Source organism: Bos javanicus, chromosome 4 (assembly GCF_032452875.1).
Source record: "Bos javanicus breed banteng chromosome 4, ARS-OSU_banteng_1.0, whole genome shotgun sequence".
NCBI lineage: Eukaryota > Metazoa > Chordata > Mammalia > Artiodactyla > Bovidae > Bos > Bos javanicus.
The window spans coordinates 7,415,507-7,487,595 of NC_083871.1; the positions used below are offsets into that span (position 1 = coordinate 7,415,507).

Sequence of the window (72,089 nt, forward strand, 5' to 3'; positions counted from 1 at the left end):
CTTTCTTTGTGGTCCAACTCTCACATCCATACAATGTTCCAGTTCAGTTCAGTTCAGTCGCTCAGTCGTGTCCGACTCTTTGCGACCCCATGAACTGCAGCATGCCAGGCCTCCCTGTCCATCACCAACTCCCGGAGTTCACTCAAACTCACGTCCATTGAGTCGATGATGCCATTCAGCCATCTCATCCTCTGTCGTCCCCTTCTCCTCCTGCCCCCAATCCCTCCGAGCATCAGAGTATTTTCTCATGAGTCAACTCTTTGCATGAGGTGGCCAAAGTACTGGAGTTTCAGCTTTAGCATCATTCCTTCCAAAGAACACCCAGGACTGATCTCCTTTAGAATGCTTATGCAAATGTTAATAAGATCTTCAGTAATGCTGGATAAATTCAATAAAAAATTTTTCATACTATGCATTAAATTAATAGATTTTGAATCCTCTGATATAAGAAAATGATATCTCTCAATACAGTGGTCATAATTCATATACCTGATTATATATTGCAAGTACTTTGTGTTTTAAAATATAATTTTAATCACCATATGTTTGTATGTCTATGAAACATCAAATCTTTTTTCATTACACTTTTGAACTAGTTATTTAAGTATAGTTAAATAACTAGTTATATAAGGTATATATTAACTATAAATAAGTTATAGTTAAATAACTAGTTATTTAACTATAACTAGTATAATAATTTAAGTTATTTAAATGGGCCAAAATATTAACTCTCATTATTTATGATTTTGTTTTAATTATTTCCTCAAGATTGTTAGACACACTATTACATTTTAAGCTGCTGATATCTTCTTTTTTGTGTTTCTTGTTTTTTTTCATTTTTCAGCTTAAACTATATCACGATTTCATAAAAATGAGATAATAATGATATAAATCACAGAAATATGGATATAAATGAGTTATAGGATTTGATCAAACAGAAGGAAAATTATAGTATGATCTAATATCTAGTTTTGGTGAGCTTAGGATAAAATAGGCCCAGTCATGCACCAATGGTGGCAATGTAAATTTATGTTTTGGTAATGCTCAGACTTTTCTGCCGGTTTTATAATACACATTTTTTCACATTATATATTTCTGAAATGAACATCATATAATATTTGAAAGCATCTTAAAATGTTTTATTCTATTCATTTAAACTAAAAAATAATTTCTTGCTAATGCAGTCAATAAAGGGTCAGTTGTAACCTACAGAACTTATGAAAATCTTCCTTTGCCACTGCCTGATAAGATCAGGAATAGGCCAATCACAGAGCAACTGTGACTTTGTACGATGCGGTATACAACATTTTTCCCATTAATATGTCTGCTAGGCATTTAATATTTGTGTGTTTTTTCATATGCATACAAATAAATATGGCATGCAACTTAGTATTGCTTGCAGTTCAAAATAATGACAATTCATGGAATTAACTATATGTGTGCATGCATATGTGTGTATGCATGCTTGTGTGCATGCATACATGAGTATCCTTGAAAAAGTGGGTATTTCTTTCTCCCCCACTGAGGTTCATCTCAATTCATCAAATAGAATCACAAAATGTAACTGACGCTAGGCAATGGATGTCTACTTCCAAAACAGTGAGTTTGAACCTCTACCTTACATCATACATGAGAGGGTGTGGAGAAAAGGGAACCCTCTTACACTGTTGGTGGGAATGCAAACTAGTACAGCCCCTATGGAGAAAAGTGTGGAGATTCCTTAAAAAACTGGAAATAGAACTGCCATATGACCCAGCAATCCCACTACTGGGCATACACACTGAGGAAACCAGAATTGAAAGAGACACGTGTACCCCAATGTTCATCACAGCATTGTTTACAATAGCCAGGACATGGAAGCAACCTAGATGTCCATCGACAGATGAATGGATAAGAAAGATGTGGTGCATATACACAATGGAATATTACTCAGTTATTAAAAAGAGCACATTTGAATTAGTTCTAATGAGGTGGATAAAACTGGAGCCTATTATACATAGTGAAGTAGGTCAGAAAGTAAAACACCAATACAGTATATTAATGCATATATATGGAATTTAGAAACATGGTAATGATGACCCTTTATGTGAGACAGCAAAAGAGACACAGATATAAAGAACAGAATTTTGGACTCTGTGGGAGAAGGCAAGGGTGGGATGATTTGAGAGAATAGCATTGAAACATGTATATTGCTGCTAAGTCACTTCAGTCGTATCCGACTCTGTGGGACCCCATAGACGGCAGCCCACCAGGGTCCCCCGTCCCTGGGATTCTCCAGGCAAGAACACTGGAGTGGGTTGCCATTTCCTTCTCCAATGCATGGAAGTGAAAAGTGAAAGTGAAGACGCTCAGTGGTATCCAACTCTTAGAGACCCCATGGACTGCAGCCCACCAGGCTCCTCCTCCATGGGATTTTCCAGGCAAGAATACTGGAGTGGGGTGCCACTGCCTTCTCCAAACACGTATATTACCATATGTTAAATAGATCGCCAATCCAAGTTCAATGCATGAAACACAGCACTCAAAGCCAGTGCACTGGGACGACCCTGAGGGATGGGATGGGGAGGGAGATAGGAAGGGGTTCAGAATGGGGGACACATGTACACCCATGGCTGATTCATGTCAATGAATAGCAAAATCCACTACAATATTGTAAAGTAATTACCTCCAATTAAAATAAATTAATTAATTTAAAATATTAACTTAAAATGTAAAAGGCCTAAAACTTTATAAGAGCTAATCCTATAAAATGACTAGAAAAAATAGATATATATAAATCTGCATTGCCTTGGATTAGGTGACAGATTCTCAGCTATGACACCAAAAGCACAGCAACTAAAGGAAAACAAATAGATAACAGAACATCATCAACATTTAAGACATCTGTGCATTAAAGGACACTGTAATGAAAGGGGAAGTTAGCCTAAAGATTGAGAGGAATTAATTGGTCATGGCTGATTCATGTCAATGTACGGCAAAAACCACTACAATATTGTAAAGTAATTAGCCAATTAAAATTAATTAATTAATTTAAAAAAAGATTGAGAGGAAATATTTGCAAGTCACATATTGGAAATGTCTAGTATCCAGAATATATTTTAAAATTCTTACATATCAATAAATAACCTAATGTAAAACTAAAAAGGTCAAATAATTTGAATAGATATTTCTCCAAATAAAATACACAAATTACTACTAAGCACAAGAAAATCATCTTTAGTCACTGCTGCTGCTGCAAAGTCGCTTCAGTCATGTCTGACCCTGTGCGACCCCATAGATGGCAGCCCACCAGGCTCCCCCGGCCCTGGGATTCTCAAGGCAAGAACACTGGAGTGGGTTGCCATTTCCTTCTCCAGTGCATGAAAGTGAAAAAAGAAAGTGAAGTAGCTCAGTCGTGTCCGACTCTTAGCGACCCCATGGACTGCAGCCTATCAGGCTCCTCCATCCATTGGATTTTCTAGGCAAGAGTACTGGAGTGGGTTGCCATTGCCTTTTCTGTCTTTAGTCACTAGAGAAATACAAATCAAGATTACAACGAAATAATACATTACATACCCTCAGTTCAGTTCAATTGTTCAGTCGTGTCCAACTCTTTGTGACCCCATGAACCGCAGCACACCAGGCCTCCCTGTCCATCACCAACTCCCGGAGTTCACCCAAACCCATGTCCATCAAGTCAGTGATGCCATCCAACCATCTCATCCTCTGTCATCCCCTTCTCCTGTCCTCAATTTTTCTCAGCATCAAGGTCTTTTCCAATGAGTCAGCTCTTCGCATCAGGCGGCCAAAGTATTGGAGTTTCAGCTTCAACATCAGTCCTACCAATGAACACCCAGGTATGATCTCCTTTAGGATGGACTGGTTGGATCTCCTTGCAGTCTAGGGGACTCTCATGAGTCTTCTCCAATACCACAGTTCAAAAGCATCAATTCTTCTGGGCTCAGCTTTTTTTATACTCCAACTTTCACATCCATACATGACCACTGGAAAAAACCATAGCCATGAACAGTATGAAAAGGAAAAAAGATAGGACACTGAAAGATGAACTCCCCAGGCCAGTAGGTGCCCTATATGTTACTGGAGATCAGTGGAGAAATAACTACAGAAAGAATGAAGGGATGGAGCCAAAACAAAAATAACAACCAGTTGTGGATGGGACTGGTAATAGAAGCAAGGTCCAATGCTGCAAAGAGCAATATTGCATAGGAACCTGGAATGTTAGGTCCATGAATCAAGGCAAATTGGAAGTGGTCAAACAGGAGATGGCAAGAGCGAACATTGACATTCTAGGAATCAGTGAACTAAGATGGACTGGAATGGGTGAATTTCACTCAGATGACCATTATATCTACTACTGTGGGCAGGAATCCCTTAGAAGAAATGGAGTAGCCATCATAGTCAAGAAAAGAGTCCGAAATGCAGTACTTGGATGCAATCTCAAAAACAACAGAATGATCTCTGTTCGTTTCCAAGGCAAACCGTTCAATATCACAGTAAACCAAGTCTATGCCCCAACCAGTAACACTGAAGAAGCTGACATTGAACAGTTCTATGAAGACCTACAAGACCTTCTAGAACTAACACCCCAAAAAAGATGTCCTTTTCATTATAGGGGACTGGAATGCAAAAGTAGAAAGTCAAGAAACACCTGGAGTAACAGGCAAATTTGGCCTTGGAGTACAGAATAAAGCAGGGCAAAGGCTAATAGAGTTCTGCCAAGAGAATGCACTGGTCATAGCAAACACCCTCTTCCAACAACAAAAAGACTCTACACGTGGACATCACCAGATGGTCGATACCGAAATCAGATTGATTATATTCTTTGCAGCCAAAGATAGATAAGCTCTATGCAGTCAGCAAGAACAAGACTTGGAGCTGACTGTGGCTCAGATCATGAACTGCTTATTTCCAAATTCAGACCGAAATTGAAGAAAGTGGAGAAAATCACTAGACCATTCAGGTGTGACCTAAATCACGTATCCTAGGATGACTATAGTAAAAGTAATAGAAAATAACAAGTTATAGCTGAGGATGTGGAAAAGTTGGAGCCCTCATTCTTTCTGGGGGATATGTAAAATGTATTAGCCTTTTTGAATATATTTTGATAGAACTCAAAAAGTAAAACACAGTTACCCAGAAATATGACTCAGAAATTTTATTACTAGCTATATACCCCAAATTATAAACATATGCTTTATATAAAGATGTTTACATTGCTGTTAATATCAGAAATACTCATAAGCAACCTAAATATTCATCATTTGATTAAATAGATAAACAAATATGGTGATTCAAACAATGGAATATTACTCATCCATAAAAAGGAATAACATACAAATACAGACATAAAATTACCATAGGTAGAACTCAGGCTATATAATGTATCATGAGTGTCAACTGACAAATGAAGTTGAAAGCTGAACTAAAAATGTGGTCAACACCCCACTTAACTGAAACATTCAAGTCACCTTATGTATCTGAAATTGAAAGATATAAATTAGTAGATTGCTAAAGTAAGGTTGGGAAAGTGATATCTAGGCTTCAAAATTCTCAACTCTATATGTCTTCTTGTATCCAGAATAATTAGAAATCCCATAGATTCATTTCATTGATTGATAGATTACATGTAAAGTAGCTAGGAAATGTTCATCGTTTTTGCCAGAGTTGTAAAGATCCTAGTTTACAGAGGCTTTTATAATTGGGCTTCTTGGCATTGTTGTTTAATCGTCCACTCATGTCTGACTCTTCGTGATCCCATGGACTGCAACATGCCATGCTTTCCTGTCTCTCACCATCTCTGGAAGTTTGCCCAAGTTTATGTCCATAGCATGGTTGATGCCACCCAGCCATGTCATCCACTGATGCCCTGTCCTCCTGCCCTCAATCTTTCCCAGCATCGGGAAGTTTTCCAGTGAGTTGGCTGTTCACATAAGGTGATCAAAGTAATGGAGCCTCAGCTTCAGCATCAATCATTCCAATGAGTGTTCAGGGCTTATTTCCCATAAGATTGGTTTGACCTCCTTGCTGTCCAAGGAACTCTCAGGTGTCTTCTGCAGCTTCTTGGCAAATCCTAGCTAAAACATACCATATAACACCTTGTTTTTCATGACACATTCAAACAACAGAAATATCAAAGAGCATATAGTTCAATGTTTCAATTTTGAAAGAATCATTTGTTTTTTGTCAGTAATGATGGTTGTGTTTATTTGGTAAATATTAACTTGTCCCCATCCTTGTCAAAGCAGTTATAATTCTTTAAGGATGAGGATTACTTGCAATAAGATTGGTCTGTTCCCAAACGTGTATCTGAGATTCATATTTCAGTGATTCATGCAGTATGCACTCAGTCAATAGATCATATTAGTTTGAATCAAGAAATAATTTTTGTCTAATCAAATGAAATGGTTAAATTATATATTTTCTATTAGATAAATCGCAAAATGTATCTTGAATAAGTTATAAGGGTACTTATGGTTCTGGAACAATAAGATATCCTTCTAAACTTGAGCTCTCTCTGTTCTTCAACTATAGAAACATTCACTGGAAACATAAAATATGTTAAGTATGTTACTTATAACATGAATAGAACAAATCATTTCTATCAGTAATGTGCAAGGTTAGTGTAATAATAATGTTTTTATTGAGTGATGACATTATATGAGTTTCATGTGCACAACATTATTTCTGGTTCTGTTTACCAAAAATTGGGTTTCCATCCCTCAGTGTACAGTTAACTCCTGTACACATTTCACCCTCCTCCACCCTCCTTCCCCTCTGGTGACCACTACTCTGCTCTTTCTATATGTTCATCTTGGTTTGGTTTGTTTTATTTTCATTTTATTTTATTTATGTATGTCTGCATGTGTGTATTTATTTATTTGTTATATTCTTAACTGCATGCATTTTCAAGTGAAAATGATGCTAATTTTTCATTAAGAATTATCTGATATTACACCTCAGCCTTTTGGCTAAGATCAATAATTATGTGACATATTTAGAAATTTTATTTGTAACAAACCTATCAACTTCCTTCTGATACACACTATATCCTTTAAAGTCTAATAAATTATTTTCCTTTATGATACTACCTTTTCATTTCTAAAATCGACCACTAAAACCATTCAAAGTCTAAGGTTAAGTCAAGCCAAGGGAAACAAAGCAAGCTCTTACTCTTAAGAAAATATTACTGGTATATATACAATCATATTTAGCACATAGAGTACTATTTTTGCATATTAAATGTTGCTAACCATTTCTAAACACAAGTTCTCCTTTTACATTTTAAATATCTTTAGAAAAGAATAATTATTTATTATACATATAAGGAGACCAGAAGAGGGAGGCTCAGTATTTGAAATATTACAAATCTTAAATTCAGGAGATTCTCAAAGTCTATGTGATCTTCTCCTCAGTCCTTTATTTTTTTTTTTAATTGTTTTCCTTTGGAGTCCATCATCCTTATACTTTATTGTTCTTTTAAAATTTTATTGGAGTATAGTTTCAAAGAAACCATTGGAATGGTGCATTGGTTTCTACTAGAAAGCAAAGTGAATCAGCTATACATATACTTATATCCTGTCTTTTTTAGATTTTCTTCCCATTTTGCTCACCACAGAGCATTGAAAGCTCCCTGTGCTATATAGCATGTTTTCATCAGTTATCTGTTATATACAGGGTACAAATAGTGTATGTATGTCAATTCCAGTCTCCCAATTCATATCACAGTCCTTCACTTTTTGACATCAGAATCTGGTTCATCATATAATAGCCTGATGTTCTTTATGGATCAAACTATGGAAGTAGCTAGAAGTGCTATCCGTAATTGTTCTCTTTTAAAGTTAATTTGAGGGTTTTGATTTGCCCAGGCTGCTCTTACACCAACAGCTTACATTAATTAATTAATTAATTAATCTTATATATCCTGAAATTCTTATAACTACATTTAAAATAGTAATTATAATAGAGTAGGCTGCCTTTAAAAAACAACTGCCTGCTTTCCTGTGCAGCTTTAAGAATGACCACACAGGGACATTCATTTCCATTCTTCCTCGTTTTTCTCCTTTGTAGACCCAGAGACTCTGAATCATTTACCTGAAATCTCCACATATGACTGGCATGAAGTTTACACTATGAGTTTGGGTCTACAAGGCTTTTGTTAATTTTAAGGTAATGAATTTCTTATGTTTCATTTAGAGTTTGGCTCAGCTGTGGCTTCAGTACTTACTGTTGGTCCCTTACTTTTCTTACAGACACGTAAGAAACTAGTAAAATAGAGGAAGAAATCCTGACCTTCAGTATATTATGGGTGTCACTAACACCAACTCAATATTTTGTTTGAATGTCAATATTGATTACACCACACATATTGTGAGGATATGAAATGTTCTTTTTTAAAGAACAAAGCAGGTGGCATAACTCTCCCAGACTTCAGACAATACTACAAAGCTATAGTAATCAAAATAGTGTGATATTGGCACAGACACAGACATAGGGATCAATAGAACTGAACAGAGGGTGCAGAAATAAACCCACATACCTAAACAGACAATTAATCTTCAACAAAGGAGACTAGACTACACAATGGAGAAAACTTAGTCTCTTGAGTAAGTGCTGCTGGGAAAACTGGATAGTTACATGTAAATTAATGAAGTTAGAACTCCTCCTCACACTATACACACACACACACACACACAAATAAACTAAAAATAGTTTAAAGACTTGAATGTAAGACGAGACACCATAAATCTCCTAGAAGAGAATATAGGCAAAACATAAATCACAGCAAAACTTTCTTAGATCAGTCTCCCAAAGCAATAGAAATAAAAACAAACAAATGAGACCTAATCAAACTTATAAGCTTTTGCACAGCAAGGAAAACCATAAATGAAACAAAAACCTACAGAATGGAAGAAAATATTTGCTAGTGATGTGACTAACAAGTGCTTAATTTCCAAAGTATACAAACAGCTCATATAATTCAGTAACAACAACAACAAAAACACCCCAATCAAAAAATGGGCAAGGGACCGAAATAGACATTTCTTCAAAGAAGACACATTAATGGCCAAAGGGCACAGAAAAATATGCTCAGGAACAATGATTATTAGTGATCTGTAGACCAAAACTGTGAGGCATTGCCTCACACTGGCCAGGACAGCCATTGTTAAAAAGCCTATAGATAATCAATGCTGAACCACTGTGGAGAAAAGGGAACCCTCCTACACTGCTGGTTCGAATGAAAACTGGTGCAGCCACTCTGGTGAACAATGTGGAGGGTCCTCAGAAAGCTCAAAAAAAAAAAAAAATAGAGCTACAAGATTGAGCAATCTTACCACTGGACATGTCTTCAGATAAAACTACAATTCAGAAATATATATACATTCCAATGTCCATTGCAATATTATTCACAATAGTCAAGACATGGAAGCAACCTAAATGTCCAGTGATAGATGAATGAGTAAAGAAGATGTGGAATGGAATATTAGCCATTGAAAACAATGAAATAATGCCATTTGCAGTGACATGGATGGACCTAGAGATTATCATACTAAGCAAAATCATACAGAGAAAGACAAAGATTACACAATATCACTTATATGCGGAGTCTAAAATATGAAACAAGTAGACTTTTATGAAACAGAAACAGATGCATGGCCTTGGGAGAATAGAGAGAATAGACTTGTTGCCAAGGGGGAAGGGACTGGGGGGGGATGAACTGGGAGTTTGGGATTCAGTTCAGTTCAGTCACTCAGTCGTGTCTGACTCTTTGCAGCCACATGAATTACAGCACACCGGGCCTCCCTGTCCATCACCAAAGCAAGTGCAAATTATTTTATGCAGAATGGATAAACAATGAGGTCCTACTGTATAGCACAGGGAACTATATTCATGTGCTGAATCATGATAAATCATAATGAAAAAGAATATACAAAAGGATGCATATATGTATAACTGAGTTATTTTGCTGTACAGCAGAAATTAATACTACATTGTAAAAAACTATGCTTAAATAAAAGTTTTAAAAAATATATCTCTTTTTAAATTTTCTACTCCAGTAATCAAAATGACTGGTTTTTATAGAACTAAGCATACACTTAGCAGATGACCTGGTAATTGCACTTTGGGGCATTTATCCCAGTATGATGAAAAACAGTGTTCACTCAAAATCTTGTACATAGATGCTCATAGCATTTTTAATCATAGTAGGTTAAAAAAAAAAAAAAAACTGGAGCAACTTAAATGTCTTTTACTTTGCCAAGTGGTTAAACAAACTGTGGAACATCCAAGCCGTGGAATATGACTCAGCACTGAAAAGCAATGAGCCAGTGATCCACACAGCAGCTGGGTTGGAACTCAAAAGGTTTATTCCCAGAGAAAAGAGTCAGTCTCAAAGGCTGCTTATTGCTTGATTTCATTTATATAATGCTCTTGAATAACAGAATTACAGAGATCAGAAGCCTATTAGTGGTTGTCGAGGCTTAGGATGGAGACTGCAAGAGAAGCAAGTTTGTTGACAAATGAACAGCCTGAGAAGGACTTGTGGTGACAGGACAGTTCTGCATGCTGATTGGTTAGACTAACCTACACACAATAGATCTGCATAGAACTACACACATACACACACACAGAGTCATGCATTCACACAAGTGTATGTAGAAAACAATAAACCGTGAATGAGCTCTGTGAAATGAAAACATTTATTTCCCACAAGTTGAGGCTTTTGGAGAGACTAAGGCAGGCTTTTAAGCAGCTCTTAACATGATTTAAAAGAGTAGGGAAAGGAGACTGCCTTTGGGGTTTCATGGAGGCTGGGGATGGCATTGGGATGAAGGTTTCTGCATGTGAATAAAGGCTTTAGCAGTGGGGGGAAAGTCCCTCTGGCCTTCCCATCACTGTGCTTAGGTGTTGGCAGAAGGGAGAGGCAGTGGCGCCTGTAAGTGGTGAATCATCAAAATTAGATTCATTAAACTCTCACTGTTTGCAGACGACATGATCCTTTATATAGAAAACCCTAAAGACTCCATAAGAAAATTACTAGAGCTAATCAATGAATATAGTAAAGTTGCAGGATATAAAATCAACACATGGAAATCCCTTGCATTCCTATACACTAATAATGAGAAAATAGAAAAAGAAATTAAGGGAACAATTCCATTCACCATTGCAACGAAAAGAATAAAATACCTAGGAATATATCTACCTAAAGAAACTAAAGACCTATATATAGAAAACTATAAAACATTGGTGAAAGAAATCAAAGAGGACACTAACAGATGGAGAAATATACCACGTTCATGGATCGGAAGAACCAATATAGTGAAAATTAGTATACTACCCAAAGCAATCTATAGATTCAATGCAGTTCAATGCTACCAACGGTATTCTTCACAGAGCTAGAACAAATAATTTCACAATTTGTATGGAAATACAAAAAAACCTCGAACAGCCAAAGCAATCTTGAGAAAGAAGAATGGAACTGGGGGAATCAACCTGCCTGACTCCAGGCTCTACTACAAAGCCACAGTCATCAAGACAGTATGGTACTGGCACAAAGACAGAAATATAGATCAATGGAATAAAATAGAAAGCCCAGAGATAAACCCATGCACCTATGGACACCTTATCTTTGACAAAGGAGGCAAGAATATACAGTGGAGAAAAGACAATCTTTTTAACAAGTGGTGCTAGGAAAACTGGTCAACCACTTGTAAAAGAATGAAACTAGAACACTTTCTAACACCATACGCAAAAATAAACTCAAAATGGATTAAAGATCTAAACATAAGACCAGAAACGATAAAACTCTTAGAGGAGAACATAGGCAAAACACTCTCCGACATATATCACAGCAGGTTCCTCTATGACCCACCTCCCAGAATATTGGAAATAAAAGCAAAAATAAACAAATGGGATCTAATTAAAATTAAAAAGCTTCTGCACAACAAAAAAAAACTATAAGCAAGGTGAAAAGACAGCCTTCAGAATGGGAGAAAATAATAGCAAATGAAGCAACTGACAAACAACTAATCTCAAAAATATACAAACAACTCCTGCAGCTCAATTCCAGAAAAATAAATGACCCAATCAAAAAATGGGCCAAAGAACTAAGTAGACATTTCTCCAAAGAAGACATACAGATGGCTAACAAACACAGGAAAAGATGCTCAGCATCACTCATTATCAGAGAAATGCAAATCAAAACCACAATGAGGTACCATCTCACGCCAGTCAGAATGGCTGCTATCCAAAAGTCTACAAGCAATAAATGCTGGAGAGGGTGTGGAGATAAGGGAACCCTCTTACACTGTTGATGGGAATGTAAACTCATACAGCCACTATGGAGAACAGTGTGGAGATTCCTTAAAAAACTGGAAATAGTACTGCCATACAACCCAGCAATCCCACTGCTGGGCATACACACTGAGAAAATCAGAAGGGAAAGAGACACGTGTACCCCAATGTTCATCGCAGCACTGTTTACAATAGCCAGGACATGGAAGCAACCTAGATGTCCATCAGCAGATGAATGGATAAGAAAGCTGTGGTACATATACATAATGGAGTATTACTCAGCCATTAGAAAGAATACATTTGAATCAGTTCTAATGAGGTGGATGAAACTGGAGCCTATTATACAGAATGAAGTAAGCCAGAAAGAAAAACACCAATACAGTATACTAACGCATATATATGGAATTTAGAAAGATGGTAACGACAACCCTGTATGCAAGACAGCAAAAGAGACACAGATGTATACAACAGTCTTTTGGCCTCTGTGGGAGAGGAGGAGGATGATTTGGGAGAATGGCATTAAAACATGTATAATATCATATAAGAAGCTAATCACCAGTCCAGATTTGATGCAGGATACAGGAAGCTTGGGGCTGGTGCACTGGGATGACCTGGAGGGATGGTATGGGGAGAGAAGTGGGAGCACCCGTGGCAGATGCATGTTGATGTATGGCAAAACCAATACAATACTGTAAAGTAAATAATAATAATAATAATAATAAAATTAAAAAAAATAGATTCAGTGTCTTTTTTGGATTAGATTTCAGATCCTCATTGTCAAAACTTTCTAAAGTGTTGTTTCACGAGAAGGCTTCTCTTGGTATCTGTAATAATAATTCTTGTGGGTTCTTTCTTTACACAGTTTCTTAAGAAGAAGCTCATTAATTAGTTCTCCCTTCATTATGACTTTAAGGAAGGGCAAGTGATCACTTGAATTTTTTGCTGGGATCTAAAGATAGAATTTAACTTCAGAAACAAACTATGGGGGAAGGGGGAATCAAGAAGAAAAGAGAAAGAAGGAAAAAAGAAGCAGAGACAGAGAGAGACCACACAAAAGGAAAAAAAGAAATAAAAGAAAGGAAAGGAAGGAGTGGGGAGAAGCTAGTTGCCCCTTCGCTACAGGTGAGCACCTGCATCTCTTTGGCCACACAAATTACAGGATGCTCTGAGTTCCTCGGACATCTCCTCCAGGTGGCTTGGACTCCACCCTCCTGCAAGCTCTGAAAGTCTCCGAAACATGCATTGGAAAGAGCTACCACACTGAAAGTATTTTTTTAAATCATTATCCAAATAGAAAATTTTACTTTGTTCTCATAGTTCATGCCTGTCACTTTTGAGTATGTTATTTTTAAATTGCTAAGTTAATAGTGTCCACAGCTGCAAAATAACAGAGATAAACAAGCCTCTATAAATTACAGCAGTCAGGAAACACCACAAAGAGACACTTTTTTTTGCTGATAGTTGAAAAAGTTCCCTAAGTGCTACCCAATGTGTGTCCCATTTGAGAAGACATATAACCCTCCCTTTTTCCTCCTCAAATATTTTGAAACAATGGCCTTCAACTGTCAATCCTGCTCCTTCATACACATCTATTGGACTGTCTTTCACTAGAATATTGTGTTCTCCGAGAAAACCGAGGACAGTTTGTTATAAAAGGGCACAGGTAAAGAAATAAAAGCTAAAAACAAAAAACAGGAAAAAATGGAAAAATTAAACGTAAATAAAAGCACACAGGTAGAGGAATATAAGATTTACTTGATTTTTCAAAATATATCAACTTACTTTGCAGACTTAGAGAAATCACGATGTCATTGCCAAGCTGAGAGGGGAAAAGTCCCATTTGTTACTGCTTCAAGGTTAAGAGATCCCCTCTGTGGCTAGCGCTGAACAGAACGCACCACTCAGTAGTTCACCAAGAGAACTATGCTGACCATCCATTTTGTTCCTCGTGACATCCTGCCTTTGTGCTGAGAATGGAATTTGGACCTCTAGAAAGCAGGATAAGAAAATACTCTGAATATTTCAAATCTTTTCTGTTATTGAAATAAGGCTTTAGCCGGAAGAGACAATTTGATGAGTTATTTGCTGCATGTTTGCATTAGTCAAAGAACTTGGAGTTCTGAACAGAGATCCTCCTCACCCTGTCTCTCAACCACATTGAAACATCCTCTGAAGTACGGAGGACAGTCAGCTGGAGGAATGTCTACCAGCCAAGACCCACTGATGCTTTTAGCTAAAAAGGGAGGTCCAGTGAGTGAAGACGGAACAAGGCACCACTGTCTCCCGCAGAGAAACACAGAGGTTGCCTCACCCGTTACCAGCCATCCACATGGTCTCAAAGGAGCAGGAGTCCAGTCAGAGAAAGCTGGCTGTTTAGTGAGTGTAAATCAGTAGAATCACCAACAGCTTTATTTTGTTTCTCCCAACGACGTCTTTTATTACTGATTCTCACTTTTCTGGAGGTATCTTTCCTCAAGCAGATGCAATTGCATATAATAAAAAGGTTTCAAAACAGCAAGAAGGAAAAGCAGGTGCAACATCCAACACTTCATGTTAAGATCTGGGAATACAAGTAAGTATTAGATAAACTCATGATATTCACAAGCTTCCCAACCAGTGGGAACTAGGCACCAACCTCCTAGAACAGAGCTCACCTTCCAGAGAAGACAGCAACAAACATTAATTTACTAGCTTCTTGATGGAAAGTCACCCCGCCCAGGGCAATCGCTGCTGCTGCATCTGTACCAATGGACCATTCATCTGGCTGTTTATAGCACACTCTGAACCCCACAGACCCCTCCTAAGTAGTGAATAAAGAAAAAACAAAGCCAGGTCATATATGTTAAAGAAGACTGTCCTAGACTCAGAATGTGCAGAAGACCATATTGTGGGGGATAAAATAATAGTGACATGAATAAATTACTACAAGAAATTGAAGAAAGTAAAATTCCTTGAAACCCAGTATTGGATAGCATAGAAGGAACATCACAGTATGGAATAGTTGATTTTTAGATGAGAATAAATAGAATGTAGGGATGACATTTTAGGTGGGATTAAGTTTAATTATCTTTAAATTACCATGTAATCTAGTCATTTAGATTCGGTGATTTTCTTAGCTATTTCACCCTAACCTTCAGGGTACTTCATTCTCATCCTCTATTTTATTCCAGAAAGACTGGCTTTCATAGCTCAGGCAGTCATGCAGTCATGGGGCTTCCCTTTACCCCCGGTACCACCTCATCTTTGCCTCTTTAGGCTGACTTTATGTCTTCCCTTAATTCCAAAATTTCAACACCAAGCTGACTATGATGAGGTCATTTTTTAGTGAAGTTTGCTCCTGCTGCTGCTGCTAAGTTGCTTCAGTCGTATCCGACTCTGTGCGACCCCATAGACAGCAGCCCACCAGGCTCCCCCGTCCCTGGGATTCTCCAGGCAAGAACACTGGAGTGGGTTGCCATTTCCTTCTCCCATGCATGAAAGTGAAAAGTGAAAGTGAAGTCACTCAGTCGTGCCCGACTCTCAGCGACCCCATAGACTGCAGCCTACCAGGCTCCTCCGTCCATGGGATTTTCCAGGCAAGAGCACTGGAGTGGGGTGCCATCGCCTTCTCCATTAGTGAAGTTTAGTTGATGTATAATATTATATAGGTTACAGGTGCACAATACTGTGAGCTATAATTTTTAAAGGATATACTCCATTTAGAGTCATTATAAAAATTTGGCTATATTCCCCAGATTGTACGGTATATCCTTGTAGCTTACTTTATACACAACAGTTTGTAACTCTCACTCCCTTACCCTTGTTTTGCCCCTCCTCCTTCCCTCTCCCCACTAGTAAACACAAGCTTACTTTGTTCTCTAAAGCTGTGTCTGCTTCTATTTTGTTATATTCACTATTTTGTTGTATATTTATTATATCCCACATATAAGTAATATGATAAAGTATGTCTTTCTCTGTCTGACTTATTTTACTTAGCATAAAACCCTCCAAGTCTGTCCATGTTACTGAAAATGGCAAAATTTCATTCTTTCCTATGACCGAATAGTACCTATTGTATATGTATATCTATATGTGTGTGTGTGTGTGTATATATATGTATATATATATATATATACAATTCTATATACACAATTTTTATTATTCTTGTATGTGTGTATATATATATACAATTTTTATATACAATCTTTACCCTCTCATCTGTTGATAGACATTTAAGTTGCTTCCATATCTTGACTATTGTAAATAGTGCTGCTACAAACATTGAGATGCATGTATCTTTTCAAATCAGTGTTCATGTTTCTTTTGGGTACATATCTAGGTGTGGAGTCCTACAGTCTTTGAGAAACCTTCATATTGTTTTCTGCAGTCACTGTACCAATCTACATTCCCACCAACAGTGCAGGAGGGTTCCCTTTTCCTCACATCCTCACTATTGCTCGGTATTTGTGTTCTTGTTGATGACAGCCACCCTGACAGGTGTGCAGTGATGGTTTTGATTTGCATTTCCCTGATGACCAGCGATGCTGAGCAGCTTGTCATGTGCCTGTTGGCTATCTCTACATCTTCTTTGAAAAATATCTATTCAGATCCTCTCAGTATTTAATTGGGTTGTTTTCTTAATGTTGATGTGTATGAGCTTTCTATGTATTTTAGATATTAACTCCTTATTAGTCATTTGTAATGACTAATCATGACTTACAAATGATATCATTTGTAAGTATTTTCTCCAATTTAGTAGATGTCTTTTCATTTTGTTGATAGTTCGCCTTGTTATGCAAAATCTGGTAGGTTTAATTAGGCCCCATTTGTTTATTTTTGCTTTTATTTCCTTTGCTCCAGTAGACAGATCCAAGAATCTCCTAGAGGAAAGGGGGCAGAACACTCTTTGATATTTGAGATTTTTTTTATTTCTCCAAGTGGACGACATCTACTCCACTCTGCACCATTGTTTGCACTCAGCTTCTTACGTGTTTCCAGAAAATAAAACATTTTGCTTTGCAATGCAGAGAGTCATACCTTTGTTATTTTATGGACTAGAGTGTAGACACTTAATGTCAAGAATTTGCTATATATTCATGAAATTTTTTCTCATATCCTTGAATAAGCTTGACCACATATTTGTGAATATATTAGTAGCACATCTGTCCTATATATTAATATAATATCTTAGGATAAGACATGCAGAATTGAATTAGGAAACATTGAAAATACAGGTTTGAATCTCAATCTCACATGCATTATATAATGTTCAAGTACTAATTTGGGGGGCAACTATCTCCTCTCATTCTTTTTAACTCCTCCCACTAAAATCTGCATTTTATATATTTGCTTCAACACAATGTTGCTAAATTAGCTGGATTTTCTTGTTTGCAGAGTTAACTTCTTTCTGCTATTGAAACTAACCACTTCTCTGAAAACAGCAGCATTTATAAACTTAATTTCTTGTACTATAATTATTACCTCAAAATCAGAAAGTTATTAACTGTAATTTTTAAAAAAAACTTAGATCATTTGACAAAACAGTATAGTTTCTCTTATTGTCTACCTATATGATTTAAGTCATATGTAATTTAAATGTCATATTGAACCAGGGTATCTTCCACCCCCAGGTCATGGCAACCCACTATTATTAATTAGAAACATTATCAATAGTATAGATATTCACTCAATCAAGTATTTCTTGATGACTTATAATAATCACATTTTAAATTGCTTTATCATTACAAAGAAACATGAGAAAGATTGAGCTTTGTGTCAATTCATTTCAAGGACATGCAAACAGCAACATATCCCATGTTTTCTTTGTCAACTAATAAATTCTCCTGTGCAAAGGAGTTAATTTTGCAGCCTGCCAATCTTACATAAAACTGCTATGGTTTTGAAAAAATAAAAGGAATGCTTTACCAAAATAAACTAGAGGAATTTCCCTGGTGGTCCAGTGAGTAAGTGGAGAAGGAAATGGCAACCCACTCCAGTATTTTTGCCTAGAGAATCCCATGGACAGAGGAGCCTGGTGGGCTACAGTCCATAGGGTCGCAGAGTCGGACTGAAGAGACTTAGCATGCTTTCATGCATTGGAGAAGGAAATGGCAACCCACTCCAGTATTCTTGCCTGGAGATTCCCAGGGATGGAGGAGCCTGGTGGGCTGCCGTCTATGGGGTCACACAGAGTTAGACATGACTGAAGCAATTAAGCAGCAGCAGCAGCCAGTGGTTAAGACTCTGAGCTTCCACTGTAGGTGGAGGGTGGGTTTGATCTCTGTTCTGGGAACTATGATCCCACATGGCATGTGGTACAGCCAAAAAAAAGTAGAAAATGTATGACAATTGGAACAATTAAATAAGAACACTCATTTATGGATAGTCAGAAAACCCAAGGAGACCCCGCAGGTTTAGCAGCGTTTGGATTTTACTGAAGCAGGATTTGAAATGTAGAATAAGCCAACATATTTGTATAATTTCAAGCAGTTACTCTCTAATGTGTCTCCAGACACTTAAATCATTAGTAAAGGATTAATAAGGTCCCCTCAGGGACACTGACATTTCCCATCACTTGAGAATTGTGTTTACACTGATGGGTGGGGGTCAGGGAGATATTCTTGGTCAAACTACACCACCAACAAATTTTATATTCTTTTAAAGATCTTTGCTAAAAGTAAGCCACACACACATACATACAGTTATCAATAGGCAGGTATAAAATAAATATGGCTGGATAAGGCAGGGTAGACAAGGCTAGATCTGGAGCCCTCATTGAATAGACAATGGCTCTATATCTGGTTCCTTTATCATGTCACCGGGAGAAGCTGGCTGGCTCGTAGCACGGAGGAAACACTCTAAGTACCCACAGCTCACAGAAGAGGGAAGTGAAGGAGTTCAGGAGGTCAGGATGGCTGCGGACTACGAGTGGCATTACAGTCCTGCACCTGGGAAGGGAGGGCCCCATGGGTCTTCAGACTCTGGGCAGTGGAGCCAGCAAGGTGGGCCTGGGGATATGCAAAATTCTCGCAACAGTCTCCCGCACAGATGAGGGGGAAAGCCGCTCCATCCATGGGCGGGGTTACCGGGCTGCCAGTGAAGCTCAAGCGACAGCCTCCTCATTTCATCTGCTCCTTTCAAAGACCCTTGAATGCCCACAGCACTTGCTCACAAGTTTATACATACATTTGTACAAGATATTTTAACTGCAGTTCCTTAAGATCGCTGCCCCTTACATTTCTGTAGATGTAGAACGGTATTACAGTAGATTTGGAGGTCTGCTAAAGGACACAGCAAGATGCATGCAGCCCAGGTGTATTGGTTCTGTGATTGACCATTCTTGAATGATATTCTTGAATACCTAGGTCTCTGCGACCTGGCAGGAAGAGGAGTAAATTCCAGCAAGGTCTTCTCTCTGTGGATTTTCCTGACATTGTGACAGGTGGGGCAGGACCATTTATATACCCACAGCCTGGCACTGCAAGTGGGTGGTAAAGAATGTGATGTAAGGTTTGCAAAATACAGATATGGATTCTTTTTTTTTAATTTTATTTTATTTTTAAACTTTACATAATGGTATTAGTTCTGCCAAATATCAAAATGAATCCACCACAGGTATACAGGTGTTCCCCATCCTGAACCCTCCTCCCTCCTCCCTCCCCATACCATCCCTCTGGGTCATCCCAGTGCACTTGCCCCTTATGCATTAGAATTTTTCCATGTCTTAGAAGTTGTATACAGAATAAAGTTGATGAAGAAGCTTCCTAACTTAACATAACCCTGAAAACTTACACGACTTTGAAAAAAAAAGACTCCAAACTATCATTAATATTTTTTGATCAATCATGCTTGGAAAAGCCTCAATTATATTTTATTATATCTGAAAAACACACTGTCTTCCAAATAATTGCATATAAAGGAATAGAGTATGCAACTAAAATGAAGAAAAAATTTTAAGTGTTTCAAGTAGTTTTGTTGATAAAAATATATTACTTGTCCAGATTTTGTGATATTTGTACTATTTGTCATCTTCTTAAATTTTGTGATTCATCGTGATATATATTCTAACCTAAATTCGTATTTATTTTTTTCACCTAAGATTTTTATATGTGTGATTTGGTATTCTTTTCCTTAAGGGAGTTATCAAAACTTCCTAAGTTTCAGTCCCCACAAAAACTGGATTTTCACCTTGACTTTTCCATGGTTTGGAGTAGAAATATGAGACAAAATAAAATCTTTCATTTGTTATTGTTTTTAGTGATTAAGATAAAAGTTGTGGACATGACCATTAAGACAATAACTAGGAATGGGGAGAATTTTGGAAACTTCCATGACCCCTTTTGAAGGACAGAAGTTTTTGCAGGAAGTATCTCATAAATGATAGGAACATTATCCTCAGCTGTGATTGCAGAGAAACACTGGGGCTGAAAATACATGTTTTCATCAGAGATTCGAATTAATCAGGGAGACTGGAAGCTAGGATGTTTGGGAAGAATGGGGTGAAGGTGGAATGCTATGATTTAGGAGAAGAAATAGCAAATGGTCAAGTTTGGGGCCAGATGTCAGATAATCTGGAATATTCTGGAAAGAGAAGGTTCTGCAGTGTTAGCAACAGGACACGTTCAGACATTTTTGAGGGTGTGATATGATTATCTGCACCTCTGGAATAAACTGTGCCCAGAAGTGCTAATTATCATATATCAAAATATTTGCCCTTCCCCCTCATGGGGCACATGTGTGAATCCTGCAGAAGTTATACCAGTTCAAAACAGAAGGAAAAGCAACTCGTTTTTAAAAATATAAACTTATAAAGAAGTCAGATGCATTGAAGATTATTCTACAGATGTTTCCATAAAGTTTAGTTTGAAAATGTTCCTAGTTATAACTAACTAGTCTTCAGCCACATTTGATCAGGGTGAATAGAGAATGAACTACTCATTAAGCAGTATTTTTACATGACAGAAAATTAGCATAACTTATCTTTTTCCTCCCCTTTTTTAAGTTTTTGGCCCAAGCTCAATACTTACTCTATTTCAGTCCCATCTGCTTATTTCCTTTGATGTTCTCCATAATAAGTAACAGTCACTTAGGTCTCTCAGCTCTCATTTGCACAAATAAAACCTGACAGAACTTTCATAAAATAATGTCAATACTATATCAAATTTCTCTCAACATAGGCCCATGCAGCTGCAGCAACTGCCAGGAACAAAAACTGCCTTCAACCATAAATTATACAATCAGAGAGACAGTGAAATGTTGTCCTTAAAAACAGCCCGGATACCCTAAAGACAGGATGATAAATCACCAGGTCGTTGTTGACTTCCTTTTCTTCTTTTGCAGTCATTGGAAAAGTTCTGTTGTTTCTGTTTGTTTCTTTGCCTTTTGCCCTGCTTCTGGGTAGTTTGCTTTATAAACATGATAGGTGTTTGTTGAGATACACTCTCGAAACTAAAAGAGCAGATGGAAACAAATAAGTATTTGGATAGATTAAAATGTATTTATTTTTCTGTAATATGAAAAAAATTCCATAAATATTTTATTAGTATTTTAACCTTGCTTCCCTGGTAGCTCAGAGGTTAAAGCGTCTGCCTGCAATGCGGGAGATGTGGGTTCGATCCCTGAGTCGGGAAGATCCCCTGGAGAAAGCAATGGCAACCCACTCCAGTATTCTTGCCTGGAGAATCCCATGGACAGAGGAGCCTGGTGGGTTACAGTCCATGGGGTTGCTAAGAGTTGGACACGACTGAGCATATTTTAAAGTTGAAAACGACTCACTGCATAGAACATTCAAAGGAACTTAGAGACCAAGTCAGAAATGATAATATTCTCTATTTGGGACAGTGAAGAAGCGTGTGGACCATAGTACAAAAGCTGATGTTTGACCTGCAGGAAAGAGTTTGTTAAGAGATGATCACTCTTTCATTCTCTATTTTTATTTGTGAGGAGAATTTGTGACTCTAGGATTATTTAACTATGAAAATTAGAAGCTACAAACTTATCAAAATGGGAAGTGAAGTGAAAGTGTTAGTTGCTCAGTTGTGTCCAACTCTTTAGAACCCCATGGACTGTAGCCCACCAGGTTCCTCTGTCCATGGGATTCTTCAGGCAAGACTACTGGAATGGGTAGCCATTCTCTTCTCCAGGGGTTCTTCTTGACCCAGGGATTGAACCCAGGTCTCCCGGAAGTTCTTAGTAAAGTGAAATGGAAGATGCAGCTTCAAGACATGGAGAATTATAGCCCACAATAGGAAGGACGTCACAGGTGATGCTCTTTGACAAAGTCAATGCCACTGCAACTTTCACACTCAGGTGAATGCTAGGCTAGGATGGTGAGAAAGTCAGAAACCGAGGAAGAAGTTCTAACCATACTACAGATGTGACACAGCTATAAAAAAAGAGATACTAGTGTGCAGGTCAACCTTAAAAAGGGAACACATTTCTAAGAAGATGGGGGACACTGAAAAGTGGATGTAAAAAACTTAAATCTGTTTGGGAATCAGAATTTTCCATAGAATCAAAAGTAGTTTCAAGAAGTGGTCTAGAAATGTACTTCCTAAATGGTTTATGGAACACTGTCTTTTCCTAATGGAGTATTAGTCTACTGCAAAAGTAAATTTATAAAACTTGGTTGATTTAAACAAGTTAGACATGCTTTTCTTCCACAAGATTTATCAGAATCTTTAACACAGTCACATTATAACTTTCCTAATATACTGATTGCATGTTAACTTTACATCTCTGACCACAGAGACCCTTTTGATAAATGCCTGTGAAATCTTCCAGAACTATTAGTTGAGTGCATAAAATCTGGAAAATACAGAAACATCATTACATTCCAATTTAATATTTGGTTTAGACATCAGTCACAAAAAAGTAGAAGCAAACTGAGCTAGAATATGTTAAAAAATAAATTTAGTAAAATTCTACTAAGATTCACCACCACTTACCTACTGTATCTACATTTTCTTCTCAGGGACATGGTCTATCCAAAGGGCAAGAATTTTGCTAAAGAAGAATCAAAAAACTTACTCTTGAGAACTAAGACAGGATGACTTTCATTTCCAAGTGTCCTGATAGAGTTGACCAGGGTTCTGGGCTTACTAAGTATTCAAGGGCAAAGTTCTCCCTGTCAAAGAGAGGCCAGGGGGAGAAGGGTCTCTGTAGACAGCATGCAAACACCCGGGACCTCCTTCTAGGCCCTCAGAGGTCATGGTTTGCAGCAATGATTTTTTTTTTCTTTTTCTGATTTGGACCATGCAGAGAATTCAGGGCTTGATTCCTGGTCAGGAGTGCTCTTGGGCTGGTTGGTGTGAAGCTTTAGGGGACAGTGAGTCAGTTGTTAAGCCTGGCCAGCTAAGATAAACAAAAACGGAAGAAAAAAATGGTACATCATAGTTTGAAAAGTTAAAAGTTCAGGAGAAGTATCTCCTCAGAGCAAAGCTCAGTGACTCCTGGTGCAACACTCCTGCCCTGCCTGGAAGTTTATCTCCCCAAGATGATTGAAACAAAGCTTTTCCTTAAGACACAAGGGGAGTTCCAAGGACTCTTATGGATGCAAATGCTATACCAAAAGTCCATTGTCTTTTTTTTTTTTTTATTGGAGTATAGTTGATTTACAAGTTGTGTTAGTTTCAGGTGTACAGCAAAATGAATCAATTATATATATATATATATATATATATATATATATATACACACACACACACACACATACATATATCTGCTCTATTTTAGATTCTTTTCTCATATAGCCATTACAGAGCATTGAGTAGAGTTTCCTGTGCCATACAGTAGGTCTTTATTAGTTACCTACTTTGTATTTAGTAATGTGTACATGTCAATCCCAATCTCTCAATTTATCACTCCCCTCCCTTAAACCTGGTAACCACAATTTTACTTTTTACATCTGTAACTTTATTTTTGTTTTGTAAATAAGTTCATTTGTACACTTCTTTTTAGATTCCACATAAGAGAAATATCATATTATATTCATACTAAGAGTCTATAGTGTTCAGAGTTCACATATGCATACTTTCTTCTACCCATTTCATAAGAAACTCTATGAACATGAATGGGATTTTAAATTTTTAGTTCATGTCTTTTATTAATCCACACACAGCCACTTGTCTTCTGATTTGCTGAAGCAACAAGTCAGACAACGTTTGCCTTGATAATGGCTGTCAGAGTGGCCATAAAACTCCTGCACTGTATTCTTCTGAAGGTCACTCCGGGAAGAAAGGACAGAGTCTGCCATTCTCACCCACCTAGCAGTATTTCTGGACAGCCAGGCTCATCTTTCTGTGATGCTTATCTCCTTGGGAGGGGGTAAGACTTCTTTGTCTTCTAGGCACCTTAACACTAGCACTTCTTAAAAACCTCTCACCCCACCCACAAGGGCTCAATACAAGAAGCAGACTGGATCCCTTTGAGTGTCCTGGTCAAAGCATAAACATCTTCCCATTGCTTCCCAAGGAGATCAGTCTTTGCTGAGAAAGGGGAGTTTTCTTCTGATACTAAAGCTTTGCCTCTAACTTTTCTATTATATCCAAGGTTCAACCTCAAGGGTGTTGGTGTTCTTGTAGACTTTAAATTAAATTTGCATCTTGGCAGTGGTTCCTCCCAAGTTGAAGGAAAGGAAGAGATAGACTAGATCTGGGGACACAGCAGAGGGCAATGGGTGGGTTGCTGGCCAAAGAGCTGGACAGAATTTTTATATAAAAGTCTCCTAATGAATGATTAAACATGAACATACTGAAAGGACAATAGCATTATCTCATTGTTCCTGGAACACTAATGAATGTAAATACTTTGGCACTAATTTGTATGCTGATTTGCAAAGGGTTTAGGGTATGTCTCATTCTTTTAAGTTTTCTCTCTTTCTGTGATTTACATTCTGCTCAGTGAACAGCCTTCCCATCCTCCTTGGCAGAATGTGCACACTCCATCCCGCTGTGTGTCTGTTCTTTAAGAGCCTGAAACTTGTAACAAAATGCCCTGAATGCTCTACCCCAAAGAGCTCTCTTTTTAATTGAGTCTGAAACATAAATAATAAAAATATCTTTAATTCTGGAAAATGATGACAATAGGAGGGAATTAATGGTAGGAACAAATAACAAGAAATGGGATTTATTAGTACTAGAGTTTAGAAATTGTCAAGCAGAACAGTGCTGCTAGATATTTATATAAAACATCCTCTGCTGCTGAAGTTGTTGGTTGTTTTACCTTGTCTTCAACTCATAAGTCTGTCAAAAGAGAAGGATGTGAGAAGACATGAGGAATGCCTCTGAAAGTCAATGGGCTCAGCAACCCATCCTGGAAAGTGCAATTAGAACTGATGTTTGTTTACACATATATATGATGTATGTATATAATATTTCACTTTTCCAGGTTGTCCTGTCTATAGACGCTGGCAAATTTCTTTAACTAGAAGCACACACACACATGCAAACAAAATACCTCAAACCTTGCTCTGTTTTTTCAAATATCTTTATGACTATTTCACTTGGAGAAATTATAAATGTTAAGTGGGCATTACGGCACACAAGCGCGGCCGAGAAGAGCTACCCCATGTCCGAGGTTGGGGCGGCAGTTAGGAGGACCCCATGACCGAGGAGCAGCGGCCAAGAGGAGCTACCCCACGTCTGAGGTCAGGGGCAGAAGCCGGGAGGAGCTACCCCGGCCCGAGGCCAGGGGCAGCGGCCGGCAGGAGCAACCCCACATCCAAGGAGCAGTGGCTGTGCAGGCGCAGGAGAGCCTAGAGGAGCTACTCCACGTTCAAGGTCAGGAGGGGCGGCAGTGAGGAGATACCCCTCGTCCAAGGTAAGTAGCAGCCGCTGTGCTTTGCTGGAGCAGCCATGAAGAGATACCCTACGTCCAAAGTAAGAGAAACCCAAGTAAGATGGTAGGTGTTGCAAGAGGGCATCAGAGGGCAGACACACTGAAACCATAATCACAGAAAACTAGTCAATCTATTCACACTAGGACCACAGCGTTGTCTAACTCAATGAAACTAAGCCATTCCCTTTGGGGCCACCCAAGATGGGCGGGTCATGGTGGGGAGGTCTGACAGAATGTGGTCCACTGGAGAACGGAATGGCAAACCACTTCAGTATTCTTGCCTCAAGAACCCCATAAACAGTATGAAAGGCAAAATGAAAGGATACTGAAAGTGGAACTCCCCAGGTCAGTAGGGGCCCAATATGCTACTGGAGATCAGTGGAGAAATAGCTCCAGAAAGAATAAAGGGATGGAGCCAAAGCAAAAACAACACACAGCTGTGGATGTGACTGGTGATAGAAGCAAGGTCCGATGCCGCAAAGAGCAATATTGCATAGGAACCTGGAATGTCAGGTCCATGAACCAAGACAAACTGGAAGTGGTCAAACAGGTCAAACAGTGGCAAGAGTGAACGTCGACATTCTAGAAATCAGCGAACTGAAATGGACTGGAATGGGTGAATTTAACTCAGATGACCATTATATCTACTACTGCGGGCAGGAATCCCTTAGAAGAAATGGAGTAGCCATCATGGTCAACAAAAGAGTCTGAAATGCAGTACTTGGATGCAATCTCAAAAACGACAGAATGATCTCTGTTCATTTCCAAGGCAAAGCATTCAAAATCACAGTAATCCAAGTCTATGCCCCAACCAGTAATGCTGAAGAAGCTGAAGTTGAACGGTTCTATGAAGACCTACAAGACCTTTTAAAACTAACACCCAAAAAAGATGTCCTTTTCATTATAGGGGACTGGAATGCAAAAATAGGAAGTCAAGAAATATCTGGAGAAACAGACAAATTTGGCCTTGGAATACGCAATGAAGCAGGGCAAAGGCTAATAGAATTTCGCCAAGAGAATGCACTGGTCATAGCAAACACCCTCTTCCAACAATACAAGAGAAGACTGTACACATGGACATCACCAGATGGTCAACACCAAAATCAGATTGATTATATTCTTTGCAGCCAAAGATGGAGAAGCTCTATACAGTCAGCAAAAACAAGACCGGGAGCTGACTGTGGCTCAGATCATGAACTCCTTATTGCTAAATTCAGACTTAAATTGAAGAAAGTAGGGAAAACCACTAGACCATTCAGGTATGACCTAAATCAAATCTCTTATGATTATACAGTGGAAGTGAGAAATAGATTTAAGGACCTGGATCTGATAGATAGAGTGCCTGATGAACTATGGAATGAAGTTCGTGATATTGTAAAGGACACAGAGATCAAGACCAACCCCATGGAAAAGAAATGGAAAAAAGTGAAATGGCTGTCTGGGGAGGCCTTACAAATAGCTGTGAAAAGAAGAGAAGTGAAAAGCAAAGGATAAAAGGAAAGATATAAGCATCTGAATGCAGAGTTCCAAAGAATAGCAAGAAGAGATAAGAAAGCCTTCTTCAGCGATCAATGCAAAGAAATAGAGGAAAACAACAGAATGGGAAAGACTAGAGATCTCTTCAAGAAAATTAGAGATACCAAGGGAACATTTCATGCAAAGATGGGCTCGATAAAGGACAGAAATGGTATGGACCTCACAGAAGCAGAAGATATTAAGAAGTAGTGACAAGAATACACAGAAAAATTGTACAAAAAAGATCTTCACGACCAAGATAATCACGATGGTGTGATCATTCACCTAGAGCCAGACATCCTGGAATGTGAAGTCAAGTGGGCCTTAGAAAGCATCACTATGAACAAAGCTAGTGGAGGTGATGGAATTCCAGTGGAACTATTTCAAATCCTGAAAGATCATGCTGTGAAAGTGCTGCACTCAACATGCCAGCAAATTTGGAAAACTCAGAAGTGGCCACAGGACTAAAAAAGGTCAGTTTTCATTCCAATCCCCAAAAAAAGGCAATGGCAAAGAATGCTCAAACTACTGCACAATTGCACTCATCTCACACGCTAGTAAAGTAATGCTCAAAATTCTCCAAGCCAGGCTTCAGCGATATGTGAACTGTGAGCTTCCTGATGTTCAAGCTGGTTTTAGAAAAGGCAGAGGAACCAGAGATCAAACTGCCAACATCCGCTGGATCATGGAAAAAGCAAGAGAGTTCCAGAAAAACATCGATTTCTGCTTTATTGACTATGCCAAAGCCTTTGACTGTGTGGATCACAATAAACTGTAGAAAATTCTGAAAGAGATGGGAATACCAGACCACCTGACCTGCCTCTTGAGAAATCTGTATGCAGGTCAGGAAGCAACAGTTAGAACTGGACATGGATCAACAGACTGGTTCCAAATAGGAAAAGGAGTATGTCAAGGCTGTATATTGTCACCTGCTTATTTAACTTCTATGCAGAGTACATCATGAGAAACGCTGGGCTGGAAGAAGCACAAGCTGGAATCAAGATTTCTGGGACAAATATCAATAACCTCAGATATGCAGATGGCACCACCCTTATGGCAGAAAGTGAAGAGGAACTCAAAAGCCTCTTGATGAAAGTGAAAGTGGAGAGTGAGAAAGTTGGCTTAAAGCTCAACATTCAGAAAATGAAGACCATGGCATCTGGTCCCATCGCTTCATGGGAAATAGATGGGGAAACAGTGGAAACAGTGTCAGACTTTATTTTTCTGGGCTCCAAAATCACTGCAGATGGTGATTGCGGCCATGAAATTAAAAGATGCTTACTCCTTGGAAGGAAAGTTATGACCAACCTAGATAGCATATTCAAAAGCAGAGACATTACTTTGCCAACAAAGGTCCGTCTAGTCAAGGCTATGGGTTTTCTCGTGGTCATGTATGGATGTGAGAGTTGGAGTGTGAAGAAAACCGAGCCCCGAAGAATGGATGCTTTTGAACTGTGGTGTTGGAGAAGACTCTTGAGAGTCCCTTGGACTGCAAGGAGATCCAACCAGTCCATTCTGAAGGAGATCAGCCCTGGCATTTCTTTGGAAGGAACTATGCTAAAGCTGAAACTCCAGTACTTTGGCCACCTCCTGCGAAGAGTTGACTCATTGGAAAATACTCTGATGCTGAGAGGGATTGGGGTAGGAAGAGAAGGGGACGACAGAGGATGAGATGGCTGGATGGCATCACCGACTCGATGGACGTGAGTCTGGGTGAACTCCGGGAGTTGGTGATGGACAGGGAAGCCTGGCATGCTGCGATTCATGGGGTCACAAAGAGTCGGACATGACTGAGTGACTGAACCGAGCTGAACTGATAGTTTGGGGAGGTTTTGAAATTAGCAGTAGTTTCACAGCACACTGTCAATAGCCAGAGAGCATCCGTACCATATACACCCTTTCAGGAGAGGGTTTGATAGTGTGGGACCACTGCCTTTGAATGTCAAAGGCCCAGAACTGGCGTCAACTGCATTGACATGACCGCATCCCCAAAGCTGCAAAGTCTACAGCATAAGCAGATGATAGAATTTCTCCTTCTGCTTGAGAGAGCCTGGGGTCTCAGAAGGTACCAGCACTCTAGTTCTCAACAGCTGAGAATGCACTCAAGACTGCAAATTCAGAGTGGAAAATGAAATGAAAGTAGCACAATTACCAAAATGAACCAAGAAAGGGAAAAAATACTTTATATGCCTGTAATTTTCCTCCCAGAAAAGAATTAGAAATGTTTACATGTCTACTTTCTTTGATTGCATCAAATGTTATAGTCGTTTATTTACAATCATAATGATGTACTTGTGGGTGTCCTTCTACAAAGTGGGGAACAGGTACATGTCCAGGTCACTTCTGGAGGACTACTCTTTATGGCAAAACAGGAAGTATGCTTGATGACAAGAAAGGAAGTGCAGAAGCCCAATGTAACCCATTCTCCAAATTGGGAAGAAATAGTGAAAGAGGAGGGAAACACAGATATTAACCAAGAAATGATAAGTGGAATGTGGAACATTTATCTGAAGTAATACTATGAAGTAATACTATAAAGTAATGAGGATGAAAAAGATGTATCTATATTTATCAACATGGATCAATCTCCAAAGGGTCAAACGAAAGATGTCAAGCACAAGAGATGAGTCCTGAGGATGTCTCAGTTTACAGGAAGTGCACATACAAGAAGAATTAATTCTTACATGAGAATTCACCACTGGGGTTGCCTGAGGGGTGGGGAAACATTTCCAGGAATCTGAAGTGGGCTTCCATGAGGTGAGCAACGTTGTTTCTTGGTCATGTGCCAGTATTGGTCACATGACTATTTGCATTTTATAAAAATTCATCAATATGTGTGTTTCTGATTTATGAACCTGTGTGTATATATACACACAACTTATATATACATGGCTTGGAAGAAAAGCTATGACAAACCAACATAGCATATTGGAAAGCAGAGACATTACTTTGCTAACAAAGGTCCATATAGTCAAAGCTATGGTTTTTCCATTAATCATGTATGGATGTTAGTTTTCCAACAAACTGTGGAAAGTTTTTAAAGAGATGGGAATACCAGAACACCTGACCTGCCTCCTGAGAAATCTGTGTGCAGGTCAAGGAGCAACAGTTAGAACTGCACATGAAACAATGGACTGGTTCCAAATTGGGAAAGGAGTACGTCAAGGCTGTATATTGTCCCCCTGCTTATTTAACTGCTATGCAGAGTACATCATGGAAAATGCCAGGCTGGATGAAGCACGAGCTAGAATCAAGATTGCCAGGAGAAATATCAATAACCTCAGATATGCAGATAACACCACCCTTAGGCAGCAAAGCAAAGAGGAACTAAAGAGCCTCTTGATGAAAGTGAAAGAGGAGAGTAAAAAAGCTGACTCAAAACTCAGCACTGAAAAGCTAAGATCATGGGATCTGGTCCCATCATTTAATGGCAAATAGATGGAGAAACAATGGAAACAGTGACAGACTTTATTTTGGGGGGCTCCAAAATCACTGCAGATGGTGACTGCAGCCATGAAATTAAAAGACACTTGCTTGTTGGAAGAAAAGCTATAACCAATCTAAACAGCATATTAAAAAGCTGACAATGGTCCATCTAGTGAAAACTATGGTTTTTCCAGCAGTCATGTATACATGTGAGAGTTAGACCATAAAGAAAGTTGAGCACTGAAGAATTGATACTTTTGAACTATGGTGTTGGAGAAGACTCTTGAGAGTCCCTTGGACTGCAAGGAGATCATATTAGTCAATACTAAAGGAAATCAGTCCTGAATATTCATTGGAAGGACTGATGCTGAAACTGAAGCTCCAATACTTTGGCCACCTGATGCGAAGAATTCATTCAATGGAAAAGACCCTGATGCTCAGAAAGACTGAAGACAGGAAGAGAAGGGGATGACAGAGGATAAGATGGTTGGATGGCATCACCGATATGATGGACATGAGTTTGAGCAAGCTCTAGGAGTTGGTGATGGCATGCTGCAGTCCATGAGGTTGCAAAGAGACATGACTGAGCATCTGAACTGAACTGTGCATTATATATATATTTTATATATATATATATATATATATATGTTTATACACAGTTATATACGTACACAGCTTATATGTGTATACACAGCATATATACATAACTGTGTATACACACACATATATATATATAGATACGTACCCTGATGTGTGCATAACACACCTATGAAATTTTCAATGGAAGATATTTTCCTCTTCATGGAGGTTTTATTTTATTAGAATTGCAGTAAATTTATTAGAAATGGGATTTACCCTATCCACACACAAAAGGCATATGACACACATAAACTTAAGCTATATACATTGCACTTCCCAGAACACATGCTTTCAAAATTGATATTCAAATTGATTTCACAATATCTTAACTATCTAAATGTTTAAACAGATGATAGAATTCAAGTATAGAAAATTCAGTAAAAAATTAAAAGAAGTAAACATAGATAAATAGGACCCATCTCTGAGGAAAGATTAAGAGTGTGAAGATGAATATCTTCCCTGTGTATCCTATATTTTCTTTTAATTGAAAGATTTTGTATAAACCCACTGACTCAACCACAGCTATTAATAATACGCTTCTGCTTTTCTCAGTACAATATATGAATGATCATCATGTCATCAGGAAAGATGGTTCCTTTGAGAGGAAGACAAAGGAAATGCAAATAAATTTTATGAGCAAAGATTAAGTGATTTGGGCTTTTTGAAAAATAGAAAAGTAAGTGAAATATTTAATGCCATCTTCAAGTTTAAATGGGTGATTACACGACCAACAAGTTGTCAACCTTCTTCTGTTTCCAAAGAAGTGGTGGGAGAATTTGATTTAATGTTGAAGCTTAAACCTGGCTGCAGTAGGAGGAATGGCCTCTTGTTTGTTAGCCTTGAGAGAGAGAATCGGGCTTCCCAGGTGGCGCTAGAGGTAAGGAACCTGCCTGCCAATGCAGGAGGCTCTTAGGAGATGCAGGTCTGATCTCCGCCTTGGAGGAGATCATCTGTTACCACTTGTCCACACGTTCTCAGAGGAGCAGGAGCTCAGCTCGAGCAGCTTATTCGTGAGTGCGAGTCAGTGGATTCACCCAACAGCTTTGTTTTTGTTTTTGTTTTTTTCCTTACAACTACTGTCTTTTATTACAGGCTTGCTTGTTCTCAGTTTTCTGACTCTGGATTACATAACAGATAAATCCCTTAGTCCCTTTGGACATTTTCAAAAATTAATGAACAATGTCACCTTCTGAGAGCAAAACATCCCAGTTCGAGTAACATCAAGCCTCTATTTTATGACTAAGCCTCTTCGCTCAGCTCAGATCACACTCAGCCTTGAAACCTGTGATCTGAAAGATAATACCATTTATTCTCCTGATTCCTTCCCTGTGATATAAAGTGATTACTACCTAGCTCACAAAAAACGGTTTGAGAACCACAAATTTGGAGGAAAATTTGTGTGTATTAACATTCATACCTTTGGCAATGAGTTGTCAAAAGTAATCATTGACATATCTGGAAAAAATCACACTTGAATAAGGGGTCAACTAGCAACTACACTTGCAAACTACTACACTATTGCACTCATCTCACACGCTAGCAAAGTAATGCTCAAAATTCTCCAGGCCAGGGTTCAATAGTATGTAAACTGAGAAATTCCAGATGTTCAAGCTGGATCTAGAAAGGGCAGAGGAGCCAGAGATCAAATCACCAATGTCCATTGGATCATCAAAAAAGCAAGACAGTTCCAGAAAAACATCTACTTCTGCTTTATTGACTACACCAAAGCCTTTGAATGTGTGGATCACAAGAAACTGTGGAAAATTCTTCAAGAAATGGGACTACCAGACCACCTGACCTTCCTCTTGAGAAATCTGTATACAGGTCAAGAAGCAGCAGTTAGAACTAGATGTGGAAAAACAGACTGGTTCCAAATCGGGAGGAGTACACCAAGGCTGTATATTGTCGCCCTTCTTATTTAACTCCTATTCAGAGCACATCGTGCGAAATGCCAGGCTGGATGAAGCACAAGCTGAAATCAAGATGGCCAGGAGAAATATCAATAACCTCAGACATGCAGATGACATATGACCCTTATGGCAGAAAGTGAAGAACCAAAGAGCCTCTTGATGAAAGTGAAAGAAGTGAAAAAGTTGACTTAAAACTCAACGTTCAGAAAACTAAGATCATGACATCTGGTCCAATCACTTCATGGCAAATAGATGGGGAAACAATGGAAAACAGTGAGAGATTTTATTTTGGGGGGCCCCCAAATCACTGCAGATGGTGACTGTAGTCATGAAATTAAAAGACACATGCTCCTTGGAAGAAAAGCTATGATCAAACTAGATAGCATAGTAAAAGGAAGAGACATGACTTTGCCAACAAAGGTCTATCTAGTCAAAACTATGTTTTTTCAAGTAGTCATATATGGATGTGAGAGTTGGACCATAAAGAAGGCTAAGTGCTGAAGATTGATGCACTTGAACTGTGGCATTGGAGAAGACTCTTGAGAGTCCCTTGGACTGCAAGGAGAACCAACCAGTCTATCATAAAGGAAATCAGTCCTGAATATTCATTGGAAGGACTGTTGATGAAGCTGAAACTCCAATACTTTGGCTACCTGATGCAAAGAACTGACTCACTAGAAAAGACCCTGATGCTGGGAAAGATTGAAGGCAGGAGGAGAAGGGGACGACAGAGGTTGAGATGGTTGGATGGCATCACTGACTCGACGAACATGAGTTTGAGTAAGCTCCGGGAGTTGGTGATGGACAGGGAAGCCTGGCGTGCTACAGTCCATGGGGTCTCAAAGAGTCAGACACGACTGAGTGGCTGAACTGAACTGAGCAACTACACTTACCTACCCAAAGACCCCACTAACGTGCACCCATCACTGGGTCCTGGAAAAGAGGTTTTGTGCAACACAAGAAGCACAACATACTTAACCTGATACTTAACCTGAAATATAGATGTTAGATGCAGCAGAACATATTAGAAAATGGCTGCAATCTATTCTGAAAAAATTAGTATTTATGACATGAATATAACTGCATAAATTTAAAGTGCGAACAGATCAGTGACAACAAAACAAAGAACAATGTGAAATACAGTCAAGGACAATCGAAGATAAATGTGGCAAATTTATTTGCATGTGGGAGTCATGAAGAAAGAATGAAGACAGAAAGACACCAAAAACAAACACTACGCATTATTACAATTAGTTAATTCTAATGTATAGTCCTTAAATTGTGGTAAGTAGAAGGTAGCAAAAAGTGGAGGTAAAAATATTAGACAAGATAGAGAGTTGAAGGATATTATCCACCCGAAAACACTGTTAAAATGAATTCTGTTTAAAAAGAATTCAAAGAACTTGAATCTGTAAAAGTTTTAGGTAGAAAAATTGAATAGCTTTCTTGTTTAAACATTTTACTCAAAATTTTTTTTTTTCTCTTTTGAGTTTTGGTAACAAATCAGTCAAACTCCAATTATCTTATATAAATAGATAAATACAATTTTACTTTTCATAAGCTCCCCTTGAATTGCGGTTTGTCAATAATCTGTTGTGAGTCATATTTAAATATAAAATGGACTTGCCTTTCAATGGCAAAGGGTTGAAAACAGCACAGAGAATTTATCGGAGTCTGAACGATGAAACTAGGTTCCCCACCCACTCTGTGTGTGACTGGCTGCCAGTAATCCATTGATTATGACCTTTATCCTCTCACCTTTAAGGAAAATACTACAAAGACTATCTTAAGAAACAATGTTAATAGCAACTGTAAATTATCCCTAGTCAGTGACTCACATAACTTAGGAACATAACAAATGATTTTTATGTTGTTTATTGTTATCATTATTTTTATTTGCATTTCCTCAAAAAGTACTCCAAGATACGATCTTAAATGTTTGCGTTGCATTGATGTTAGCAGTTGGAGGACAAATTTTATCTCCTTTAGATCAGGCAGGGTTATTTCTTGTTCATTAATATTACAAATAATTATTAAGTAATTTATTTTGTCTGGCATTCCAGTAAGAAATAGAATTTGCTTGGGTTTTTGAAGATAATATTTTTACACTCTCAGTACTTAACAATAAAGCATTTTATCTTAAATGTGTAGATCAAAGACATTTTTCAGAAAACCAGAGTTACATCCAAAATTTTAAACAGAAAAATAGAAACCTCAGAAAGATTAGCTGAAAACTAATTAGAATCAGGCATCTTATATGTAACAGAAAATAAAATATTTCTTGGTAGAAATCCATAAAGATTCATCATAAGGATATAAATGAAGAAATGTTGAATAATTTAATTGCACTGAAGCAAATAGATAAATAAAACATGGATCCTGCTATGTGTCAAGAACTGTATCAAACACTAGTTTTCAAATGTGTATAATAGACTGCCTCAGCTTTTGAGCATAGGAGATGTGTATTTATCAAGCTTTGAGCAATACAGTTGTAGTTTGAGTTTGTTTCTTAAGACATTACTCAACATTCTATCTCACTAACAACTTTGTGTTAAGTTCTTGTAAGATGGATTTTTTTTTTTTTTTTTGATACTAACCTGCATAGTTCCATCAGCTATCTATAGCCTTTGGGACCAACCCATCATCCAATAGAAAGTTCATGATCCAAAATCTTAAATTATCATTTTGATTGTTAGAAAAAAATGTAGCAAATTTTGATAGTGTTACAAACTAATTTCACAACAAACATTTGAGCATCTTCTGTTTGCTGGAGCTTGTGCTAACGTATCACATTTCATTTTCATTATATATATTATTTTTCATAATTTACTTAAGCCATTTCCAAACTTGTTCATATGTTACCATGAAGAAAAATATTGGTTCTTATTCACTTTAGTGTAGCTTATCTGACACCTTGTGATTTCAGCTAGTTATATATGAATATCCATTGTACTTTTCCCATTAAATCTCAGCGTACCAGTAACAGGAAAGGGGTCTTGGAAAACAACTTCGATAGGAACTTAATTTCACAATAAGAAGGCTTTGAAGAATGGAGGAGACATTTAGCTCTTTTACAGTATTAATTACAGGTGCATTGCATTGCCCAGGCAGTTTTCCTCTGCATTTATTGAGATTCTTTCTGACACAGTTTGAGGGGTAGGATTGCCTCCTTGGGGAAAAAAATATATAAGAAACTTTCAAGGATATAGTAGAAATTCAAAGAGCCATTTTTCACATATATGCATGTCTCTTTGAAAAAAAATAATTCCACAAAACTATTTTAAGATTAAATTGAAGGAACGCACTTAGAATAATATTGCAGCCATTATAAATGGCATTGTAACCTGCATTTTCAAAGGCAGGCATTTCTTCTTAAAGCAGGAATCTTTTTAAAGGGGTCAAATCAGAACTACAATTTGCCATGGTCCTGCCATTACTAGTTCTATGGCAATCTCAGAGAAACCCTGCTCTCCCCAGGAAAAGGGGAAAGCTTTTACAGACTAAGTAGAAATACTCAGTTCCTTTTAGTGAATGACTTTCCATTTGCCTGGCTTTTTTTTTTTTTTTTTTTTTTTTAGCTGCTGTTGGGTTTTTGTTGTTTGTATTACCTGTTTGCTATGAATTACCTCTAAACAAATTATAAGGCCAGGAATAAAACCTTAGAGGAAATCTAAAGGCTATAGAGGATCATTTTTATTTACAAATGCATAGCTCTAGCTTGAAATTAAGACATGATGTTATATTAAAATTAATTTTTAAATTGACAATTAATTTTGGAAATCACACAGAAAACTTAGCTCTGTTATTACAAATTTGAAACACTCTGTTCCCTACATAATTGAGTGAGTGAAGTCGCTCAGTCGTGTTCAACTCTTCGTGAACCCATGGACTGGACTGTAGCCTGCCAGGCAAGAACACAGGCAAGTGCTCCTGCCAGGCAAGAACACAGGCAAGTGCTCCTGCCAGGCAAGAACACTGGAGTGGGGTGCCATTTCCTTCTCCAGGGGATCGTCCTGACCCAGGGATTGAACCTGGACTTCTTACACTGTGGGCAGACTTTTCACTGACTGAGCCTTTTCCAATAAAATTATTGCTTTTTTACTGTGACTTTTGACTCTTTCAGTTCCTTAGCTGTGTAAATATTGCATTATGAACTATTGTACAGTTTTGGATGAGTGTGTGAAAACCTCAGGATAGTACTCCCTCAATCTATAAGCCTGCTTTTTTGTAAAACTGTGTACTTTATGATTTAAATGGAATGGCAAGTATACCACTCACCATGCAGTAGGTTTTCTATACATGTGGAGTCATGTCTCTGATTATAGAAAGCATGTAGCACAGAAAAAAGCATTTTATACTGATAACAGGGAAAATGTTTCTGAGTAATCTACCAGAAAGTAATCTTATAGAAAAAAGGTGTTTTCCCTCTGTTTAAGAAGACATGAATCCATAATCTGTTTCAAAATAAATTAACATCTATCTAAAATGAATGATTGATATTTTAGCTGAACATTGCTTTTACTTTGAATTTGTTTGCAAATCAATTTCTGTGTTAACATATGCAGTCCTTATTTGTGATGCTTATCCCACGTGTGTGTGTGTATTACGAGGGGAAAATGTTTTTTGAGGAATAAATGGGAGAGAGTGAAGGTGGTAAATTTTGTTTGATATAATTGTAATTTTTCAATATTTGGAAATATTGAAATAGCACATACTAGTCTAATACTGTAGTTTAAAACAAAAATGGTATGAGTTGTTACTAAGGGTGAGAGGAAAGGGGGCAATATAGGTGTTTGGGATGAAGTGATGTGAACTACTATGCATAAAATAAATGAGGACAAAGATATATTGTTCAGCAAGGTAAATACAACCACTGTTGTATAATAACTTTAAATGGAATATAACCTATAAAAATCTTGAATCACTAGATTATATACCTGAAACTAATATAGTAAATAAACTATCAGTTCAGTCACTCAGTTGTGTCCAACTCTTTGTGACCCCATGGACTGCAGCATGCCAGGCTTTCCTGTCCTTCACTATCTTCTGGATTTTGCTCAAACTCATGTCCATCGTGTCAGTGATGCCATTCAACCATCTCATCCTCTGTGGTCACCTTCTCCTCCCGCCTTCAATCTTTCCCAGCATCAGGGTCTTTTCCAAATGAGTCAATTCTTCGCATCAGGTGGTCAAAGTTTTGGAGTTTCAGCTTCAACATCAGTCCTTTCAATGAATATTCAGAAATGATTTTCTTTAGGATGGACTAGTTGGATCTCCTTGCTGTCCAAGGGACTCTCAAGAGTCGTCTCCAACACCGCAGTTCAAAAGCATCAATTCTTCAGCACTCAACTTTCTTTATATTCCAACTCTCACACCCATACGTGACTACTGGAAAAACCATAGCTTTGACTAGACAGACCTGTGTTGGTAAAGTGATGTTTCTGCTTCTTAATATGCTGTCTAGGTTGGTCATAGCTTTTCTTCCAAGGAGCAAGTGTCTTTTAATATAATAACATACAGTATGTACATATATTACAAAAAAAAAATACCAAACATATGACAGACACTAAGAAACAGATATTGAATCTAAGGAAAAATTCCACAAGACAGGGACTCTATCACAGGCATTCTTGCAGTCTCAATGGAGAAGTGGTAGAAATGTTTACAGAAACAGAATAGCCTAAGAAAACCACATACTGTTCAGAAATTTAGAAGATCCAGTTCAGAGAGTTGATGACTTGGTTCTCTACAGTACGGAGACTCTACATAAACACAAGTCATGAAGAAGAAGAAACTTCAAGATGAAAGTCATGCAGTTAAACATTAAAACTTCTACCAGAAATAGTAACTCAATCAGTTATAGCAGAATCAAGTTACCTATTGAATTCTACTTTTATTAAGAGCAAAAGAAATTATCAAAATTAAAAATTCTTCCTTTAGTTTTTATTTTACAGTGCAATAAAGTATAATACTCAACATGATGTCAAGAAAGACTGAATCATGATGCTTTGTCCCAAATACTGAAGCATTTCTGAGTGTCTACCAAGACTCTTTCACTTACTGCCAACATAAAATTGGGGTCACTGTGAATCTTACTGAGTCTTGCTCTTTTGATCTTGATGTGAGACTAAAAACCAATTAAAATCCTGGGATTGGCAACAGTTTCTTTGGACATGAAATGCACTAACTCTAAAGAAAACGTGATAAATCAAATTTCATTCAAATTAAAAGCATCTGCTGTCTAGAACACACCGTTAAGAAAACGAAAAGTCCATGGGTTTATTTCTAGGCTGGCTTTCTATACTATTCCATTGATCTATATTTTTTATTTTTGTGGCAATATCATACTGTCTTGATCACTGTACTTTGTTAGCATAGTCTAAAATCAGGGAGCCAGATTCCTCCAGCTCTATTTTTGTTTAAGATCACTTTAATTATTTAGGATCTTTTATGTTTCCATACAAATTTAAACAATTTTTGTTCTAGTTCTGTGAAAAATGTCATTGGTAATTTGATAGAAACATTAAAACTGTAGATTGTTTGGGGTAATATAGTCTGTTTCACAATATTGATTCTTCTAATCCAAGAACATGGTATACCTTTCTATTTGCTTATGTTACCTTTGGTTTCTTTGATTTGACAAAAGACTCACATCCATAGGATATAAACTTACAATGAAATAGCAAAAGACAAATCATCTAGTTAGAAAAGATGGGCAAAAAATTTTCAGACACCGTCAGAAAAAGTGACATAAAAATGGCCAATAAGCATATGTAAAAATGTTCAATGAGATGGTTGGATGGCTTTACTGACTCGATGGACATGAGTTTGAGCAAGCTCCAGGAGTTGGTGATGGACAAGGAAGCCTGGCATGCTGCAGTCCATGGGTTGCAAAGAGTCAGACATGACAGAGCAATTATCTGATCATTGGCCATGAGATTGAGTCAAACCATATGACCTACGATTGCATACACTGGAAAAATTAAAACTGAAAAGAGAGTAGCTTAGAGATGGATGAACTTGCATGATTCTCACCTTTCCTTTCAAAAATTCCTTTGTTCCCTTCTCATACCTGAGCTGGCTTCTCCCAAGGAATATTTACACACAATCCTTGTTTCCGCTCAGTTTCTTGGGTAATCCAGCTAATATAGGAGAAGTCATAAATCAGACTATCAGGAAGGGATTTTGGAGCTGAATTAAACCCTGTATGATAGTAGGCAGGAGCCCTTAGCAGATAATAACCTGAGTACATAAACGTTCCATAATTATTCAAGTTTTAATCTATGAGTAATTATATTGTGGTACAAGTACAAGCAGATGCTAAGAATTTGAGAAATTCATGGCTACATCTTTTTTTTTTTTTGGTTAGGGTGTGATGATAAACTAAGAACTGTGAAGTGTAATAGAAGTTTTGATAGTGCTGTATTTTTAGACACCCAGAATGATAGGCTCAGATCAAGTAATTGACAAGCAAATCAATCTAATCAAGATTCTAAGCTAGTCAATCTAATCAATGTTCTAAGCTCTGAAAGGCATAAAGGGCCGTGTTCCTTGTGGCTTTTCTGAACTCAGACTAAACATTTGGATGTTGCATGACTGCAGGAGACAAGTGGTTTTCCATACTGAAGTCAATGCTGTGATTAGAAATGAGCAAGGCTCTAAGTTTTGGGATGCAGATATTACGGTGAAGGGCCATGAAAATCTGGAAGTCTCAAATGTGAAGGACCTTTACGGCCACCAGCAGGAGCCCCTTGCTCCTCCTCAGAGGAGCACAACTCCCTTATATGGAGAGTAACCTCACCTGCAGAAGGTACTGGTTCTCTACCTGCCCCTCGTGGGCATTGCTACAGCACAACTCAGCAGAACCTGAACGTAACCATTTCTCCACACAGCCTATCTGGGTAAAGAAGTGCTGGAGCTGGTTAATACATGCTAGCAGGAAACAAGGAATTACATGAGAAGATAGTTCTGGAGCAAGAGGGTTGCAAAATACTAGGTTCCATAGAAAAATAAGTTGATGTGGGGTGATTCACGCCATTTGTGGAACTTGATGTTTTGACAAAAATACTTTGAGCTGATTCTAATAATTTTCTAGGGAGGCTTACTTAGGGCTTGGACATGAAAGTGGACTCTCATAAATGAACTTCCCCTAAACAGTACTGAAAAGGGATAAAGAGGTCCAAGTTGGTGAGTGCGTTAGATTTGGAGATCTTTGTAGACATTACCTAAAAACCTGTTTCCTCTGAGAGGTTGCAGAGACATTAACAAATCAAAACATTCATGGGTTCAAGCTAGAGGGCAGCTGACTGGGGTTTTGCTCAATTTATAGAATCATTTAATTTAAGACATGACAGTCAGAAAGACCTTAGCTGCCACAATAAAAGCATTCAGTCCCTCATGCAAGTTCCAGACATAATTTAGATTGCAACATTGATAGAAAATGAAATTCATTGATTAAGGGGGAGCTCAGATCTTCTTCAGTAAGAATTCAGCAACACCACCACAAAATTATGCAGTAATTATTCCTTTAGTCTTTCTCCAAAAAGACTTATGGCCATTTGTCAACAGTGTATTGGGCTCATGGACACACTCCTGAATTTTCAGATTGTTTATTATGAGCTTAAAGCTAAAATTTATATCAAATGTTTGAAACCCTGGATTGATCCTCTGGCTAGACTGAGAGCTAAGAAGCCAGTTGACAAATCACTTTTTAGCTTGAATGTGTCCCATAATGTGCAATAGATAGGATCATCTACTCTGCGGCCATCTCTCTAGTTCATAGGTGTCTAAGGATAGATGTCCTTAGCAACGGAGAATAGTTACGTCGGTTCATGGTCTGGAGCATGCATAATGGGGCTTTCCTGGTGGTTCAGTGGTGAAGAATATTCTAGCCAGTGTAGCAGATGCAGGTTTGATCTCTGGGTTGGGAAGATCTCCTGGAGAAGGAAATGGCAAGCCACTCCAGTATTCTTGCCTGGAAAATTCCATGGACAGAGGAGCTTGGCTAGCTACAGTCCATGGGGTCCCACTGCACACAGGAAGAGTAAGTCTTTGCCCACTGAGATAGTGATTCAGAGGCATTACTGCCTACTGGAGGGATTGTGGAAATTGTACCTCCTGGGAAATGTTTAAAGATGGTTGGTGTCTTAGTTTCAGCTTCTCAAACACAATACACCAGGTGGCTTAAAGAATATTTACTTCCTACAGTTCTGCAGTCTGGGAAGTTCAAGGTCAAGACACCAGCAGATTCAATGCTGAATGAGGGCCCCCTTCCTGCCTTGTAAAGTCTTACAGCTTCACATGGCATCGTGACTCTTCAGTTTCTTGCTACAAACACACTCATTGCATTCATGAGGGCTCCACTCTCACGACCTCATTTATTCTTTTATTTTCTAATTTTTTGATCACTCCTGTTAGGGAAATTAAATAGTCTTGTTTAGACTTTGGAGACAGAGCAGGTCTCTGACCTTGCTTCTGACCTGCCTGGACACTGCCCTGACTGTGGGTGTCCTGACTGCCTGCTGTGAGTGCAAGCCTTGCAGCACCGAAGATAAAATAAGGGGGAATCATGAGATTGTTGAGCCCTGGGAGGGAGTTTGGCCAACCAAGTACCAGAGTTAACAACATTCCCAGTTTTATAAGACAAAACAAACAGCATTAACATGAAACGAGAGCTGCAATTTGCTCGCAGATTGATGATATCAGTTTGCTTCCTGGGGTTGTAAAGTGGAACCACAATTTTTGAAGTCTCACCCACTGAGAGGATGTGCTGCTGGGACCTTTCCCCGGTTGGGAATCCAGACGTGCTGTGACACGGGACTCACCACTGCTGACTGAGTCTAGATATTGGTCAAAACCAAGTTTGGTGATGCATCCTCTGCTGTTTCTATTTTTTTTTTCTTTCAATGTTAACATATTGAAAGTAAGCTAGATAATTCTCTAATAAATATTTATATTATTTGTATAGAATGAGTGGCTTACTTTGTTAACAAATTCTTTGAACCTGACACAAAGTGAAAACTTTCTGCAAAACAATGCCACAAAACATATGGAATCTTAGTTCCTCGGCCAGGGATAGAATCTGTGCCCCCTGCAGCGGAACACACATACATATATTTGTTATATGTACATTTTCAATTTGTACAAATATAGCAAGTATGTTAGAGAAGAATGTATCATCTTTTCACAGTCTTGAAGGGCAGAACTTTTTACTGGTCAATGAATGTGTGTGTGCATTAGGCGCTCAGTCATGTCTGACTCTTTTGGGACCCCATGAGCCTGCTGTACCCTCCTCGTGGAATTCTGCAGAAAAGAATATGGGTAGCCATTCCCTTCTCCAGGGGATCTTCCCCACTGAGGGATCTTGAATGTATCTTTTGAATTGCAGGTAGATTCCTTACCATCTGAACCACTAGGGAACCCCTGTTCAATGAATATTTGTTAATTGTGTTTTTCAAATTTTGTCTTAGACACTTCTTTATGCTTGACCTAGCAATAATTGAGAGTATTTCAAAATCTCCCAGATAATGTTGAATCGCCAGCTTCTTCCCATAGTTTTATTGAATTTATTATTTATTTTAGGGTCACTCTAAAGATATAAACAACACACTCATTATGCTGAATTGAAACCTATGTAATATGTAAGGAATCTGTCTTACATTATGTCATAAAATCCACTTGATCTCCTTCCTGCCTTCAGCTGCTATTTTCCTGGGAAATTTTTATTATACCTGTACTTTCAGCATTTCTATGTCCAATGTGTTATTCTTCTAGGAAGAGCATGTTATATTTATTTTCAGTCTGACAAGCTCTATTCTTGATCTGTCAAATTTTGTTTATTTGAATTTATGGTAAAGTTTGTTATCTCTGGAGTTTTATCATCATACATTTGTTCTTTGCATTTACTTCTCTTTTATTATGCTCTTGTTTTTTCTCCTATGATTTTAGAAAACAGCTATTGAAATACAACAAATACACAGATAAAGGCACTATCTTAAATGTGCAGCCTAATGAATTTCTACCCAGCTGAAGAACAAGAATTATGTCAGTCTGGTGAAGCCTCTGCATATTATATCCCAACTCTAAACTGTGTATACTTTGCAAAGATTCTTTTTGGTCAATATATCCTGATGTTCACCAACCATAGGTAAAATTTGTCTTTGTTTAAAATTGTATAAATATAATATATGCAATTCCTTCTTTTGTACCTGGTTTTAACTCAACATTATGTTTGAGTATGTGTCCTTTCTGGTACATGTAGGTATGATTCACTCGCTTTCATTTTTTAATACATTATAATTTATATATACATTCTACTGTTGATGCACATATGTTGGTATCAGTTCTGGCCTCTAATGAACAATACAGTTACAGACATTGCTGTACATGTTTTGGGTTTTACCAGTTTACACTCTCATATATCTTTGCTGAATCATCTTGCCAAACACTTTCAGGCAGGAGGGTAAAATAATCCTTTTTACATCTTATTTGTAAATGTGAGGTCTCTTGAGTCAAGTATGATTGCAGCAGCCTTTAGCTTAGGGCTATTTTTCACCCATCCCTAAGTCAACATCCTTCCTTATACCTTGCCCAATGTTCCCTCAGTTAGTCCCTTGGATTGCAAGGAGACCAAACCAGTCAATCCTAAAGGATCTCAACCCTGAATACTCATTGGAAGGACTGATGCTGAAGCTGAAGCGCCAATACTTTGGCCACCTGATATGAAGAGCTGACTCACTGGAAAAGACCCTGATGCTGAAAAAGATTAAAGGCAAAAGGAGAAGGGGGTGACAGAGGATGAGATGGCTGGATGGCATCACTGATTCAATGGGCATGAATTTGAACAAACTCTGGAAGTTAGTGAAGGGTAGGGGGGCCTGGCATGCTGCAGTCCACAGGGTTGCAAAGAGTCAGAAACAACAAATGAACAATGACAACAACATCCAAGTTGGCTGAAATGTGAGCCAAACCATCTCTGGTCCTGTGTAAGCTTAGGACTATTTTCTTCAACCCTATAATGTGGGTGTGTGTGTGTGTGTTTCTCCTGGTATCAGTTTTCTCCCATGCAAGTGCTGAATCACCAAAAGTAATCTAGAAGATCTCAAGCACAGGAATCCATAATGTTTGATTTTTAATTATATTTTTAAACAGTTGTTGGTCATAAATAGATCTCATTTAGAACCAAAAGCCTGGCTGATATCTTTGATTCTATTTTATAGATTGTCTACAGAACCATTTGAATTTTCTTTTAAAATTTTCCATAAAAAATGATGAAACACTGGTTTATTTCATGTTTAAACAGATTTTTAAAAAATATTTCTAATAAACTTGCTAATGTTTCCAGAATATTATTGAATATTGCAAATAAAAAGATTTATTAAAGACTATGATTCAAAAAAAAAAAATAAAGACTATGATTCCATTCGTCTTTTCTTACTGAATTTTGTGTTTACTATAGATTATCCTGCACTGAATACTTTTCAGGGTAAATGCATTTTTCTATCCCCAGTTTACTATCAAATATCTTTCATTTGAACAGTTATTTAAAAAATTTAATGCCTGTATCATGGTAAATTGTATCCTATAAAACCTTAAATTATTTTCTGGCGTCTGTCCTTACTCTATCCTTTTTTGTCTTATTATTTTTTTTTAATAAACAGTCCTTTTGAAATTTTTCTATGTATTGAATATTCTATTCACTTAAATTCTTAAATCTGAGGGTAATCTTTCATTATTTTTGTAAAACTCCCAGAAATTTTTATTAAATACTATTTTTACACAATTAAATTTTAAAATTACAATAATTTAATCAGATATATTTCAGATATTCTCACTGTATCTTTCATATCTTAGATTTTTTTACAGACATATATTTAATATACATGAGATTTATATATGCATATTATCCTCATAGCTTTCAGTTCATAAATTCTTTCTGTAACAAAATTTAATCTGTTGCTTGATCCAGTTATTAAATGCTTAATTCCAGCTATTATATTTAATTTCTGGTAGTTTTTTCTTGTTCTATTTTATGTTCTCATGTTTTTCATCACAGAATATGCTTTTCCACTTGATTCTCAGTCCTTCTTATATTTCTTCAGTTATTTAAAGCAGCTTTATTTTATGGTATCTTTTATGTTATTGTCTTTATATAGATTGTCCTATGTCCTGATATTCTTGGAATGAGCGTATTCCTGTTATTTTGTCTCTGATGAGTTTGTTCCTGATGAATCTTTACTTTGGCATTTTCCTCTTTTATTTTACTGTTGTTTGTTAATTCATTTTCAGTGGAGGGTTTTTTGGTTGGTTTGTTTGTTTATGTCACGCAAGACCTTTTGGCATCCCTGCGCAAGTTTCTTCTCAGAGAAGTTTTGTTCTGTCTCTCCCTATTACTGACATATAGTACCAAATACATTTGCTCTTTCTAGGTCATCTGGTATCAACTGAGTTGAGCAAATTTAGACAATGACCGTGCATACTGTATAATTCAGTGATTTTAATTTCCTATGTGATTTTTTAAATTTATTTTCATAATCTTGGGCAGAAATATTGTGTATAGCCATGTACCTAGACTAGTAGAAATGGTTTATTAGTTCCCCCTACACTGATGGAACAGCCCTGCTAGGTCCCAACTCGATTCTCAAGCTTTGTGCTTTCTTTGCTCCAGGGGTGTCTTGCTTCACATGCTTAACAAGATAGCTTTCAATTTCCATTTTCACTCACTTACTATGGCCTTGGGAATATCTTAGTCTATGTCTAATTTGTCTTTATCCACAGTTACTCATGCTTTATCTAAAGGTTAAAAAAAATTATGACAAAATGTTAGATTTATCATTCTGCGTTTATGTCTAAATTCAAACATGGGAAAAATAATTCTACAATAGCATATTTAAGAAGCAAAGAAATGATTGAAAATTACTGCTTCAGCCATTCTCATTATTAAAATATATCATCAGAATTCACCACTGTATGGAGAGTGAATGGACAGTTGTTCTGTAGCCAAGTTGTGTCTGATGCTATGACTCCATGGACTGCAGCATGCAGGCTCCTTTGTCCTCCACTGTCTTTATTTGTATGGTAGGAGGACACAAAATTTTACAAAGCAATCAAATGCCAGGCATTATTGGTTGTATATTACTTGCTTTAATTAATAATGGCTCTGTTAATCCATAACCCCCTGTGAATAATGACGCTGAAGCACAGAGAAGAGCAATTTCAAAATAAGCTGTACTGGATAACTCACACTACTTATTTCAAACTTATTTTAAGTTTGTTCTAAGGAAGTGAAAAAATTCTGATAGAAGAAATAGTGAGTGGTTTGCACTTGAGTTTCCCAACACCATCATTATGCATTACTGGGTATTCCATCACTTTAAGTTATGGAATGGTGCACCTGATACCCCACAGTCACTCATGACTCCACTCTTCATCAAAAATAAGCTGTTATGGAACGTTCCATAAATTCAGCCTATAGAATGTAGAAGGTTTCATTAAGTAAGATTTGGCGTGGGAATAACACAGCTTTACTCATAAGCACAATATGGTTAAAATGAACTCTCCCAAGAAAGAAAGAAATCAACTCTTAATTACATTGATGCAGTGAATGATACCATCTCATTATTAAAGAAGAAAATCAGTGTATAGAAAAAATGTATTTTCATAATTTATAAGTACATATGTTGCTGAATTTTTAAAAGTTTGTCCCTTTTAAAACTATGAAACAAATCTTTTATTCCTCGGTCTTTTGCCACAGAAGCAAACATCTCATTGAGTTCTTTTTATATGTGGAGACTAGAGGGATCTGGAACCATGTGTCAGAAATACTTTCCCTCATTCTAAATATATTGATCCTGTTTCTCTGGTGACATTGATTCTATGAAGGGGTTGTTCAAATGCAGATAATTAGTGTTGAGCCATACAAGCAAACCAATTATCTCAGACTTTTAAAATGATAGAGAAACTTAAATTGTATTTTCTCAATAAAAATGATAGCTCACCCCACCCTCTATATCAAAACGTTGGTTTAGAATTGGTGCTATAAATTAAGCATTTCTTCTTTTGTTTTGGCCCTTCTAAAATTTGTTTAAAAAGTGTCTTCCTGACTTTGATCTTCAGTTAAATTTCAATGAGAATCCATGCTGGTCAATAGTCCTCCTTGCCTGCCTATAGGAGGCAATAATATGCCCAAGAGTACAAACAAACCAAGGAAGAGTTTGGTAATCCTTCTTTTGTTCTCCTTAGAAGGAAGCAGAGGAAGCTCATTAATAAATAAATGATGCCACAAGGGTTCTTATTCATCTTCTGTCATGTAATCCTACAAATTTGAAACATGTTTTATTTGGTCTTTGTTTTATTTAATGAAAAGGAAACCAGACCCAGAGACATTAGATAATTAGCTCAAGTTTAAACAGACATAGCCAGGGCTTAAGTTCACTTTTGATTATAAAACCAATTATCTTCTCCTTCTAATATTATTTCCTTGTATGTGTGTGATTTCCTTAATAAAAAAATAAATAGAAAGAGTGCAAATTTCTCTATGGTAAAAATGTGCTTCTACTTGGCAACATAAAATATATGATGTATGTGTATGTGTGTTAGTCACTCAGTTATGTCCAAGTCTTTGTGATCCCACGGATTGTAGCCCACCAGGCTTCTCTGCCCATGGGATTGTTCAGGCAAGAATACTGGAGTGGGTTGCCATTCCCTTCTCCAGAGGAACTTTCCAACCCAGGGATCAAACCCTGGTCTCCTATATCGCAGGCAGGTTCTTTACTGTGTGAGCCACAGGGAAGTCCTATATGATGCATGTTACTCAGTAATTTCCCATTCAAAAATAATCAAAGTACAGCAACAGAGACAGCATGTTTTTGTTATTTGCTTTTTGGGTGGGATTTTAGTGGTCATTATGTGCCATCCGTTCTTCAAATTGTTTTTACCTGTTAATTCATATACTCTACACTACACTCCCGTGAGTTAGACCCTATTTAAAATATTGGAAAATATTAGAACTTTAAAAAAGATTTTAAAATAAATGTTTAAAATATACACTTTTATGATATTCCAAATACATTTGAAATATTATAACTTTTAAAATATTTTAAATTGGAAACATAAATTTAAAATGTATAGCCCTTTTAAAATGGAGAACTTGAGGCAGCATTGAGGCTGGGATTGGGCCATGAGCCCAGGGCATGTGACTTTGGTCTGGAGTCAGGGATCTTACACAGAACATTGTCATTTTCTCACATTTATGGTTCACTGACTTTATATTTCAGTTCAGTTCAGTCACTCAGTGGTATCCGACTCTTTGTGACCCCATGGACTGAAGCCTGTCACCAACTTCCAGAGCTTGCTCAAACTCATGTCCATTGATCGGTGATGCCATCCAACCATCTCATCTTCTGTCATCCCCTTCTCCTCCTGCCTTCAATATTTTCAAGCATCAGGGTCTTTTTCAATGAGCCAATTCTTCACATCAGGTGGCCAAAGAATTGGAGTTTCAGCTTCAGCATCAGTCCTTCCAAAGAACACCCAGGACTGATCTCCTGTAGGATGGACTGGTTGGATCTCCTTGCAGTCCAAGGGACCCTCAAGATTCTTCTCTAACACCACAGTTCAAAAGCATCAATTCATCAGCACTCAGCTTTCTTTATAGTCCACTTCTCAAATCCATACATGACTACTGGAAAAACCATAGCTTTGACTAGACAGACCTTTGTTGGCAAAGTCATGGCTCTGCTTTTTAACATGCTGTCTAGGTTGATTATAGCTTTTCTTCCAAGGAGCAAGCATCTTTTAATTTTATGGCTGCACTCACCATCTGCAGTGATTTTTGGGACCACAAAATATAAAGTCTCTCACTGTTTCCATTGTTTTCCTATTTGCCATGAAGAGATGGGACCAGATGCCATGATATTAGTTTTCTGAATGTTGAGTTTTTAGCCAATTTTTTCACTCTCCTCTTTCACTTTCATCAAGAGGCTCTGTAGCTCTTCTTCACTTTCTGCCACAAGGGTGGTATCATCTGCATATCTGAGGTTATTGATATTTCTCCCAGCAATCTTGATTTCACCTTCTGCTTCTTCTAGCCCGGCATTTTGCATGATGTATTCTGCATATAAGTTAAATAAGCAGAGTGACAATATACAGCCTTGACATGCTCCTTTCCGGATTTGGAACCAGTCTGTTGTTCCATGTGCAGTTCTAATTGTTGCTTCTTGACCTGCATATACATTTCTCAGGAGGAAGGTCAAGTGGTCTGGTATTCCCATCTCCAAGAATTTTCCACAGTTTGTTTTGATCCACACAGTCAAAGGCTTTGGCGTAGTCAATAAAGTGAAAATAGATGTTTTTCTGGAACTCTCTTCCTTTTTTGATTCTCCAACAGATGTTGGCAATTTGATCTCTGGTTCCTCTGCCTTTTCTAAATCCAGCTTGAACATCTGGAATTTCACGATTCATGTACTATTGAAGCCTAACTTGGAAAATTTTGAACATTACTTTGCTAGTGTGTGAGATGAGTGCAATTGTGCGGTAGTTTGAACATTCTTTGGCATCGACTGACTTTATATTTACTTATGAAATATTTTGTAAACAGGTTTTACAATTAGTTGTAATCTGTGGAGACATTAACTGAATGCTTGTCTGCAGTAGAACTAAGTGTATAGAGTGCATACATTCCTTTTCAGCAAATTTGATTCTCTTTGTATTTATCCTATTTGGGATTTATTGAGTTCCTTGGGTCTGTAACTTAATATATGCCATCAAATTTCAGACATTTTCAGCATTTATGTTTTCCATTACTTTTTCCTGTCAATATTTCTTCCTGCTCTATTTTCCATTATTCACAAGTTGGAACAAGTCTCTAAAGTTCTGTTCATTTTTCTTCAAAGTTTTCCTCTGTTGATTCAGATTAGATACTTTCTATCAGTATTTATTCAACTTTACTGATTCTTCCCCCTGATATCCCATTTTATTGCTTCAGCTATATAGTAACATCTTCATCTCAGATTTTATATATTTCAATTTTGGAATTCCCATTCTTTGTACTCTCCATCCCTACTTGCTGACTCATTGTAAAAAAATGTTCAATTAATTATGTAAATGTACTTGTATTTCATTATTGAAACAGATTTATAATAGCTGCCTTGAAGTCTTTTTTTTTTAATATAACATAGACACAACTCAAATATCATCTTCATTAAAAGTTTTTTTCCCCATGAGTATGGGTTACAGTTTCCTGTTTCATCACAGGTCTTGCATTTTGGGTGAAAACTGGACTCTGATAACATATTATAGCAATTTGGCTTCCCAGATGGCTCAGTGGTAAAGAATCTGTCTGCAGTGCAGGCGACCCGAGTTCAGACCCTGGGTTGGGAAGATCCCCTGGAGAAAGGAATGGCTATCCACTCTAGTATTCTTGCCTGGCAAATTCCATGGACAGAGGAACCTGGTGGGCTCCTGTCCAAAGAGTTGCAGAGAGTCGGACATGACTGGGTGACTAACACTTTACAGTAACCATCATCTTTGATCTGTTTTCCTGATAGATCTTGATTATCATTAGTTAAGTGACACCCAGGCTTACAAAGCCATGTGCAGGTGCCAATGTTTTTATTAAATTTGTTTGTTTTGTTTGTTTTAAAATTTTTAGCACTTTGTTTTAACATTTTTTAGCAATTTGTTTTAAAATTTTTAGCACTTTGTTTTAAAAATTTTTAACAATTTGTTTCAAAATTTTTAGCAATTTGTTTCAAAAATTTTAACCCTTCTTGGACGGTTGCTTATGGATCTGCATAGTCCAGTGATCAACCGTATTTCAGTATAGATTATGCTTAAGTACTATATCAAGTGACCTAGGGAATAGCAAAAATAGTTCACAGTTATCCAGCTAAATAATTACTTCTAAAATTTTGCATGCTAGTTTTCGTGCTTTGTTTTCACTTTCTAAAATGGGTAACATCAAAAATTATACTCAAGAAGTCAGCCAAGTTGCTTGGAGGACTTGTGGTTGGTTACAGGACTACTGACAGGACAAATGGTATGCAGTCCTGCTCAAAATTAAATCTTTCAAAGGAAAAGAGTTGCATCTTTTTGTAGGTCTGAAGATTTAGTATCACCTGCTCTCAGCACTGTGAAAGCAGAGGTCACTGATGGCCTGATCTCAGTGCTGGGCTGTAAGACTTCAGGTAGGAAAGACAATGAGGTGTCTTCACTCCATCATTTCCTTTCCTCCTGCTTCTCACTGTTTTCTCAATCCACCACTTCTTTAAAAAGGACTGAGATTCTATTATCATATATTTATCTCCCCAATTTGCTCTCTAAAGCTACCACTTTCTTCTGTCATCTGCTTTCTTTCTTTTCTCTTCTTGATCCTTAGTAGTCTCTTTGGACTTCCTAGTAGATGTAGAGCTAAGTTTTAAGACACTTATTTGCTTTGCTAAGTTTTCCAACACTAGGCAAATATTAATATAACATATAAAACAAGTCACTTGACTTTCACTGAAAAATGACTTATTGCCATGTCATATATCTCTTTTAAAACTATAACATGGAATCCACAGTTTGGGTACTCATCAATTGTTTAAAATTTGAGCTATCTTTTATAAAATACCAGTAAAATGTCAAAATAAGAATGTTACTCATTTTTTTAAGAATGCTACCCTTAAAAATAGTCAAAAGTTGCATATTCTAGCAACTTATTTCTTATGATTTTTCAAGCTTTATTCCTACATACTATTAGATTAATAGAAAGCCACAAATCTGCTCTGAGATTTTTTCATATTACCAAAAATTGTTTCTAGAATTCAGAACTTAAAAATTGTTACTTTGCATTGGCAAAATATGTTCCAACTTTTTGAAGGAAACACTGGAAGTTTTTTAAAGTTTTCCTGGAAATTGTGCTCTGTTATACTGTTTCTTGGCACAGTATTACTGTATGAAATTTTCTTTCCCTTTTCTACTTATCCAACGGACCTTTTATTTTGATTCTTATTTGTCTCAAGCTGCTTTGTAAGAAAACAATATGATCAACTACTCATATACATACTTTAAAATGTATTTTCAATATCCATTTAGAGAATTAGAGAGATTTATCATCGTCATTGACAGCATCATCATTGTAACTGCTTTAGCCCTACACAACTCCTATTTCCTTGTTTTTACTGAGGTTTTCTTACATCCATGCCTACTTTGTCTATATTTCAATTCTGTATCAATGTTCCCCCAGCCCAAACCACTATTGCGTCCTGAACATCACTTTCTTATCCTAGTATTCCTTCTCTATGATCCAATGCAGAACCTGAAATACTTACTATAATAATAACTTCAGGAAGTGTTTGCATAGCTATTTTTGTAAGTGTTTAGGGGAATATTTCAAGCACTTGGGTGGATCACAAAATTACACTGTCTGTAGTGGCTTTTTTTAAACACTGACATTCCTTGATCCTTGATACATTTTTCACATTAAAATGAAATCTGACACAAAGATTTTGTACAGCGAAGGAGCCCACAAACAAAACAAAACAAAAACCATCAGAGCATGAGAAGATATTTGCAAAAAAAAACTGACAAGGGATTAATCTCCAAAATAACCAAGCAACTCAATAGCAAAGAACAAAAACAAAATAACCCAATCAAAAAATGGACAAAAGATGTAAATAGACATCTCTCCAAAGAAGACATATGATAGTCAAAAAGCACATGAAAAGATGCTCAAAATCATGATTATCAGGGAAATGCAAATCAAAACTAAATGAAGTAATACTTCACAGAGATCAGAATGGCCATCATCCAAAAACCTACAAACAATAAATGCTAGAGAGTGTGTGGAGAAAAGGGAACACTTCTACACTGTTGGTGGAAATGTAAATTGGTACAGACACTGTGGAGAATGGTATAGAAGTTCCTTAAAAAACTAAAAATAGTATTAGCATAAGTTTTAGTTGCTCAATCTTGTCTGACTCTTTGCAACCCCATGGACGGTAGGAGCCACTAGGTTCCTCTGTCGGTGGAATTCTCCGTGAAAGAATACCTGAATGAGCAACCATTTCCTTCTCCAGGGGGTCTTCCTGACCCAGGATTGAACCTGGGTCTCCTGCATTACAAGCAGATTCTTTACTGTCTGAGCCACCAGGTATAGTAATCCCACTCCTTGGCATATATCTGGAGAAAATCATAATTTGAAAGCACACACACGCACCCAATATTCATTGCAGCACCATTTACAATAGCCAAGACATAGAAGCAACATAAGTGTCCATGAACAGATAAATGGATAAAAAAGATGCAGTACATATATAAATGGAATATTACTGAGCCCTAAAATGAATGAAATAATGCAGTTTGTAGCAGCAGGGATGGACCTAGAGATTGTCATGCTCAGTGAAACATGAGAACATGTCATGGTCATGTTCCCAGAGAAAGATAAATATTGTATGATATGTGGGATCTAAAAAAATGGTGCAAATGAACTTATTTACAAAACAGATACAGAGTCACAGATGTAGAAAAACAAATATGGTTGCCAAAGGAGAGGGAGGGATAAACTGGGAGATTGGGATTGACATGTACACACTACTGTACCTAAAATAGATACAAAATTAGGACCTGCTGTATAGCACAAGGCTTTACTCAATACTTGTGATGACCTATTTGGGGAAAACACTCTAAAAAAGATTGGATATGTGTATATGAATTACTGATTTACTTTGCTGTATAGCAGAAACTTAACACAGCATTTTAAATCATCTATACTCCAGTAAAAATTAATTAAAAAAAATAAAAACATAAAATTTAAGTGTACTAGCCTAAATTTATTTTATAAGTTGTCCCAGCTGACTTTATGATTTTGAATGAGCTTCATGTCATTTGCCCCTATATATATGTACTTTTATGTACTTTTTTAAATGTACATACTTTTATGTACTTTTAAAGGTCTCTTCTTTGGCCACCTCATGCAAAGAGTTGACTCATTGGAAAAGACTCTGATGCTGGGAGGGATTGGGGGCAGGAGGAGACGGGGACGACAGAGGATGAGATGGCTGGATGGCATCACCGACTCGACGGACATGAGTCTGAGTGAACTCCGGGGGTTGGTGATGGATAGGGAGGCCTGGGGTGCTGTGATTCATGGGGTCGCAAAGAGTTGGGCATGACTGAGAGACTGAACTGAACTGAACTGAAGGTCTCTTCAATGTACTTTATTTATATAAGTTTAAAGTCTCTTTCTCTTTCCTTATCTATGAATTGTTTATGGTAACTTCAAACCCTCAGAGTTTATGGTTCTAAAATGGACTCTAAAGTGATGAACTGAAGAAATACAAAATTAATTTCATTAATTAGTAATCATTCAAAGGCAATTCAATCAACTAGGGAATTAACCAACTTGTAACTTAGTTGAGGGCATTGCCTTGGCCTTGTGCCTTCTTTTAAGCATGTTAAAACACACACCTTTTATCCCACATAAATCATCTCAATGACAGCTGTTTACTAAATGTTTGTTGAAGAAAGCTAATTTTCTTTTAATTTCCAATAATTTTATCTTAACACGAAATTTATTCTCATAAAGTAAACTTTTTCCTATATTTACTACTAATAACTGTAGGACCTAAGTTTTAGATTACATTAGAAAGGAGCTTAAAAGCATCTGAAATCAATTAGATGAGTCTTACAGTTTCTGCTTAGTTATTCTAAACCAAACTGAGCAGATATGACCTAAATCCCAATGAGAAAAGGGATTTTTTTTGTCTTCAGACCCAGTCATGGATTTCCATGCTAACTAATGCTTTTTAATACAGTATTGCTATTATAAAAGAAGCAAGGAAGTCATAACTTTTCTGTAACAATTTGTATGGATTTATTACTTAATTAGTTTCTTACCTTTATCTGACAAGGGTTATTGAGTACAGCTTATACCTCTATAAAGCCAGAACAAAATCTAAGTAATCTTTTATAGAGTCCCACACTAAAATACAATATAACCAGACAGTAAAATGTATTAACACACCTCAGAGAGTTTTCAATTTGTCATAACTCTCAAGCAGTTGGAAAGATATGTATTCAAGAAGTGATTTATTTCTTGTGAGGAAGCAAAACTACTCAACAAAAAATAAAATTAGTTATTTCTACTCAATTGAAAATGGTCAACACCTACACAGCACCATGTTAAGCTGCTCTGAAATGAGGCACTTTATGGGTAAGCAGAAATGGAGATCAGATAGTTATTAGAGGAAATAATACTAACCATAACACAGTGAGCATTGAAAATAACTTACAGAGAAGACGAGCCCCAAATCTAATACATGTTAGAGTTCAATAATATAATTGGTACTGTTGTGATTGCTATTATCTTCATATTTATCTATATTGTCTTGTAATCACTAGAAGAACAAAGATATGTGTGGTAATCAACATAGTCAAGGTAGACAGAGGCACAATCATATCCCAGGAAAATCTAGAACTCTTTAGGCAGATAGGAGCATACATTTAAATACAAATATTTACTTACCAAAAATGAATATTATAGATTTTACCAACTGTCAAAAATTTCTCAGGTCCCCTGAAACTCACTTATAAAATGGAGACTGTAGACTGTCTGACACTTCTTAGAGTGATCCATTCAGCTTTCCAAGAGTCTCTGTTGGTAATCTTGGAGTTCTTTACCTTTGGGAAAATAGCAATAAATGAAATAGAGAAAAAAAAGTAAAATCAACACAAGCAAATTTAATTTTTGAAATGAACAAATCTTTAACTTGCTTAATGGCAGGGAGTGGGGGGTGGGGGAGGTGGCATGGCACTCAAACTGTGGAAAGCAATAATGATAGATGGAGCATCGCAATTAGCCTTAGAGAAATAATATGAATTACAGGGTAATAACATGAGCAGTTGTATACCAACAAACCTTATAAACAGCTATATTTGTGTCCCTCCAAAATTCACATGTTGAAACCTAATCCTCCTTGAATGACCATTGGATGTGAGGCCTTTCAGGGGTGATGAGGCCATGAAGGCAGAGCCCCCATGAATGAGATTGGTGACCTCATAAAAGAGAGACAGAAAGCTCACCTGCCTCCTTCCATCATGTGAGGACAAGGAAAGAAAACAGCCATTTATGAATAAAAATGTTATACTGTTTAGATCTTAACTCTTCCAGGACCATACTATTGGACCTTGTAGTTCCAGAATTGTGAGAAATAAAACTCTGTTGCTTACAAGCTCCCTGGTTTATGGCATTCTATTATAATAGACCTGGTCTAAGGAGATAACCTGGATGAAATTAACCAATCCCTAGAAAGACACAAAATTCTGAAACTGAATCCAGAGCAAACCGAAACTTTGAATAGGTTTAAGAGATTGACTCCATGAACACGAGTTTGAAGAAACTCTGGGAGACAGTGAAGGGCAGGGAAACCTGGCATGCTGCAGCTCATGGGGTCGCAGAGAGACACGACTTGGTGACTGAACAACAAGAGACTGAACACTTATTTCCCCCAGAGAAAAGCTCAAGTCCAGGCAGTTTCACTAGCAAAGTTTGCAAGCTTTTTAAGGAAGAATTATCAGTATTTTACAAATTCTTCCAAAAATAGAAAAGGAATTACTACCGCCTAATTCATTCTATGAAGTCAGCATTACCTTGATACCAAACCTAAGGAAAAAAAAAAATTGCAACATAGCACAAATATCTGTTATGAACAAACAAAAAATCCACAATAAAATGCTAGCAAAATGCATTTCACAGCATAAAAAAGAAATTTATTCCTGGCAAGTATCATTGATCCCAAGAATACAAGGTTTGCATAGTATACAAATATCAATAAATACATAATAGATAAAATTAATATTATTAAGAGCAAAAGTATATGATAACTTCTACGGTCTTATAGAAAGTTCTGCCCTGGGGGATATGGGGCATTCTAGTTCTGGGGTCTAGCACAAGGAAGATGAGCTCCAATGGGAATGAGCAGGAGGGCTGCGGGAAGCCTGGACTCCACTCATATGACCCCCCAATTACTGACTTGCTCTGAAGGCAGGGTGGAGGGAATGGATGAGGATCACATCAATGGCTGCCTGGTTTCCCACAGCTGCCCTAGCCTGTGCTCCAGCCTGAGCCATGCACATGCTCAAGTCCTGCTTACTTCACCTTGCACTTCTGTATGGGGGTGAGGGATGCCATGAAGGGGAAGAGAGCCTGGCCATGGGATGCTGGCTCTCATATGGTGGGCACACTGGGCTGGTCCCAATCTCCAAGAGCAGCCCAACCACCAGCCCATAACCCCATTACACACTGACGGCCTACATGGGCCCGCCTGCCTTACTGTAAGCACAGCTTCCCAACAGGGTCAGGTGGTGAAGTTTGGAGTGAATGGTCCAGATGAAAGCGAAAAAGGAGATGGAAGTGCAGCTGGGGCTGTTATTGATGATGCTTGCAGAGACGGTGCATTGGAGGCAGCTCAACATCTTTGTCTATGTGCAGCCCATGGAGCCCATGCCCATCAAGAGCCCTAATGCACCCCTTTTGCCCAGCACTGAGGCAAGGGACCAGTGTGGAGAGATAGGAACATACACACTTAAAGGAAAAGAGTTCGCTCAGACCAGACTCTCAGGGCTTCTGCTCCAGCAACTTGAGATCTTATCCCTTCTGGGAGAGATGGTGACAGCCACTGAGCAGAGAGGAAACCCCAGCTCATAGCTACAGCCCTAAGCCTCTATATCCAGCTACACCTACCAAGGTGTGTTAGCTGCCAGCACATCATGAGGAAGGATGTAACTTGTAGTCGCACCAAATCCAGCTCTCCCACCAAAGACATGGGCTACAGCTGGACTGTACAGTGAAGCTCTCACATAAGGACACCCCTCTAAGACCACAATAAGTAGCTGTTCCACCTAAACCCACAGTCAGGCAAAATCAAAGAGAGGAACTGAACTCAATGGAAAAAGAAAGAGAAAAAGAACAATAAAAATAATGAAACGGAAATAAACAATTTACTCAATAAAAAACTCAAAGCATTAGTGAGTACCAGTGGGGAGGGGAAAGGAGGAAGGGAAGTTAGGGGTAGAGGGTTAACAGGTACAAACTACAAGGCGTAAAGTAGATAAACAGGAACAGGTACAGCACAGGGAAATAGGACATATAGACATTATTTTATAATGACTTTAAATGAGACACAGTCTATATAAATATTCAATCACTGTGAGTGTCAATTCTACACATGAAACAAATATAAAATTGCACATACATAAACTTTAATTAAAAAAGCATTGCTGATATAAAATTTTTACAGTGTTTACTGTTTAATTTCTTATTCTACTAATAATGCATTCTTATTATAGAATAATTAGAAAATAAAGTGTTATGAAGAAAATTCAGTTCTATTCAGTCACTCAGTTGTGTCCGACTCTTTGCAACCCCATGAATCACATCATGCCAGACCTCCCTGTCCATCACCAACTCCCGGAGTTCACTGAGACTCACGTCCACCGAGTCAGTGATGCCATCCAGCCATCTCATCCTCTGTCGTCCCCTTCTCCTTCTCCTCCTGCCCCCAATCCTTCCCAGCATCAGAGTCTTTTCCAATAAGTCAACTCTTCGCATGAGGTGGCCAAAGCACTGGAGTTTCAGCTCTAGCATCATTCCTTCCAAAGAAAGCCCAGGGCTGATCTCCTTCAGAATGGACTGGTTGGATCTCCTTGCAGTCCAAGGGACTCTCAAGAGTCTTCTCCAACACCACAGTTCAAAAGCATCAATTCTTCGGCACTCAGCTTTCTTCACAGTCCAACTCTCACATCCATACATGACCACTGGAAAACCATAGCCTTGACTAGATGGACCTTTGTTGGCAAAGTATATGAAATTAATACTGTAGTATGTTTGTGCATTTCTGTCCTGCATTTTTATTATGTAAAAATATGTTAACATATTGACCATCTTGACCATTTTTAAGCCCACAATTCAGTGATATTAAGTGCAATTACATTGTTGGATGTAAGTATCTTTTAAAGTGAAGAAAAACTATGTATTTGAATCCTAAGTGATAAACCTCAGAAAAATATGTAGACAACTTGAGAACAAAAGCAAGAAAAGAGAGTGAAGTCAGAAGAGTTTTATTTGTATACATTTATTGTGTGATATCTGTTATTTTTTTTTAAGAGTTTTTCTAGAGTCCTACTGCTTTAAAGAAGTTCAGGTGTAACAATAGCTAAGACATAGAACACTCGACCTCAGACTTCTGGTGATTGGACATAAGATGAGACACAACAGCAAAGGCAGGTCTGCTCCCCAGGTAAGATCTTTGTGGAGTCCATGCTCTTGTTCAGCGCATCTTGGATTCAGAGCCAAGTGCTCACAGAAGTAACTGGGTGTGCACACCATGTCCTGGGGAATAATGAACGGATTGTCCAAAATAAATCCTTCCCTTTCTGATGTGCAAATATTCTGACACCATGAAGAAAATCCCTTTAGAAAACTTGCATGAGACCGGAAATTTTCTGCTTTATACAAGTGAAAGAGAAGGGTGAAAGTGCTAGTTACCCATTCATGTCCAACTCTTTGGGACCCGATGGACTGTAATTTGTCAGTCTCCTCTGTCCATGGGATTCTGCAGGCAAGAATACTCCAGTGGGTAGCCATTCCCTCCTTCAGAGGATCTTCCTGAGCCAGGGATTGAACTTGGATCTCCTGCATTGCAGGCAGATTCGTTACCACCTGAGCCACCAGGGAAGCCCACTTCATACAAGGCAAGTAAAAGAGGGAGGGCTGAATTAATTTTACAAAGCTAATAGATTCCTGATTCCAGTACCAAACAGAAGAGTATAAAAAAGTAAAGCCAGTATCAATCTCATTGATTAATATGTGTAAAAATTATTAATACAATAATTTTAAAATTCTAATCAGCAATATATACAAATAAACATTTGTGCATATTTATTCTCAGTATCAGAATATAAATGAATGTAAATTTTTATTAACAGATCAATGCATACAAAGCATGTGGTCAATCATGTAGATGCAGAAAGCTAATACAAAAAAGCTAAAACATATTCATTGTAAAAGTTATCGTTAACTTAGGAATAGGAAAGAATTCCTTCTGGTTGACAAAGATAACTGCCTGACCAATGTGGCACGTGTGTAAAATAGTTTCTGAAAGATGCCCTTTGCGAAGGAGATCAGTCTTGGAAAGGAGCTTTTCCTATGAAGTGACCTAATAACCCACAAATCTACTGGCAATTAGAGTGTCCAGCAGTGTCTTCTACGTATCTGATAAACTTTTTTCTGTTCTGAAAAATTCTCTTTCTCTTTAACTCAGGAATATGTCTTCAAGTTTCTGTTACTCTGATAAGCTTGATAAGCTCAGATGGTGAAATATGCCTAGGACCCAGGTTACCATGTATTTTGAATGGGCTCTCATTTTAGAGAGACTCTTAGTTTCCAGGATTTTAAATCAGTTATTTTTTTTATTTTCTATTAACGGAGACAGTAGCATGGTGTTAAGTAAAGGACAACTGTTTCTCCACTCACAACACTTCTAGTGTCAAGTATATGAGGGGTTTGCCCACACCAGCCAGTTTTCCAGTTCTGGACACCAGCTGGGTGCTGTGTTCTACACCAACTGCTCAGAATTACCAGTTATCGTCGGACTCTGCCACTTAAGGGCTCAGCTCTAAAAACTTCTCCCACTTCAGATGACAATCACCAACAATGGTCCTCAGAGCACTCACACTTCTATCTGATTTGGCAACAAACTCCTCTGCCTTAGGACTGCTAATTTTCTGGAACTGCTCAGACAAACACTTTACATATGCTCACTGGTTTCTTACAAAAGATATTATAAAGGATACGGATGAACAGTCCGATGAAGAGGTGCATAGAGAAAAAGGCCTGGAAGGGTCCAGAAATCAGGAGTTTCTGACCCTGGGTGAAGAAGTCCCTGTGTTCTGACAGAGAGATCGCCTCCACCAGACACTGAGGCATCAGGTGGAACCAAGAAAGGGCTAGGACATATTTGGATGTGAATTAAATATCCACTTAAAATTGATCATACCATTGAGATATTTAAGCAGCTATAGATTTGGATTACACGCTTGGATTAGGTTAGCCCACAGGCCCATCAGATCCAATCCTCTTCCATTCTCTTAGATCAAATCTCTGCTGTCCTCTGTTCTGTCCTGTCCAACTCTCTGCGACCCCATGGACTGTAGCCCACCAGGCTTCTCTGTCCATGGAATTCTGTGGGCAAGACTACTTGAATGGGTTGCCATTTCCTTCTCCAGGGGATCTTTCTGACCCAGGGATCAAACCCACATCTCTTGTGTCTCCTGCATTACAGGTGAATTCTTTACCACTGTGCCACCTGGGAAGGACTAGAGATCTCTTCAAGAAAATTAGAGATACCAAGGGAACATTTCATGCAAAGATGGGCTCAATAAAGGACAGAAATGGTATGGACCTAACAGAAGCAGAGATACTAAGAAGAGATGGCAAGAATACACAGAAGAACTGTACAAAAAGATCTTCACAACCCAGATAATCACGATGGTGTGATCACTGACCTAGAGCCAGACATCCTCGAATGTGAAGTCAAGTGGGCCTTAGAAAGCATCACTACGAACAAAGCTAGTGGAGGTGATGGAATTCCAGTTGAGCTATTTCAAATCCTGAAAGATGATGCTGTGAAAGTGCTGTACTCAATATGCCAGCAAATTTGGAAAACTCAGCAGTGGCCACAGGACTAAAAAAGGTCAGTTTTCATTCCAATCCCAAAGAAAGGCAATGGCAAAGAATGCTCAAACTACTGCACAATTGCACTCATCTCACACGCTAGTAAAGTAATGCTCAAAATTCTCCAAGCCAGGCTTCAGCAATATGTGAACCGTGAACTTCCTGATGTTCAAGCTGGTTTTAGAAAAGGCAGAGGAATCAGAGATCAAATTGCCAACATCTGCTGGATCATGGAAAAAGCAAGAGAGTTCCAGAAAAACATCGATTTCTGCTTTATTGACTATGCCAAAGCCTTTGACTGTGTGGATCACAAGAAACTGTGGAAAATTCTGAAAGAGATGGGAATACTGGACCACCTGACCTTCCTCTTGAGAAATTTGTATGCAGGTCAGGAAGCAACAGTTAGAACTGGACATGGAACAGCAGACTGGTTCCAAATAGGAAAAGGAGTTCATCAAGGCTGTATATTGTCACTCTGTTTATTTAACTTATATGCTGAGTACATCATGAGAAAAGCTGGGCTGGAAGAAGCACAAGCTGGAATCAAGATTGCCGGAAGAAATATCAATAACCTCAGATATGCAGATGACACCACCCTTATGGCAGAAAGTGAAGAGGAACTAAAAAGCCTCCTGATGAAAGTGAAAGTGGAGAGTGAAAAAATTGGCTTAAAACTCAACATTCAGAAAATGAAGAGCATGGCATCCGGTCCCATCACCTCATGGGAAATAGATGGGGAAACAGTGGAAACAGTGTCAGACTTTATTTTTGGGGGCTCCAAAATCACTGCAGATGGTGACTTCAGCCATGAAATTAAAAGATGCTTACTCCTTGGAAGGAAAGTTATGACCAACCTAGATAGCATATTCAAAAGCAGAGACATTACTTTGCCAACAAAGGTTCGTCTAGTCAAGGCTATGGTTTTTCCTGTGGTCATGTATGGATGCTAGAGTTGGACTGTGAAGAAGGCTGAGCGCCGAAGAATTGATGCTTTTGAACTGTGGTGTTGGAGAAGACTCTTGAGAGTCCCTTGGACTGCAAGGAGATCCAACCAGTCCATTCTGAAGGAGATCAGCCCTGGGATTTCTTTGGAAGGAATGATGCTGAAGCTGAAACTCCAGTACTTTGGCCACCTCATGCGAAGAGTTGACTCACTGGAAAAGACTCTGATGCTGGGAGGGATTGGGGGCAGGAGGAGAAGGGGACGACGGAGGATGAGATGGCTGTATGGCATCACTGACTCGATGGACGTGAGTCTGGGTGAACTCTGGGAGTTGGTGATGGACAGGGAGGCCTGGCGTGCTGCGATTCATGGGGTCACAAAGAGTCGGACACGACTGAGCGACTGAACTGAACTGAACTGTGCCACCTGGGAAACCTCAGATCTCTGGGGTCCATTCAAGTCACAAATGATTGCAAGCACATCTTTCCTTCTGGAACTTAACAAAGAAATTGCACAGGAATGGACTATGTGTTGCAGGAAGTAATTATTTAAATAATTTTGAAAAACTAATTTTTCCCAGAAGACAAGTAAAGCTGTGCATTTGTCCTCATTTGGACACTTTGTGCATGCTCTCCTCCATTGAGAAAACAGAGGTCCACACACCTAGGAATTCTTTCTCTTCAGGGAGGGTCCTTGCTCATGTTGTTAGATATCTGATCACATAGCTTTATTTTTAGAATGGTTCTAGAGTAGATGTCTTCTCAAATAGTTAGAAAATTTTTGGTATTTTGGGGACCCACTGACTCTGATTGTATGGTCCAAATAGAAAAGCCAATTTCTCATCTTATCCTGTGCTCTGGGCACACTCTTTTTATTTCAAGTGTCACTATTAGATCAACCAGATAGCATAACTGTCATTTGCATGTTTTTTAAGTATTTTTTAACACGGATCACTTTTAAAATTTGAGTTTGTTACAATACCGCTTCTGTTTTACGTTTTGGGTTTTGGGCCTCAAAGCATGTGGGCTCTTAGTTCCCCAATCAGGGGTCAAACTTACTTCCGTTGCCTCAGAAAATGAAGTCCTAACCCTTGGATGGCCAGAGAAGTCCTGACGTTTGCATGTTTTGTTCTACAAGAACGTTGAAGTCACATGGCTCCATAATCTCGGCTCAAATAAGACCATATCATCTCTCTCTAGAAGGCTTCTTCTACACTCACCTCTCACCTGGCTTATTCCTGTGCATGATTAATTTTGTATCGGCCTTGGCATCATCATAGCTGCCATACACACTTTCCGAGTTTCCTTCAGGGTAGCTGGTGTGACTATCTGACGCATGTCTGCCTCCTCTAACAGACTATGAAAGATCTGACACAAGAATCCTTGTTCACTTGCTCATTCTTCTACACTCAGACCTCAAAACCAAAACTGACACCTGGTTCACAGTAAATGCTATATGAAAATGTAATGAACAGATGAAGGTTTAAGCCTGCCGTGTCCTTCATAGAACTTCGTATCTGAAAGAGGATTTAGTGGTTATGTAAAGATATCTCCTCATTTCACTGAGAGAAAAATGCTTGAAGAGCATATAGCTGACTTACAAAACTGGCTTCAATATAGTGCTCAGTTCCTGAAATTTAAGTCTACAAAATAAGAATTTAGCATTTTCAATGTTTATTTTTAATTTGTTTTATTGAAGGATAGTTGATTTACAATGTTGTGTTAATGTCTACTGTACATTTATGCATATTTATGCATGTATATTCTTTTAAATTAATTTTTATTGCAATATAGTTGCTTTACAATGTTGTGCTAGTTTCTCCTGTATAGCAACATAAGTCGATTATACAAACACACACACACGCGCACACACACACACACACACACATATAAAATCTCCCCTCATTTTTTTATTTCCTTCTTATTTAGATTACCACAGAGTACTGAGTTCCCTGTGCTATACAATATGCTCTTATTAGTTGTCTATTTTATACATAGTATCAATAATGTATACATGTCAATTCCAATCTCCCAATTCAACCAACTTGACCCTCTCCCCCTTGGTATCCATAGGTTTGTTCTCTATATTTCTGTTTTGCAAGAAAGATCATCTATACCAGTTTTTCTAGATTCCACATATATGCATTAATATACAGTATTTGTTTTCCTCTGTATGACTCACTTCACTCTGTAAGACAGTCTCTAGGTATACCCACATTTCTACAAATGATCCAATTGCACTCATTTTTATGGTTGAATAATATTCCATTGTATATACGTACCACATCTTCTTTATTCATTCCTCTGTTGATGAATATTAGGTTGCTTCCAATATATACTCTTTTCCATAGTTTTGCCCATTAGAGTCTATTATAGGATATTGAAAATATTAAGTTTCCTGTGCCATACAATAGGACCTTGTCTATCTGTCCTATGCGTAGTATTTTGCATCTGCTAATCCCAGACTCCCAGTCATCCCTGTACCAACTCTTTCATAGATAAATTCATTTGTGTAATATTTTAGATTCCACAAATAAGTGATATCACATGGTATTTGTCTTTTTGTGACTTACTTCATTTAGTGTGATAATCTCTAGGTGCATCCACATTCCTACAAATTATTTCTTTTTGATGGCTGAGTTGTATTCCTTTGTATATATGTACCACATCTCTATCCACTCACCTATCCATGGTCATTTAGATTGTTTCCATGACTTGGCTATTATAAATAAGTGCTTTTATTTATTTTTTATTTTAAATTTATTTATTTTAACTAGAGGCTAATTACAATATTGTATTGGCTTTTAATGCTTCAACATATTTTTAAAATTTCTAGCCTCACACTAAATATCCTGTGCATATTGATAATATCATTGAACTTTGAAATACTACAGGGAAATTCACTAACTTGCATCTCTTTTGTCTGCTTTAGCTTATCCTGAGGTGAATCTACATGTCCTTATTATCAAGGAAAAGGACTTGAGTACTAACTGTGAAATAAAGAAATCCTCTCATTCCAAAGTCACACAACTGCAACAGAACTCAGTGTAATTCAGTGGTAACCTTGCCTCTTTGACATTGGGTTCTCATTAGGTAGGTGACTTTGGCCAGAGCCTGAGAGCTCAGGAAATTTTCCAAGTTAGTTTTTGCCAAAGATCTTCAAATACATAGAACAAAGTGATAGGTATTGAGGATAATAACAAAGGGGTAACATCTATTATTTATTAATCAGTTCCTTGATGTCAGGCACCATCTTATTACTCTACCCACAACTCAAGATGAGTTTAACCTTGATTATCCACATTATCCAGACGAGTGTGAAAGTGTCGTTAGTTGCTCAGTCTGATTCTCTGTGACCCCATGGACTATATATAGCCCATCAGTCTCCTCTGTTCATTGGATTCTCCAGGCAAGAATACTGGAGGGGGTAAGCCATTCCCTTTTCCAGGTAATCTTCCCTACTCAGAGATCAAACCCAGGTTTCCTGCATTGCAGGCAGATTCTTTACTGTCTGAGCCACCCGTGGAGCCTATAGACTGTAGCCTGCCAATCTCCTCTGTCCATGGGATTTCTCAGGCAAGAATGCTGGAGTGGGTTGCCATTCCCTTCCCCAGGGGATCTTCCTAACCCAGGGATTGAAACTGTGTCTCCTGCATTACAGGCGGATTCTTTACCACTGAGCCCATGCCTCAGATCTTGACTACTTGACTGTGGTTACTCAGTGAATTCAGAAGCAAGGGTATTAACCAAGATCTTTGATCACAGCAAATCTGAGCATGCAACACACTGGGAAGGAAAGCATGAACTGTGGTTGGTGAAATGATTATAATGATGGGAGTGTAAAAACTGGCCATAGTGCCTCTAGATAGGTAAATAGTGTGGGGATCATGACCTGTTTTCCTGGCCATTATAGATCTTTTAAAAGATGTTCTTAAATGTGTAAATGCTCCACATTCTACATTATACAACACTTCAACTAGATTTCTGAGAATTTTCCAGGGATAGTTTTCATAGGAGGACAAGACAGACTGATTAAAAGAAAAGAAGATAGGAACAAAGCAGGAAATTCTAGCAATGCCTGAGACAGGAGTTAATTATAAGACCAAGGAATGAATTACAGGGACAAGGAGCCAGAGGGGATGCTGAGCTGAAGACTGGAGTAGAGGATGCTCCTGTCAGAGCAGAACAGGTTTGATGAAGATGTTGATGACAGCGGAGAAGATAGCTGAACTCAAACATGGAAGGCAGTGGAACCCATGGGTTAAGAACTATGGGCTTGGAAGTAGTCTCTTTCACATAGGCTCTGGAACTTTCTACCTGTTGGAAATTAAGTATTTAACTTATCCATACTTCAATCTTCTTGTGTAGGAAAAAAGGATTTTCAGTGGGAATGTTTTGATTTCCCAAATTGGCTTAAAAAGTGAAAGTGTTAGTCACTCAGTCGTGTCTGACTCCTTGCAACCCCATGGACTGTAGCCTTCCAGGCTCTTCTGTGCATGGAATTCTCCAGGCAAGAATAGTGGAGTGGGTTGCCATGCCCTTCCTGACCCAGGGATGGAACTCAGGTCTCCTGCATTGCAGGTGGATTCTTTACATCTGAGCTACCTGGGAAGTCCCAGATTGGCTTTAGTTCAGTTCAGTTCAGTCACTCAGTCGTGTCCGACTCTTTGCGACCCCATGAATCACAGCATGCCAGGCTTCCCTGTCCATCACCAACTCCCGGAGTTCACCCAGACTCACGTCCATCGAGTCAGTGATGCCATCCAGACATCTCATCCTCCGTCGTCCCCTTCTCCTCCTGCCCCAATCCCTCCCAGCATCAGAGTCTTTTCCAGTGAGTCAACTCTTCGCATGACGTGGCCAAAGTATGGGAGTTTCAGCTTTAGCATCATTCCTTCCAAAGAAAACCCAGGGCTGATCTCCTTCAGAATGGACTGGTCGGATCTCCTTGCAGTCCAAGGGACTCTCAAGAGTCTTCTCCAACACCACAGTTCAAAAGCATCAATTCTTCATCGCTCAGCTGTCTTCACAGTCCAACTCTCACATCCATACATGACCACAGGTAAAACCATAGCCTTGACTAGACAAACCTTTGTTGGCAAAGTAATGTCTCTGCTTTTCAATATGCTATCTAGGCTGGTCATAACTTTTCTTCCAAGGAGTAAGCGTCTTTTAATTTCATGGCTGCAGTCACCATCTGCAGTGATTTTGGAGCCCAGAAAAATGAAGTCTGACACTGTTTCCACTGTTTCCCCATCTATTTCCCACGAAGTGATGGGACCAGATGCCATGATCTTCGTTTTCTGAATGTTGAGCCAACTTTTTCACTCTCCACTTTCACTTTCATCAAGAGGCTTTTGAGTTCCTCTTCACTTTCTGCCATAAGGGTGGTGTCATCTGCATACCTGAGGTTATTGATATTTCTGCCGGCAATCTTGATTCCAGCTTGTGCTTCTTCCAGCCCAGTGTTTCTCATGATGTACTCTGCATAGAAGTTAAATAAGCAGGGTGACAATATACAGCCTTAACGTACACCTTTTCCTATTTGGAAGCAATCTGTTGTTCCATGTCCAGTTCTAACTGTTGCTTCCTGACCTGCATACAGATTTCTCAGGAGGCAGGTCAGGTGGTCCAGTATTCCCATCTCTTGAAGAATTTTCCACAGTTTATTGTGATCCACACAGTCAAAGGCTTTGGCATAGTCAATAAAGCAGAAATCGATGTTTTTCTGAAACTCTCTTGCTTTTTCCATGATCCAGCGGATGTTGGCAATTTGATCTTTGGTTCCTCTGCCTTTTCTAAAACCAGCTTGAACATCACACATATTGCTGAAGCCTGGCTTGGAGAATTTTGAGCATTACTTTACTAGCGTGTGAGATGAGTGCAATTGTGTGGTAGTTTGAGCATTCTTTGGCATTGCCTTTGTTTGGGATTGGAATGAAAACTGACCTTTTCCAGTGCTTAGTCAACAATAAAATGCTTTCTCTTACATACACACAGCCTGGAGTGAGTCATCCTCTAGTCACCATGATCAGGGTTTTACCTTTTCTTATCTCTGCCTTCCTCTGTGCTGTCTGCATCCTGAGACCCAGCATCACCCCCAGGCCTCCTTAGAGCCCAGATGATTGAAATCAACTACATTATCCTGCATCTCATGAAGAACAAGGAATCCTTTCTCAGAAGACCACAGCAGCTGTCCCCTTCCAGGGAAATGTGACTTCCTGTAGGTCAGATTTGGATCAGATGCCCTTTCCAACATCTAACATGAGCAAGATAACAGGGCTGTCCAAACTGGTTTAACTTTCACACTTGTAACTAAGATGGAATCACTTCCCTGAGACAGGCAAAAGAAGGACTGACTGGAGCAAATCAGATTATTTGGAGAAGGAAACAGCTTGCTAGAGAGACACACAGTACTTGCTGCGAGCAGTTGTTGCGGACCTTAAACAATGTAACACTTTACAGGGAGACGATCGCTTCCAGGGACATTTATGCTCAGTAGTGCAGCACCATCACTGAGTCAGCACTTCCTCCAGGATAACTACCACCATCCTTCTGTGAAGTTAGGCCCCACTTTGCAAGTGAAAAGAATAGAAACTCAAAAAGATGAAAGCATTACTCAGAGTTACAAATAAAGTCAGGAAAAAAGCTGGAATTTTCATCTAGAACTGTCGAATGCAGAACTGATGGCCCACAATACTTCGGCTCAGAGTTTCCTCCACCTCAATTCCATGGACTTCGCGGGCTGCAGTGATGATGCCCAGCCCCACGGGGCATCGTGCTCCAACTTCCGATTTAGAGGGAGGAGCATCCAGAACAAAAGAGTCTGCATGCTAAGGCTCCCTTGAGTCCAGCAGGGTTCCTCCACAGATCACTTTTATGTAGTTGAAGAGTATTACAGAAAAGACTCTCATTATCTGCCTGTTTCTAATTAGCAAGGCACAAGGAATTTTGTCTATTATTCTTTCCTTTCCTAATGAAAAAAAAAAATCATTATCTTGCATTAATCAGTGAAAGGAGATTATGCCATGATGCAAACTGGTTGGCTAATAACAAAGAAATGTAAATGCGACTCATGTTAACATACTTTCTGAAGAAGACCTGACTATCTACAATTTGCACTCTTGAAATTCAGGAGATTTATAAGGTCAATTGCCCATCTGTATGTGGGAATCATTGCAATTATTTTGTCACCAGTGAAATATTTCAGGTTTTTAAGATTCAATCTCATTTTGATAAACTGTTATTTCACTCATTCAATAAACAGTATAAGTAACACATCTGGTGGTGCCAGCATGTGAGCCCCAAAGGGAACACCCTCGCCTTCATTAAGAACTCCTAATTACAAGCAGATTCCAAGAGAGCTGATTTGCAATTGCAGAAAGCTTACTTCTTGGTATGAACAACATAGCAACAATTGAATAGCTTGAATTTTTGATCTGAGAAGGCAAAGTTTTTAAGACAAGGGATTCAAATACAACCTGACCCAGTGTCATTTTGGACTATGTAGCAAGTTTTCTTAGCAAAATATGTCACATTTCCAGAGATTTAAAAAAAAAAAATAAAAAGCAATGGATGCAACTCACTTTTCAGGTAACTTCATGTTTTAAGTTGAAAAGTCCTAGATTTTGCCTTGAAATCACCCTGAAGCCAATTATGACTTTTTACATATTCAGAATGGACTTTTTCGAAAGCTGTAAACTCAAGAAGAAGAATGGTATGTGATTCAAATTCATTTTCTCATTTCCTGAGTCCTTCAAGTAAGCTGTTATGCCCACAGTATACTATCTAATTATGATAATACGGGTAATTATCACAAACACGATGTGTAGACTTGTGCC

At 38.1% G+C, this 72,089-nt stretch overlaps 1 long non-coding RNA gene across 1 annotated transcript; it reads right to left on the reverse strand.

Annotated features, from left to right (window-relative positions):
• Positions 1 to 14,524: 14,524 nt before the first annotated feature.
• On the reverse strand, positions 14,525 to 57,374 carry LOC133246771 (uncharacterized). Its single transcript, XR_009736170.1, has 3 exons — positions 57,162 to 57,374; positions 14,946 to 15,091; positions 14,525 to 14,851 (listed from the first exon to the last, which is right to left on the reverse strand). It is a non-coding gene; the product is annotated as an uncharacterized LOC133246771 (long non-coding RNA).
• Between the last annotated feature and the right edge of the window lie 14,715 nt (positions 57,375 to 72,089).